A 72,089-nucleotide genomic window follows, 5' to 3' on the forward strand; every position below is an offset into this window, starting at 1 on the left:
AAATGAAATCTCCAACATCATTCAATAGGAATAATAAGAATAATAAATCATCATCATCATCGTACATGTCCAATTCTTGGATTCCTGCCCAGTGATGCAGGAGTTATATGCCCCATGGCAGCTAGCACTTCCCAAATGACGCTACGGGAAATAAGTTTCTGGTGTCAAGCTGCAGGTGGCCTGGCTCACAGGAGGACTGACTTCCTCCCTTCCCCATAGAGATCTGTAATTACAAAGTCTTAATGAGCAATTGGACTTTGCTGTCACACCCTTTTCAGTGGCTTATTTAGGTGAACAGCCAACTTGACAAGAGTTACCTTCTGCATTCAGCTGGCTGGAGACTTGCTGGATGTTTCCAGTCTAAATTAAATTGTCTCCAAAGACTACGTCATGACTTTGTTTTGAGGCTGGAGGGCAGGGAGATAATGAAATCCAGATTTCACCTGCAACCTTCAGAGAAAGAAACAATGATTTCATAAATACTTGGTCCCAGAATGGGGCCATCAACGCACAGAGGTCCTTCTGGAAGCACAATGAGATTTTCTGCATTTAATATGTTCACCACCACATTTCACTGGGGGAGGCTGAGTTTCACTTCATGATGGTGATTTTTTTTCCCTTTGTACCTTGCCAAGTGATTTCTGTTTGTTCATCACCCTCCACTCGTGCTTTGCCAACGAGGGAGGATGTTCATGACTGTGTGTCATTTCTGTTCCCATTCTGAGACCAGGGACTTGACTCAATGCTTTGCGTGCCTTCCGTTGATGCTGCTTAAAACCAACTCCAGTATCTTACATTGCCAAAATGCACCTGCCAGAAAGGTTGCAGAAACCTGTCCAGATATATGTGCCATGTTTTTGGCTCACTCTCCCCATCTTTTACTGCCATATGTTTGTTAGCTGCAGAGCTGGGAAAGAGAAGCATCTGAGCACTGCTTTAGCAACAGAGTTTTTTTCCCAGGGCTCCAAGACTAGACTCAGTCAGTGGCTAGGAAACCAACCATTAGGAGTTCCCTACCTTAAAAATAGGTCCTTTGGTTTGCTTTTAAACGTCTGAAACCCTAGAAAAAAAAGGTTTCCTAAATGAGGAGGCTGGTCTATACTTTACCTTCTGCAAAGTGCTCCTTTCCTGTACGTGGTAGTCCCTGCACTGCAGCTGCAGGGATGGAAACTTATGAATGCTCCTAGCCATGCCCATGCAAAATCAACCTTTCTAATGCAAGCTGGAGCTGGAGGTTGGTTGAGCCAAAACAGCTGATCTTCCACCAAGGCAGGCAGGACCATGACACACGCTGCTGGTGCCCAGCTCCCTTCTGCTGATTCACGATGTTCAGCCACTAAGCAGAGAGATTTACCGAGCTGCTCTGTCTCCCTTTCCTACTGTAGAGAAAAGGATGCTTTCGCAGCAGCCTTCCACTTCTCTGTTTGCTGGCCAATCTAGCCAGGGAGCACTTCTTTCAGCCATAATGTTTTTGCAGCACGGGAGGGCCACAGGAACTGCATGGCAGCCTAGCCATGCAAATGGCATGAAGCTGGGTTTGTGTTAGCTAGTGAGAGGTCTTCTTGATGCTGGACATGCTCCATTTCTGACTGAGCAACTCATCCTGGCTCCCAGCAGTGATCTGCCAGGTCTGCCTCTTCCCAGCACTCATGGCTGGCTACCATCATGATGGGAAAATGCCCTCCAGTCCCATTTCACTCAGTTGCACCTTGTTTGCTCTAGTCACGGGCCCTTCTCTTCCTCTTCCAAGGGAGCAACTGAGCTGTACTCTTCCAAAAACACAAAGCAGCTACACAGCTGAAACCTCCCGGGGGGTGTCAGTTCCCTGCTTGCTTGGAGAAGGGCTCTGCTCCTGTCTGCAGTGGGCTGTTGCTTGCTTTGCCTTCCCACGACCCTTGGTCCCAGCTCTTTGTTTTGAGGTTGACCAGATGGAAATCAGTCATTAATTGTGGTATCTTCTGCTGAAGATGGAGTTACATGAATCCAGGAACAGGATACTGCCTTGCACCAAGCAGGGAATTTGAAGTGAGAGGAAGGGAGCGCACATGTTAACTACAGAGCTGATTTATCTCAAGTCCTTTCTGCACTACATGAACTCCTTTCTGCTTTCCAGAGGTTGTTCTCACCCTTGGACTGATGAGGTTGGAAGTCCAAGCCAGAGGGTGGAGATCATACTGAAGTCACTTATATACTTCTTCCATCTGGTTTTACGCTTCTGCTGTGTGTGCTCCATCCTTCTTAAGGTCCTCACCTTGGTGATATCTCACCCCACAGAGACAAGTTTGGAGGCATTTCACAAAGGGATATGTAAGAGTGCACCCCATCCAGTGTTTTAATAGTCCAATCCGGGGTAGAGCGAGTGTTTGGCAGCACTAGGGCATCAGGGAAGGAAAGCTGAGAAGGAACGCGCCACATGCCTATTTGTTAACAGCAGTGCTGGCTTACTTCTTTGCTTTCCTGACCTAGTTACTCCATCCTGCTCTGCATCATCCTACAAAAATATTTTGGAAGAGGCCTCATGTTGAACTGCCAAGTAAAGACCTGGCTCAGAGCATCGCCTTAGAGACTGCTAAGTGGGCAGAAGCAGGAGCAGGGCAGCACGTGCAGGAGTGAAAGGAAGGAGCAGGGAGCTTTACAGAGCAGAGAGGGAAGGCAAAAATCCTGTAATCTTGCATGCTTCCATGGACAGCATATGAAGGTGGTATTTAGATTAGATACAAGGAAGAAATTCTTCAATATAAGAGTGGTGAGGCACCAGAACAGGTTGCCCAGAGAAGCTGTGGATGCCCCATCCCTGGAAATGTTCAAGGCCAGGTTGGATGGGGCTCTGAGCAACCTGGTCTAGTGGAAGGTGTCCCTGCCCATGGCAGGGGTGTTGGAACTAGATGATCTTTAACGCCCTTTCCAACCCAACCCATTCTGTGATTCTGCGATACATGCAAACATGAGAAGTGGCACTGGTGTGTGATTTGGGCAAAGGGGCACTGCCATTAACCCACCATGCAGGACCAGGTGTCACTGCAAGGCAACAGGACGTGCAGCCACACTGATGTGAGAAAAGATTTGGTTTAAATAACCTATTATTTCCCTTTCCTTTTTCAAGACTTCTTTATATATACATGTAAAATCATCTTTCAGATCTGTTTTAGAGCACAGAGCCCTAAAAGTTCAGCCAATGCAACTGGGGTGTAGCCACAGAGAGGGAAAGGCTGGGCAGTGATGGCAGGGTGGCGAAGGCAAATGTCAAACCATTTCCATCCCAACATGACTGCAACTGTGGTTCCCCATAGCAGACATGGGAGGAAAAAAAGTGTGGTTCAACTCAAGCTTTTAAAAACAATTCTCCCACAATCAAAATATGCAAAAAACCAAAAAGGCATCCCATTGTGGGTTGAACCAAACCTGGAATAAACCCTTTGTCTCCTCGTTTCAGCTTTTTCTAAAAATAAAGGCTAACGGAGGTCAATTTTGAACCACCACTTCAAACCTCCAAAAAGGAAGTATTTTGTGCTGAAATTGGCAATCAAGAGCCATTTGACATCGTCCAAAAAAATCCAAAACTCTTTGTTATGTGCTTTTAACCAAAATGTTTTGCTAAGTCCAGCCAGAATGAACAACCACTTCTGGTCAGCCTGAATAGATTTTTTTTTTTCCCAGGGAGATGAAATATTCTATCAAATGTATGCATTTATTTATTATGCATTTTGGCTGTAAATACAAATGCTACTTTATGCCCACAAAATGCACAAGCTATCATTTAAAAAAATGTTTATATTAACACTGGAAGTTGGGCGTACTGCCTAGCAGAGAAAATAATGTCAATTACCCACACAAATAGCTTTCCAAATCTCTCAGTGCCTGCTTTCTGCATGAGCAGTTAGATTCATAGAAATTAGAGATGGGAAAAGATCTTATTAGCGTATCTCGTCTACCTCACTGTTAGCAAAGTTTTGTCCCCCACTGTGTGTTTTCTAGTTAGGTTTGCCCAGCATAGATTTAAAATGGTGGGGGTCTCTAGGGTAGCCTGGCTTTTTTCATATATATATCTTCATTAGCAAGCAGCAATATTGAAATTCTGCTGCAGAAAACAGCAGCTTGGAGTCTGGTGTCTGTATAAAAGACTCTCACCTGTAGTCAACATGCAAGAACTGAGAGTAAGCACTCCCCTGGGCTCAGCTTTGCAGAGATAATGGGCCCTGGAGATGATGTTTCCGTCAACCCCTGATGGCCTGGCACCACTGTGATGGACAGGGATGGAAGCTTGGTTAGACAGGGTTGCTCCTCTTCCTCCAGCCTTTACTCCCTTTGCACTGCTCCGGTACTGACAGAACGCTGTCCCGGTGGGAGCCTGCAGAACAGTTTCCATCCGTGGGTTCTCTGACCATGCCCAGATGCTCTCTTGCAGCCCAGCTGGTTTTGTAGGTATATTGGTGCTGTCTGTGAGATGCTGCTTCAGCGCGGGCTGGACTCTGTGACCAGAGTTCCCCAGCTGAGCTGCTTCCAAAGTGCATTGGCCTCCATGGGCACCAAATCCAGACAAAAGAAAGCAAAAGTGTCCAGAACAGAGCACCCTACCTCCACCAGTGCACAGGCAATCTTCAAGATGAAAGCTACATGCAGTTTCTTGGGCCCCCCAGGGAACATCCAAGATCTCCACCAGCCATAGCTCCCAGAGCTCCTCTGCACTGAAAGACACTTGTTAACACGGGCCAGAACAGCTCAAGGACACTGCAAAGCTCTGGGAAGTCCTATCTCAATCTCTTGGGCTACTTGTGTAGTTGCTCAGCAAAAAGGAGGCAACGCATCTCGCTTCTCCCCCTCCCATGGCAACCTTCAGCTTCTCCATGGGTTATTTTCTGGTGTAACTCCCTTGCTGACACTCAGCCTAGAGCAGGGGAGCTTTATACCTCTGGAAGTATGGTCACTGCTGAGACTGCACTTCCAGGAAGGTCCCAAATCTGGGACATGGCTGCAGCAGTGCTGATGGCTGTTCAGCACTGCGTGGGGCACTAACTCTGCACATCCAGATGGACACAGCCCACTGCCTCTAGCAGCCCTGTTCCTTTTCCACCATGGAGTAGCCCTGCCACCCTTGCAAGCAAGATGCTGCAGGTTGCAACGCCCAAGAGGAAAAAAAAAACACAAGATGACAGTGCGGTTACCAGTCCTGGACCTTCTTGCCCAAGCTCAGCTCAATGGGTGCCAAGTGGAGAAGAGGGAAAATGTGCTAAAGCTTTGTTTACCTGCCAGCTGTCTCCAGGACCTCAGCAATCAGTTTTTGAATTTGATAGCAACTGCATGCCTGTGGCTCACATCCAGCCAAAAAAACTTTGAGAGTGAAACCCTGTCATATTCTTTTTAAAGGTCACCATAAGTGAACTGGGCTCCTTCTATCAACTTATCAGTTCTTTACTGAAACCAGCTTAAAGAGAAACTTCTCATGGTGAATTATAGTTTAACAGCATGTTATTCTGTGATAAGCACAATCCATGGGGCCCGAGACACTCTCTGCTCCGGGAATCCCTGATAACACCACGCCTCTTTGGTGAGGCATGAAGTTATCTGCCACCATCATAATGCACCTTCTCCTCCATCTAGTAGACACTGGTCACATAAGCAACTGCTGGGCCAAATAAGATTTCCTGGGTACAATTTGTACTTTTGGCCAAAAAAATAGTTATTTCATTGCTGCTTTTGGGTAGAGGTATCTGTGAATTCTTCAAAGCTTATCTTGTTATCTCAGTCCTGATGATGCTCTCTGATTTGTCTGTGTGTACCCCACTCCATGTCCTCCAAGTTCAGCATCAACACATGTCATGTATGGATCGTCTCTGCTGTCCCACAGACCAGGTGTGGGTCAGTTCAGCTGTTAACAGCAGTAAAACCCAGGCAGAAGGAAATTTTCCTGGAAGTTTTTCTTCCAAACTCCTGTTTTCAGTGGCTGCAGACATTGCCAAACTGGAACAGTTCAACCTGAAATTTTTGGCATAGTGGGTATCCAGCCCAGGCTGTGTGGTCTTGGAAAGCTGTAACCGATACATGGAAGATAACTCTGATTAGAGAACATTCGAGTTGTTAAAAATAAAATTATAACAACAGTGATCCTTCCCATGTGGTGTAGGTAGGGATTCCCAGCGTGTTTTTTCTGGGAAGCAGGAAAATGGGTTGCACCAGTACCAAGGGTGAAAATGCCTTGAAAACATGTAGACTGTGCTTTGCTGCTGGCTCCCGGTGCGGTGGAAACAGTTGAAGGGACAGAGCCAGATCTGCTGCTCAGAAAGTGAACTATCCCTCACCTTTCCCTCCCAGTCCTGTCCCCAGGACTTCTCAGTGCCAGCCAGAAGTGACAGAAGAGATTTCCAAGCCACAGAAAATCCCCAAAAGCACATTGCTAATGTAAGCAAGATGGTGACTTGCACCCAACTCGGAACAGAGCGCTGACCCATCGCTCCCTGAGGGGAGAACAGCCTTCTCTGCCTCTCTCTGCTGCTAAATCTGGGTCCCCACCAGCAGCACCCTCCATGGGAGGGCGGAGGTTGGTAAAACTGCTTCTGATATCATTTGTGCTAGATGGACCACATGTACCTGATGGTTGGGAGGGTGATGGGATGATGTCCCCTTTTCCTGGAAATGCACACAACCATGCCTGCACCCCATGGTTCAGGCAACCAGTTATATCCTCTTCCCAGACATCAGGATTTTCACACAAGAGGGGTTTTGTGTCTTCAGGTGTATAAAGGCATCCTGAAGCCCCTATCCATACCAGGAGCTGTTTCATCCTAGAGACTTAAGAACTGACCAACTGTCTCCAGCTCAGTTTCAGGACTGCTGCAAGCTGGGTTGGGTGTCAGTCTGAGACCCTTCAATTACAAGGTTTGTACAGCTGAAAAACATACCTGGTCATACAGAGATGACTTCTGCTCCATGTCAAACCTCAGAAGCAGGGTACCAGAGCAGTGGCATGCCTGATGGGCAGTAAGCACGATCTTTTGCCAGTCCAGCAAGCCTGAACCCAACCTCCACAAGAAAGGGACAACAACATATTTTCAGGGAGGCAATAGTTTGTCAGGTTCCTCACAACTTCAACTGAACCTTGCTGTTTCCCCTGTCTTTTGCAAATGCGTGTCCAAAAGGTATTCTCAGATCTCACACAATCAGCGTCAGTTTGGACTAACGCTGATAGTCCTCAGAATATCACTCCAGATTTGAATTTAGTGCAAGCAAGCCTTGCATGTCCTGCCTCCTCATCTTGGATTGAGCTATCTGGGAGTGCAGGAAACCCACCCTGGCAGCGGTGCTCCTTTCAGCCTCTGTGAAACCATCTCACCAACACTCATTAGATTACAAGCTGTCTATGCAAAGACTCTTACACAATATCACTGGCTAATTCTCCGTTAAAGAGATGTAGATTTCCATCGTTAGTGTAAGTGTAGAGCAGCAGTACTGGTCCAGTCACTCCAGATTTTTGTGGATGCAGCAGGGGCAGACTTTATCCCTTCTGGGGGTTGGAAGGTCCATCTGTCTTGGCTGGACTTCACCTGATCTACACTCTAGTCCATAACAAGCACAGGCTATCAGCTATCATTTGGCTTCTTCCATGTCACACATCTCATTACCCTTCACACTTCTACAGACTGCTGCTCGTGGTCCTACATTACCCAGCCATGCACAATGTTGCACCAGAAGTTTATAACCGACCTTCACCACAGGGAACGTTACAGCTCCTGTCAAATGAGTCATCTGTTCTTAAAGCTTTTGTTTCCAAAATATGGTGTGAGAGTGATTGACAAGGAACTGGAGTCCTTCCCTGGCCCCTTCACATTGTTGCAGTGTGCTTCATCTCCTGCTGTCAGGGAGCATCTCTGGGGCCAAAGGACTATTCATTCTCTAGGAACATTTGTTTTTTAACCTTGGTGTAGACACAGAGCCATCGGTTTTTACTTGCTCCATCAGAAGGAGGGTGTTGGATCACCAGGGAGCAGAACCTGTGTAGGTCTGACAATTGTGATTTAAAAAAAAAAAAAACAAAAAACATACAAAACAAAAATGGCTCAGTTCCCTAAAAACTTGCTGTCCTGCCTGGATCCTAGGTCCCTGTAGCACCACCGCTTCCCACTCAGCAAGGACAACATGTGTCCCTACCTCCACATCACAGGCTTGGCTTAACCATGATCCAGTTCTTCTCAGAAGAATCAAAAGCCTGAACAGCTCCTGTACTTCAGATACAGAAACAAACACAGCAAATCTAAATCTAGGACCTATTCCAAGCTCCTTTTGTCCCTTTTCTGCCGAGAAACCTTGGAGAAATCAGTCCTTTCTTCTTCTCCCTTCAGCACCTACTCTGACATAGACAAATGTTGGTTGAAGTTTCAGGGCTCTTCTGTAGGTACACAGTGAGTCCCAAGCCCCTCAGAAATGTTGATGAACATTAGAATAGAATAGAATAGAATAGAATAGAATAGAATAGAATAGAATAGAATAGAATAGAATAGAATAGAATAGAATAGAATAGAATAGAATAGAATAGAATAGAATAGAATAGAATAGAATAGAATAGAATAGAATAGAATTTTTCCTCACTGGGAAAAATTTCTTTCTTATACCAGTCGAAATCTGCCCTCCTTTAGTCTAAATCCGTTACCCCTTGTCCTATCACTACAGGCCCTGCTAAAAAGTCTGACCCCATCTCTCTCCTCAGCCCCTCTCAGCCCTGGCAGCTGCAGGAAGGTCTCCCCGGAGCCTTCTCTGCTCCAGGCTGAGCCCCCCCAGCTCTCCCAGCCTGTCTTCCCAGCAGAGCTGTTCCAGCCCTCAGAGCGTTGCTGGGGCCTCCTCTGGCCCCGCTCCAGCAGGTCCATGTCTCTCCTGTGCCGAGGGCTCCAGAGCTGGATGCAGCACTGCAGGGGGGTCTCCCCAGAGCGGGGCAGAGGGGCAGAACCCCCTCCCTCGCCCCACTGGCCACGCGGCTTTGGGGGCAGCCTGGGACACGGTTGGCTTCTGGGCTGCAAGCGCATATTGCTGGCTCATGTCCAGCTTTTCACCCACCAGTCCCCCCAAGTCCTTCTCCATGGGGCTGCTCTCCATCCCTTCATGCCCAGCCTGTGCTGATACCTGGGCTTGCCTCGACCCAGGTTCAGGACCCTGAACTTGGCCTTGTTGAACCTCATGAGGTTCACATGGGCCTGTTCCTCCAGCTTGTCCAGGTCCCTCTGGATGGCATCCTGTCCCTCAGGCATGTCAACCGCACCCCTCAGCTTGGTGTCATCTGCAAACTTGCTGAGGGTGCACTCGATCCCACTGTCTATGTCATTGATGAAGATATTAAAGAGTGCTGGTCCCAGTACGGACCCCTGAGGGACACCACTCGTCACAGATCTCTGTCTGGACTTTGAGCCATTGACCACTACCCTCTGGATGTGACCACTCAACATTTGCTTATCCACCGAACAGTCCACCCATCAAATCCATATGTCTCCAATTTAGAGAGAAGGATGTTGTGGGGGACTGTGTCAAAGGCCTTACAGAACTCCAGATAGACATCGGTAGCTCTTCCCTTGTCCACCGATGTGATCAGAATGACTCTGAGGAATGAATCATATAGCAATTCAGAGATTTACTCAGTGATGGGGCAGATACTGCAACCAGCTGCCCTTAGCTCAAAACTGGCATCTCCTCTACAAGATCATTTTTGTCCTCCTGAATGTCCCTAAATACCCCATGTCACTTTGACACCTTGGCAAGGCTGGAGAAGCAAACATGTACCTTCCCACATCCTGATCATCTTTCCCTAACATCTCGCTTATTTAACATTGTTTATATTCCTCTCCAATTAATTCCTATCCCTCACTTGGTTTCACCTTTTAATTCTCTTCTTCATTTGTAATAACTTATAGTCTTACTATAGCAACAGTAATTGATCAAGGAACTCAGGGATAGGAGCATTTTTTTGAATAATTCATTTTATCGCCGCTCTTCATTTCCTATTCTCTTGCTGTACTGCATCTCTGATGCAACCCAGGAGTGGATTTTCTCATTTCCAGTCCCCTGCTTTCAGCCAAGTTTCATAAGTCTGAGAAGGAAAATTAAAATCCTAATAATAATAACAACAACAGTGGATAAAGATGAAACTGTAGCAGCCTGAAGGCACATAAGTGGTCATTAATGCTAGCTAGCACTGAGAGCTGATGTCGTGCCATGGACTGCTCCAGAGGTTCATAAACACAAACATGCTCCATTGGACTCTGGAAGAGTATTTATTAAAGCCTCCAGATTTTAGGCACCTGAGCTCTTCTGCATAGTCAAGTCCCCCAAGAACTGATGGGAGAGACTTGGGCCAGTGTCCAAGCATGTACACTGACACTGACAGTCTCTGTTCCAAGACATGGAAACCAGGGGCTTCCCTGGTCCATGGGCTTGCCATTGGGCTTTGCACAGTAGAGGGGGACTGGTGGCCCCCATCCACCCAGTCCTTCTCCAATGCGTCATCTTTCTTCAAAACATCTTCTAAAAGTCTCCATTGACCTACAAATCAGGAGACAATCCTCCAACATGGAAATATTTGCTATCAACCAACAAATGAAGTGAGACCAGGAGGCTTCTTGCAGCTGACCACAATGCAGAATCAACCTGTCCACAGCTCCTTCCAGATGCAGTGCCTTCAAGCACCTTTCTGCAGCTGCGTCTGAACATTGTTGGACATCCTTTTCCCCACTTCTTCCTGCAAAAGCTTCTAACAGAGTTAATACCTGAGTGGAAAAGAGCCTGGAAACATTTCTGAGAATATCACAGGTACCTCTGGTTTTTATGGCTTCTATTATTATGCCCATTATTCTGCTCAAATGTGGTTATTGGCTCATTAGTATTTAAATCAGCTGATAATACGTGGAGAGATATTCCTTCTGACACAGGCTTTACAGCTGGTCTCTGTAGTGTGGAGGTTATAATGGTGCCGGTTGATGCCATTTATGTCAAACAAGCTTTGATTTTTAGCCTGCAGTAGTGATAGAGCAGGGCCATGCAATTTGGTAAGATTAGCATTTTGCCATCCACAAAGGGAGGATTACGGAGCTTATTGTGGACTGCGAAAATGGGTTGTGAGGGAGCAACACGCAGTGGTTTGCTTTCTTTATGGACAATATAGCCCCGTGGCAGTGTCGAGGGAGGAGCAGAGGGGATGTGTTTTAAGCAGCTTTGATTGCCACTGCCACTGTGTAGGCTGGATAATGAGCCAAATCTCACAACTCACATAAAAAAGGGAGGGAGGGAGAGGCAGGATGAGGAGAGGAGAGCTGAAAGTGTGGAGATGGGGTTGTTTAGCAAGGGAAGGATGAGAGCTGGGACAGACAGAGAAGGTGGTTGTCTTCTCTCTCCCCACACATACGTACCCTCTATTTAGACACTTGCTTTGGCCCTTTGCAAGGAGAGAAGAAAATAGCAGAATTACAGACTCCCGTTGTCCTTGGAAATCTTGCTTGTGATTTTGCCACCTTTTGTGTGGACTTGGGAACATTCAGACCTTTGCTTTGGAAATAAAAAATGTGCCTAGTTTTCTCTATCTGCCAGGTAGTTACAGCCCTGGGTGGCTTCTTATTTAAGCGATGAATGCACACACGTATATATGAGGTACATAAATGTACAGATTAGGTGTCAGGCTCTGCACAAGTCTGTCAGATACATGGTTTAGTGTGAGGATCCTTCTGGGGATGATGGGGACTGTAGACTTCTTCTGGGGGACTTCTCTTGTGGAGCGCCACAACCCCAAATCCCGTATTCGTGGTGCACTAAAGGGGTTCAGTATTGCTCCCTATCTATCCTTCCACAAGCAAAGAACTTGGGAGTTTACCTGTTATCCAGGTGGACATTTGACCCAGGAGCCCCAAATATCCTGAGACTGGATGACACAAAAATGCTGGAAGTCAGGCCAGAACTGAAGATCCCCGTGGATCTTCCATGGGGGGAAGGAGGAAGACGTCAAAGAGCACAAGCTCTCCTGTGCCCTCTGACATGCAGGGTTGTTCCCACATATCAGGACAGCCACTGGAACTAATTGGACTGGGGAGTCCTTGGGTTAGGAATCAAGAATTGTCTTCAGCAGCATTGGTGTCCCTCATGAAGGTCAGTCAAGTGATGAACCACTTGTGCACAGGATCTCAGGCACATTCCTTTTAATTTTTCCATTGCAAGTGGGAGATCAGCAGTGAACGATGGTGCTAAACAGAGCCCTAATTTCACCTGGCTGCTACCCAAAATTTCTAGCCTGCATTTCCTCTCCTGCACTAGGGAGGAGCGTCTCTTCCTACACCATGCTCAGGGCTGGGGGTGAAAACACAACACCACCCCGGGTTTGGAGGAAGGTTTCCTCTCTCTAGAGAGTCATTTGCTGCAGGGTGTATATTCGTGGAGATGCTTTTGCACACAGTGTGCAGGCAAACACCCCTGGAAGGGGCCAGGATCCCACTTGTTGCAGCTGTTGAATTACCCTCTCCAGCTAGGAATCTACCTCGTTATTTGTGTCACATCCCAGCCATTAGCTGTAAGCACTTTAACAGGCTCCCTAAAAGGAGCGCACACGTTCTCAGATTCCTCCTCTTTCCCAGCTGGGGAAAAGGGGGGGGGTGTGTGTAGAGTTAATAGAGAAAACTGTATTTTCTCCAGTGGTACGGCTCCATGAAGGAAAAAAGAAAACCAGAAACAACAAAAAATTAGCAAAAAAATAGAAAAAAAAAAATCCAACCTCAAACCCTCTGTGTAATTCTTCAAAACATTCTTCATTGTTTACTTGGGCAGCTCTCACTGTGGTAACACAACTTCATTTCATCTATCCCAGGACAGTGAAGAGCAGCAGTCTGAATGAGCTATCTCCTCCCAAAAAAAACACCACTAATAAAATTAGTATTAAGGAAAGAGGACTGTTTTGTTGCTGCCATCAGAGCCTGGGGGCATTGTGCTTTTCCAGGCCTTGACAGCAGAGAGCTGTGCTGCTGTGGTCACAGAGCCACTCACAAGTCTTCATTGTATTCTTGCAGGGAAAGCAGTTGTCACAACTAATTACAACCATGGTGGAGGAGGTGGTCTCCAGCTGTTGAAAACACTGCTGGAAAGATCTTCCACACTGGGAAGGATGATCAGGTGTCTGGGCGTCTGCCTAAGGATTCAGGAGGTGGATGTTCATGTCCCAGCCACCCTAGAGCTTTCTTGGGCAACCTTGGCCAAGCAAGGTGCAGACTGCAAATGGTGCTGAGCAATGCAATTCCTCTTGACAATCCAGTCTGTGGTCCCTCAGCATTTCACTTACCTGTTTGTGAAATGGAAAGGGTGGTCCTCTGGTCTCCCAGGGCAGGAGATTTCCCATTTTCTGCCAAGAAAATATCCCACCCATCCTCTCTGACAGTTCGGTGGTCTTGCCCCATGGGACATAAAGGTCAGCGAGGACCACGGTGGGAAAAGCAAGACCAAAGGGATGATCCATTTCTTCTCTTGCACCTGAAGCCTGCCCAAAGCAGGGGTGGCACAGGGAGGAGATGTGTTCGAGGGAAACATGCGCAGACTCTTCCAAGCACCCTCCCTGCTTTGAACAGAGGAACGAATGCATCCCAGCCCCGGAGCAGCAGAAGGACGATACCAACCTCGCACATTCAGCAGCTGTTTTTCCTGAGGCTAGAAGACAGCTATCAGTCAAAATTAACACTGCATGAAAGCCTGCGGTAAGGGTTTTTCACTGCCGAACAATAACAGCGTAGCAAAGGAGAAAACTTAGTTGGAAAGAAGATCCTTATGTAGGGGATGAGGGAAAAGGGGTGTTTTCACCTCTCTTCTTAGTCAGGATTTGGAAACATCTGCATTTAAACCCCTGATCTGCCACAGGTTTACTCTATTGGCATGGACCAGAGTCTTGCAGATAGATTGAGGTCTTGTAGCTTCTGTTCCAGAGCATGAGACTCATACTCTATGCCAAGGAATGTGGAGTATTTGTCAATCCATGTCACAGAGATAGTTGGGAGCAGGTCTTGCAGAGAGGTCTTCTGAGCGTGGATGCGCCCATGCCACTTCCCTCCTGCTTCCTGGCTCCAGGTTGAAATAACAGTCAGGCACCTCATTCCAGTTCAGATGTAGTTTGTCCTGCAAGGAGGCCCTGCATCCTGAGGTGGGGCCACCATATACGCATTGCTCCTTACTTACCCGATCAGGCAACCAGCATGAGCACACAGGACTTTTTGGTCCAGCAGGCTTTGCACCTCTTGCTCCTCCTTGGGACGAGCACGTCTCAAAGCCCTCCCTTACTGACCTCCCCTGTGGGCAGCCACCACATGCCAACATGAGGTTGGGGTCAAGATGCTCCACCAGGCAAGGGGATGAAGGAAAACTCTTTTTCCTTCATGAGGGAGTTGCACCTCAGTCGCGATTTATGGTCCTGCATTATAGTTAAAAATCAAAAAAAAAAAAAAAAGGACAGTGTGTTTCCACCAAAAAATAGAGCCTATTCTCCTTTTCCACAGTGGGTCTGGTGTCGTACCCTCAATTTTGGGGCATTGCAAGGGTCGTATCATGCAGGGTCTGGCTGACTCTGGATCCACCAAGAGTGGCCCTAGAGAAATAAAACGGGGGTCTCACAGGGTGACCGATGTGAGAAAAGTTGTCTGACTTCACTGCAGTTCCCTGCAAAGAGAGGTCCCTCACCTTCTCACCATCACCACATTAATGCTGTGATGAGCGTACATCGTCCTCAAGGCGCCATGAAACCTGTGTGAACCCAAGCAGAAGCTGCAGGGCCATTCTCATGGGAGCCGTGCTCTTTTGCTATGACAGGGAGGGGACAGAGACATCTCTGCTGGATAGAAAATGAGAGTAAGAGAGTTTCTCTGTGTTCTGTTCTTCAGACTAATGCATGAGTCTGAATCTCCTCTTTTTTTCCTTTTTAATCTGGTGATTCTTTATCTCTTTTGAACTCAGCAGAACATGCTCCCCTCTTCACTTTGCTGCAGGATCTCAGCCAAACATTTCAAAGCTCTTTCCTCTCTCTGGACAGAGCCTTATCTCTTATCAAACAATATTGATAATCTAAGTTTCTCCCCACAAAAAAAGAGGAATATGCTCCCTGGTGCTCATGTGTACGGCGCGAAAGCGTTCCCTGCAGAGAAGAGTTTGCAAATGAAAAATGACAAGCACTTCCCACGATGGCATTGCTTCCCTAATCGCCTTTGGCAGTGCGGGCACAGCCCCCCCTTCTGCTTCCTACTTATTCTACTAGGAAGAATATGAGCCCACAGTCTTCCCATTTCTAAGGCTGAAGGAGGCCAGCAGTATTTTGGGGTCTGAGGCGGAGTTTTGTGGATGCCAGCTTTTCCCCAGGAAAACCCAAGCCCGGTGATGCTCATCTTGTCTCCTGCACAGCAAGGGGAACTCCTCCCATCTGGAAAGGTGGTCACTGTTGGGTGATGTCCTCCATCATCCCCACTCCTCCCACCTTATCCCACAGGGCTCTCTAGTCACACCATGTCGTGCATGGTGTGAAAGGCATGTATCGAATATGATAACAGGGATTTGGATGAGCAAAACCAATGGTTTGAAGGTGTTTTCACATCTCACCATGAGACTGGACGTGCTTCCATCACCAGGTAGCAGAGAACTTCCTTCTTCCATGGATGGAGGCAGTTCTGAACACACGAAGGGTTGAGGCCACAGCCACAGACTGTAGAGCATCACCCTAAAGAGTCCCATAGGTGAATCACTCTCACTGCTGAGTGAAACATCACTGCATCAGTCAAAATGCAGGAAAAAAAAAAATGCCCAAAGCAAATCAGCAATCAGCTTTCAGGCTGGAAACCTATGCATTTTCATAAGAAAGGCTTCTGCTCCTCCTAATTCCTCATGATTCTATTTGCAGCCTTTTCTATGCTGTGGGAATTAGGCTGTTCCATTTTAATTGGGAGAATTACAGCAATAACTTGTTTAAATGCATTTTGGGCTCACCCAGAATAGAACCCAAAGAATAGAACAAAATTAAAAATGCAGCATTACCCCTGCTCCTCCCTTGAAATCAGAGAAAAAATCATTTCCAGACGCACAGTGATAGGATATTATTTTTTTCCTGTCTCGAAGAAAAGGTTTCAGTTTGTTGCTCCCCCACCTCATTTTACTTGTAATCACTGCATTTTGCTAAATTTTGAAATGGGGCAGCACTGGAAAATGAAAAATCAAAATATTCCGTGTGACAAAATTATTAAAATTGAACTGCTGTGACTGTTCTACAGCAGAATAATTTTAAAAAGCAACCCCCCCAAAAAAAAATCCTGTAAGTGGCTTTCAACCAAATGACTGGAAAATTAGTTCACTGAGAGTTTCACTCAAGCCAAATCTGCATTTTCCAGCATAATAAACTATTTGACCAAACATCATTTGATGTGCTAGAGTGGCCTCTCTGCTACATATCAATACGAAGGCTTTAAGAGAGAGCATGCCCAGCTGGATGCATTGTTAATGGGTCAATTTGCTGCTCATTTTCCATTATCATATGGTATGGGAGACAAGCTCCTCCATGTTAACTGGGAACCCTGCGGAGACAATGGGTTTCAATGGGTTTTATTCCCCCCACCATCCCTGAACCTGCCTTTGCCTCCCGTTGCTCCAGGAAATCTTTCTGAGCCCACATTGCTTGCACTTATGTTCTCACAGGAGTGTGTGGTAGAGAGGGTTGGTGCATCAGGTCTGAAGGTCTGCAGCCTCACTTACTTAACCTTGCAACCAGCCCCATCCCCAACCAAGCATGCTGCAACGCCCAAGACATTCCATGCGATTGACTCCTTCCTGCAAGGAGAGGGTGAAACACCTGTGGCCACAGAGATTTTGCCCCCAAAAGGGCCAGAGAGCACACCGAAGGCTTTATGGACCTGAGGACGGGAGATGAGACATGGCCCAGAGGGAGGGACGGTGGGGCAGAGCTGCAGAGCGGGGTAGGACCCTTTCCTCTGAGGAGGCATGAGCAGCTCTGACCTCTGACCTCCAGCCTCCCCCCAGCACGGGCAGGATGGATGAGATGCAGCAAACGAGCTCATTTGCCAGCGAGCAGGAGCCTTTGATTGCCCACATTTCTACAGAGGATAAAGTGGATAAAGTAATGGGTATTTACTCTTCTCTGCCTGTGTACACAACAGAATTGTGTTTCTCTTAATGGGAACTCTATTCTAATTGCAGTAATTACCAAAGTGAGACTTTAAGATCAACACCATCTTTCTGTTACCTCTGTGTGCGATGCGCTGCATTTCTGGTCTTCTCTTTTAAATATCCCCCTCCTTTGACGTGATCTGAGACACAGTCTGGATAACCCTCCTAAAATGTTTTTTTGCCGTCCCCTCTGAAGTGTCTCCAGAGCCAGACATGTTCACAGCTCTGCAGGATCCAAAAGATCCTGGTGACGTTTCATTAATGGAGCTCGTCTACCCGCGGATCCAATTTTGTCTGCTCATCAATGCAGTCGGCACGTCGTGTGAACAGCATATGCCACAGCAGATGGCACGGACTCAATTCCAGCGAGCAGCTCTGGAGTGAAATCACTCATCTGCTCTCCCCTTCTTTGGATAGACCAGGGGCATTGCTGGGAGAGGGGTTTGACCTGAAAGGGGAGGAGGAGCAGTGATGGAAAATTAGCTGAACTCTGTGACAGTATCTCCGTCGCCTGGACCCTGGGAAGGTCCCACCGCGGAGCAGCCCCTGACTTTGTTCTGTGGCAGGTCACCAGCTTCTGCACCACTCCCAGCAGCCAGCAGCAATGCCTTTTCTCCTGCTCACCCTACAGAGGAGGACCTCGAGGGCTCACATAGGAGGTGGGGAGGTATTTAAAATCCAGCACTGGACACAAGTTGTTGTGGACATCTCAAGGCACTTCTGTATTGCACCTTGTAACTTACTGTGCTGCCTGCCTTACTTGCTAGTCTCTGCTCCTGTTTGCCTAAGCCGTGTTGTTTGGATGCTCCTTGGTGCTTGGGTAGTGCTTTCTCCTTACTCTGCCTATGTTGCCTTTCCTGCAGAATTAAAGACTCCTGCCTGAGAGTGGACATTTCAAGTGACATCCCAGTTTCTCTCCCTCTTCTGCTTACTGACTGGGTACCTGTAGGATAGCTTGGGCTTAGTGTTGCTCCACACTAGAGCTTTAAATGCAAGCACAGTTCTGTCCAGAGCCCCAACAGCAGTCATGTGTCCTTGACCATCTGGCTTTTTGGTCAGTAGGAAGGAAGTTCGGGAAAAGGACTTTGGAAACAAACTAATCAGTAAAATGGACTGGGCCATTGAATTCTGTAAGTGTCCTCCTTGGGTGACTGTGTATATCTTGGTCCAACCACCTCCTACGATCCAAAGTCATTGTCTGAATACAAATGGCGTCTGGCATATGTAATAGGTACATAACACCTCTTTGGTGTAGCCATTGATGACCCACCTGTGAGCACCTCAGAGCTTCCTCAGCCTTCATTTTTAGCAGTGCTTTGCATCCAGTGCTGAAGAGTTAAGCTGGTTTGGACTGCATACCTACATACCATCCGCCATACTGTGCTTTCTGCTTTCCCAAGTGGATGGTCTCCATTTGGAACGTAGTTTCCCAAGCAGAGTTTTCCCATGAACTTTCTCCAATCATCCATTGATTAAAGAGCTTGATTACAGCTCCTACCCAGCCCTCCAAGGGTTTTTGGCACTAGAGTCTATGTGTGCTCCATGTGCCACATGAAGCACAAACTCATCCCTGCATCTTCATTTCCACCATGGCTGGTGTGTCTTCATGTCACTTGGTAGTAGGAGAGATTAGTTCAATTCCTGAAAGCATTATAGCTGCAATAGCATGGCATTTGGATCTACCTCATCCTGCATATTAGCTGGGTCAATTAATTTGGGAGCGTTTCTGTGCTCCTGATTTGAATCTCTGTCCCAGCGACATCCATCCCTCTGCACTCTGCAAAGAGCAAAGGCAAGCCTGGTTTTGCATGAGGTTTTCCTCTAATTCTACTTGGCCCTTCTTCCCTTACATACTGCAGGAGATTGCACCACCTCTTACACTCCCAGTTGGTACCTCCACATGTCAGCTGAGAGAGGGGTAAGGGTCTTGCTCCTAGAGCAAAGCCTACAGCAAAGCATAACATAGCCCTTGAGTGAGGTCTGTGGCTAAACTTTTCTCTGCTTCCTGGGGTTTGTAGATCAGATCATTAACATTCTTTACCATCCTGGTCAAAGATTTGGATGGTGATCAGACAATAGTTCAAAGCATTCAATTTACAATGCAATTACATTTTAATAAATTGTGACCCCTGAGGCAGGACCTGCCACCTGCCAGCCGAGATCCAGCAGCTGACCGAATCTCAGCCACGGATGGATGTGCTGCAGCTGAGTAGGTGGCAGTGCAGTAAAATATAATCTGTGGTAGTTGTCCGGCCAGACCCTTGCTGTCTGACCTTGGCAAGCAGTGGGAACCAGATGCCTCAATTTCCCTTTTGGTATAATAGATGTCTTATTTCTGGCCTCATGAAGATGCTGCAGAGCCTTGGAAGGGCCTTTGGCTCCCCTCCCACCAGCCTGGCAGGGAAGTAAGACTCTTTGGGGGAAAAGTGAGCAAAAGTAAAATGTTATGTACCCTTGTCTCCCCCCCACGTTGAGCTGGGCTGAGAGCAGCTCCAAAAGAGCTTCAGCCAGCTCTGACTGGAACTGAAAGACCGCCACTGGCTACAACCATTAAAAAAAAAATCATCCATAATTCCTGATGACAAATTCCAGAGAGGGTCAAATTCCTTTATGAGGATGAGACGAGAGGTTTTATGATCACACTGCCTTATTATACCCAGCTCCCTGTAGTGTCATACGCATCCTAAGAACCAATTTACTATGTATCTCCCTCTCTCTCCAGCAACATTAGGAACAAAACAACTTCTAAATATCCTTCCACAGCCATAGTTGTTTTTTCAGTAAACATTTGCTTAGTGGCATTCAGGGACCCAATCCTTGCAGAAGGGCCAAAGCATCCAAGCAACGCTGAGGAGATAAGTGGGTTTTTATGGTCCTTTCCTGGGAATAAAGGCTGAATGGCTTGTTTTCTTTGTGACAGAAAAGGGTACAAAGTCTCCTGAGCATGCTGGCTACAGCAAGGATTACATGAGGCTTTTGCTTTACTTTTCTCAGGTGACTTCCATCAGGAGAAATGAAGAGTCTCTGGCTTAAAGGGAGAGAGCAAATGGCTCCTAAAAAGAAATGATCACCTGGAAAGAACAATTCCATGCCTTTTTCCCAGAATATGATTTTTTTTTTTTTTATTTTGGAGGTGGTTTTTTTCTTAAACATGCATGGTACATTATCTTCCTTGAGACAGAGGAGCTAATGTCACCTGGAAGAATAACAGTGGGACTTGATCTAGGCACTGTACTTGGTCAAACACTGGAACGGGCTTCCTAAGGGAGGTGGTTGATGCCCCAAGCCTGTCAGTGTTTAAGAGGCATTTGGGCAATGTCCTTAATAATACGTTTTAACTTCTGGTCAGCCCTGAAATGGTCAGGAAGTTGGACTAGATGATCGTTGTAGGTCCCTTCCAACAGAAAATATTCCATTCCTGTCTAGCCTAGTCTAATCTAGTCTACTCTATTCTATTCTACTTTTGGTCTCCCTGCAGTTGGAGGACGTTGGGCTGCAATGACAGTGGCAGCCTCTGCACTCATTGTTAGATGCTTCGATGTCTTTACAGGTGGCAGGAGCACCCAGACATTCCCATGATAGCTGGACCCATGTTAAGCTCTGCACACAGGTAACAACCCCACTGAGGGCATGGCTAACCAGCATGAATACAGCGTCCTGCAAACGAGGGTGCACTGCCTTGTTACAGAGCTCAGGACTCTACTCCACATCTCCACGTTGGTGCTTTCCAAGGAAGCTGAGGGCTGCAAACTAGTGGGAAGTCTGTCCCTGAAAGTCCCAATAGCTTGTGCTTAGGGGAGAGCTTTAAGAAGAGAGTGGAATGATACCTTTTTGCTTTAAAACTTTCCATTTAGGGACTTTCTGCCCAGATTATATTCACTGTGTTGCTTTCCATTGCTCTTGTGCATTATTCTTCCCTGGATGTCTTCAGCCCATAGGAAGCAGCAGTGCTGAGCTGTTTAGACACTGGAAATTGCTACGTCAGAACATCTTTGATGTAATCCCTGACTATGGATGTGTAGAGGATTTTTACAATGGGCTCCAGGGAACTAAGTGGTGGAAGGTAACAAGGACGTTTTTCCTTTCCAGGCTCTTAAGGAGAGGGTAGGTGACCTGGAGTCAAACACAACTGTCCCAAAGCACTTCAATGCAGAAAATTCAGTTTATCTGTGAGCAAGCCACAGAGTCAATGCTGAGAAACGATGGGAGCACCAGCAAAAGCAAATGCCATGCAGAAGAGCACTGGAGTACCTTTCATCCCAGTGACCTTTATTTCCATCATGCAGACCCATATTTGGAGCTTGCCAGCCAATTTTCCTTGAAAAGGGGACAAACAATGAATGGGGAAAGAGGATTCTTCCTGGGATCTCCTTTTCCAGGAAGAAGCTTCAAGCAGTAAATTCTGAGCTCTTAAAACATCCTGGCAGGATACATTTCACTTGCCTTTTGTATTCCCTCCCTTTGGTTTTATTTATTTGTGTTATCTCCCGTTTTCCTTTCTTGTAGCACTCTCAGTCTCCTCTTTCTTCCTTTTCTCCCTTCTTTTCTAATTCATGTTTTCAAAGACATCCTTGGCAGAGAGGAGGGGAAGAGGCGAGACAACCCCGTGGAAACTTCCCTCTTCTTTATTTTCAAGATTGTTCAGAAAAGAAGCAGGGGTAGGGAGAGAGAAAAAACACACGGTGTTAAAAACCCTGGAAATATGCTTCTGCTGCTTTCCTGAATGTCAGGGGAGTGTTATCTGGCCTTGCACAAGGAAGGAGAAACTTGCGCCTTGTGAAGTGTAATAAGGAACACAGAGCCTAATGGAAAAATCATTTGCTTGTGGCATTTAATTAAATATGTAAATTTATGAATGGCCCTGAAATCACCAAATGAAAAGGCAGAGCTGTCGTGAATTTTGATTTGATTTCCTCCACGGGCTTTCCCTCCATCCTCCCCCACTCCCTTTCCCTTTAATCAAAAAGGCGGCATGAGGGGACGGCTGAGCTGCTGCCAAGCCTGTCCTCAGGGTTTCCCCAGGAGTGACGAACACACAAGGTGTTTGTATTCCCCGCACAGCAGCCGCTGGTCCGAGGAGGTGGCAGATGGGTACATGTTTTTTTGCTGCAGGGGATCCAGTGCACAGAGCACGGAGACACAAGTGGTTCTCATCACCTGGTCCTGGAGCTTGGTGGGGTGACACCACATCCCTGGACATCTGATACAGCAACTGGTCCCTTAAAATTTCAGTGTCCACAGTCCTGCCCATCCACAAACTCACTCTGCATCTGGAGGACTGGCATTGCCTTGTGCCCTCGGCTACTCGTTGCAGACAGCACAGTCACATCACCTCTTACCTGATGCACAACCAGCACAGCTGTGGAGATGAAAACCCTCCAGTGAGGGGGCTTCAGTCCCTTGCTGTGCTCTTAAATCTACCTTGAGCTTGCATCCTGGTTCCATGCTTTACATCATTTAGTGCTACCACAGTATCAGGACTTGTGATGAACCCACAGCTTCAACCTTTTCCCACAGACTCAAGAGATTTGGGACGTTGGGACTTGTTGACAGCATGCATTGACAGCATGCATTTCTCTAGGAGCCCATGCTTGATCAGCATGAATCACTGGCCACCCTCCAAAAAGCCACCATCCATCTTTAGAGCTGGGATGCCCAGGGAGGTGACTTTGCCAGACCTAGTCTACTAAGTTGGCCCTTTTGACACGCAGGTGACCAGACAGAACCTGGAGCTGCCTCCACCTTCCCATGTCCAACTCAGCTTTTGGGTCTCATATATAGGTTATAGGGTTTAGGGTGAACAGCTCCTGCTGATGCTTTTACCCTTGTGCAGTCCCAGTTGTTTTGGTGCATCAAAGACTCTTTCTCAGAGCAAACTTCATGACAACTCATGTTTATCTCTGACCTGTTATGTGCCAAACAGCTGCCATGGGTGTTCAGGTGACAGAGCAGAATTGCTTTTCCTCAGATCACCGTAGTCATCATCCTGTTTTGCATGGTACATCCAGGCAGGGGTGCAGAACTGAATGGGCTTTTGTAGGAAACACCAGCCAAGATGGGAGAGGGCAGAGAGCAGTAGGGAAGGCTAGAGGTATTACGGGGACAGCAGAGCCCCATCGCAGCCAAAAGTGTGTATTGAGCTCCAGAGGAAAGAATAGCATAGAAAAGGAAAAAACAGGATAGGAGAAGGTGGTGTTTGTGGTGAAAATGCTGATGTTAGTATGAGCCAGCAGTAAGGTTGAAGCTACGTCCATGATGACATGGCCATGGCTTTCTCCATCACACCAAACGTTGCAGATGGCACAGAGGTCTGACAGTTCCTGTGACTCTTTTCCTGAATGCCAGATCTTAGCTGGAGTGGCAGATGTGCCTGTCAAGTGACCTTATTTCCCCAAATACTCCGAAGCCACCTGTGTCACCACAGCAGTGCCACCTCTGCCTGTGGATTGTGAGCCAGTATCGAGAAAAATCATGAGGTTAGAGTAAGTTTATTTTAAAAGACCCCAGTGTTTCATTAAAATATGTTGCCTTTTCACCACGTGGCTGCAGGACACCTCATTAACATTTCCACCATCTCTAGGCTTTCCCCTCTCATGTGGCAATGAAAAACCCACATCAGGGGACCACTTCACAGGGGCCACCCCAGCTTTCCAGGGAGCAGAATTGAGCCCCTTGTCTACATGTTTTGGAAGAGTTGGACATCTTTTCCTGCCTTCCCAGGCTGCTTTAGATCTGTGGTGAACAGGTCTTAAGGTGCAAATCCATCTCGATTTGGCACCGACAGCTGAGACAATACACAAGCACAAGCCCCGGAGTAAATGAAGCGCCTCACTTTCCACTCTACAGCTCCTTGCAGAAGATGCTGCAAGTGGATTGCTGACTCCCCAGGTACACCACCGATTATCCATTCGGTTTATTTATACGTCTGTCTGAAGCGGGGAGAAGAAATCTGTTGTGTGTCATGCAGGGACACATTTATCCTGCTGAGATGCTGCACTGATACACTTGGAAAACAGCAAGCGGTGAAGGGGTGTCCTTTTTTTCAGCCCACTCCTATCACTGGTTCTCTGAAGAGACTAGGGGCAGCTCCAGCTGTGTAAATGAAATTCAAGAGACTTAATAACTTTTTAATGCATGCTCTTAGCATTGAGGGTTGGTTTTTTTCCCGCTTCTTGCTCTCCCTTTGATAGTTATAAATGGAGGGGATGTCATTTGCTTGTACAGCTGCAAGGCCAGGTCTTTGGAGAAGGTAGGGAGGATGAGGGAGATTATTTTATCAGGAACTTGAAAGAAGGCATAAAACAGTAATATGCAGGTGTGCCAATTTCCCAGAGAGCTCTCATCAGCTAATAATCTAAACTGTCAGCCTGTCTCAGCAGTCATAAAAGTCTTCGTGGCTCCTGGGATGAAACTGCACTGCCCGTTATCCCAGCCCCAACACTGATTGGAGAATCTTGAGAAGGGCCACAAAAATGCTCAGAGGGATGGAACACCTCTCCTGTGAGGACAGGGGGAGAGAGTTGGAGTTGTTCAGCCTGGAGAAGACAAGGCTCCAGGGAGACTTTACTGCAGCCTTCCAGGATTTAAAGTGGGCTTAGAAGAAAGACGGGGACAGACTTTTTAGCAGGGCCTGTTGCGACAGGACAAGGGGTAATGGTTTGAAGCTAAAACAAGGCAGATTTAGACTAGATCTAAGGAAGAAATTTTTGACAATGAGGGTGGTGAAACACTGGCAAAGGTTGCCCAGAGAGGTGGTAGATGCCCCATCGCTGGAAACATTCAAACATTCATTCATTTGCTGGATGGTGCCATCAGGGGAAAGCAAAACCGCTCACATCCCATGAACTCAGTGCAGAAGTGCTTTGAAAGTGCAAACAGTCAGGATAGACTGCCAGGAAGGGCCTTGCTTTGACTTTGCAGCCAGATCTCTAAGTGCAGCCCAGGTGTTGTCTCACAACATTCCTGTATGTTACTAGTTTGCTGCTGTTGCATTGCTCTTCTCACACTCGGGAGCCGCTGCACCAAATGCATGGGTCTGACCCCAGAGCAATTCTGTGGGGTGTGTTGAAGCTAAGGAAATGCTCAGAACTTGACTAAAGCAACATATGAACATGTAGGGCCTCTTCATCTCTCTGTTTGGAGCAGTGTCTCCCATCAGGCTGGTGAGGGGTCTGGAGCACAAGTCTGATGAGGAAGCTCGGGGTGTTCAGTCTGGAGAAGAGGAGGCTGAGGGGGGACCTTATCACTCTTAACTACCTGAAAGGGGGTTGTGGTAAGGTGGGAGTTGGTCTCTTCTCCCAAGTAACTAGCGATAGAACGAGAGGAAAGGGCCTCTAGTTGCACCAGGGGAGGTTTACATTGGATATTAGGAAAAATTTCTTCACCAAGAGAGTGGTCAAGCATTGGAACAGGCTGCCCAGGGAGGTGGTGGAGTCGCCATCACTGGAAGTGTTCAAAAAACTTGTGGACATGGCACTTCAGGACGTGGTTTAGTGGGCTTGGTGGTGTTGGGTTGATTGTTGGACTTGATGATCCTAGAGGTCTTTTCTAATCTTAATGATTCTGTGATTCTGAGTACGTTACAAGCAGGGGCTCTTCCAGGATCCACCCCAGCCTGTAAAACCCAGACTGGAGGAAATCGGGGAGAACACGTTAATAAGCTGAGTGACTCCAGGCTTATCCCCAGGGTCAGACTCAGACCTAAGCCGAAATAATCACTGTCTCCCTGTTACTCTAGGCTTGGTGCTGGACAAATGGCTCCATGCAGCTTACGGTTCAGGTTGCCAGCTTAGCAGCAATGACCTGTCTGCCTGCCAGGTGCCTTGGTGACCTACATTGCTTCTGCACCAGATGCTGCCCATTTAAAGCCTGCCTTACCTGTTCTTATCTTCCATTCACAGAAAGCCCCTTTTCCTTCTGCTTTCCTTCAGCTATTCTTTCAGCTGCTCTCAGAGGTGTGGAGCATGGGAAACAAGCACAGCTTAAGTAGTTTCGGTCCATGACCCTGGGAGATGTTGGAAATGGCAATGCATGGAGCAGAACAGGAGCTGACAGCCCCAGCAGAGACTGTTACTTTGGTATCTACAGCAGAGATCCTAAAGCCAGGAATGGTGGGAGAAGGAAGAGGTGGGCAGGCAGTGATGAAGGGCAGGGTCTGGGAGGCACCAAGACACCTCAAGGAGGTGGCACAGAGGGTATTTAGGGAAATGGCCACTGGCACTGCTGGTCACAGCTGCAGAGGTGCACAGAGGGTGCGGGCTGAGGAGGAAGATGGGTGGTGGGACTGAAGAAACCACTGGTACAGTGTGATCCTCCTCTCAAAACCTCCTCTGCCAGGCCTTTAAACCAGCTCCCTTCAGCCTTTGGAAAGACTTTATGTGAAAACAACTAAGCTGTGCCAAATTTTTCCCTCTTTCTGCTTTCTTCCAATGCCATCAGGGCTGGCTCGGAGCTCCAGACTCTTCCCAAAAGGAGATAAGTGTGATGCTGCATGCTGAGCTGTTGAAAACTAGTCCTTTCTTCCTCCTGCACTGGCTTTCTCCTAGATAAGCTAAGCTAAGTTGAATGGCTACTAAATGTTATAGATGCTTCCCTAAGAGTTTTGGGAAACTAAGCCCCACCCGTCCTCTGGCAATCAGGGCAATGAATGTTAAAAAGCTGAACAGTTCTGTAATTGCTGAGGTTGTTTACTGCCACACTCTGCTTCTAAACCAGCTTCTGAAACTAAGCAGCTCTGCAGATTTGCAAGATGGTCTCATAATTTTGGAACCCCAGATAAAAAAAAAAAAAAAACTTTTTTAATATTTCTCTCTCCAAAAAAAGCTTTCACTGCTTCCAGCAAAGAGAAGGTGGCAGAGAATTTCTAATCCTGAAGCTGTCAGCTCATTTGTTTCTGTGGCAGCTGTAGCAAGCCAAAGTGACGAGGATCTGGAAATCGGTGTATTTGAAAGCTGTGCCTGAGCCAGCAGTTTTTATCTGGCTAATAATATTTATAATTTGTTGACTTTTATTAGAAGGAGGGGGAAAAAAAATCAGAAGGTTCAAAACCTTCCCTGGAGATTTTAAATCTGTCATGTACCAGGCAAACTTCCACCGTGCTTTTTTTTTCTCCATGGCCAGCATCACAAATTTTGCTGTGTCTTTCTTGAGTGCAGTTGTCCAGTGAAATCAGTGTTTGTCTTTCACGAGGGCACACAGGCACTGGCTTGCTTTTGAGATGACTGTTGTTATTTTCATTGATGCTCAGACAGAACCATGTTGAATGGTTGTTTGGAAAGGAGGAACCAACCTTCTGTCATTCGTTAGAGCTAGAAGTGTTCATCAGATCTGGTGTTCCCCCACTTCAGTCATGGACCTGGACATCTGGTGAGTGGGGCAGCACAGACCCAGTGGCTGGGAAGACCAAGGCTGTATCTTGGTGCAACCTTTGAAGGGGATGGACAGTGGACAGCAGTCTTGAGACCCTCTCAAGGGTCCAAATCCTCTCATTTGGACCTCATTCTTCCATCCGTGAAATGGAGATGAACTCATAGCATGCTGGGAGAGCCTGAGCTTTAGTCCTTCTTCCTGCACCTCCCCGTAAAACCTGCCCACGTCAGCGAGCTTGCCTTTTCCTTTGACTGGTGATGCCTGGATTCCCAGAACAGGGGAGGTCACCAAAGGCCTGGAGGTCTCAGGGAACATGACGCCCAGACCACATCCAGTAACTCCCAGAGCCTGAGGCATATCCTGCTCGAGGTCAGACTGGTGGCTGGCTCTCTCGGCAGGACATTCGGCAGCTTGGGGGATTAGTCAGCAAGACTCAAAGGACAGATAGATCAGGGACAGACTGCCATAGCTGACTGGTAGCAGCTCCATGTCCTGGTAGCTCAAGACCCTAGAGATCAGCAAGCCAAAACCCAACTTACCCTCTGACTGCACAAAAAAAAAAAAATATTTGGTCTTTCAGAGTAACTCAAGTTTCTAGGACAACTCAGTGGAACAAGCTTTTTCTCTTTTTTTGTTAAGTTTGCTCCTTGTAGTTTTCCTGCAGAAGTGTGGAAGCTTGCAAGGGACCTCCAGCCCAGAGAGGAGAGGAGCTGGTGGGTGAGACTGGCAGGGTTCACCCTTCAAACTCCTCGCAGGAAGAAGTTTTCAACAACCTGTGCTTGGCAGGCCAGGTCAGTTCAAAGCCCACAGCATCCACTCTGCGCCAAGCATGATCAGCTGCAGGAGTCCCTGGCCACCGTCCCCGGAATTGCAGCATATTGTCACACAGGGGAACGGGGCCAGCGCTGCCCGAGGTGGGTCAGGGAGGAACGGGAATCAGAGGGAGCCATGCCGGTGGGGAGCCTGGCAGGCACAAAAGCCTCCCTTTGAAGAGTATATTTAGGACTTCAAGGATAGCCAGTGTGCTGGTTTCCTTAGCAACAAAGCATCCTTTGCCCCCAAAGCGGACAAAGCCGAGGACTCACCCCACATGCCTTCCTGCATGCTGCATACAAGGTGGAAAGGTGACCTTGTCTGTGCCTGACTTGTGACAGCCACGGGTGTGCCTTCTCTCCCCAGACTCCACACTGGAAATGATACTGAAAAAACAGAATGGCCAGAGTGAGGTACTGGGGAAGGCTAAAAATTTTCTTGAGCCAAACCATTGGAGAGGGATGTGGAGAGCCCACATCTAAAGCAAGAGGATCTTCACTCCATATTCCAGTTGGTGAACATCAGCTTTGCAATTCTCTTCCTCCCTTCCACTTCCCAGGTGGGTGGCTCCACTCAGGAGACACAGCGTGGTACAAAGCTCACCTCTAGCCTACCTCAGGTCTGCTGCAGGCAGGGAGATCACTGGCTTGCTGGGCCACTGGACAGGCTTTACCTAGCCAAGCCCAAAATCTCAAGAGCTGACCTGGCCTTAGCTGGCAACCAACAGGCTCAGAGCACAGTGGTTGACTCTTTGCAGCAGCCTGGACACCTTTTTGTCTGAGATTTGGGGGCTGCTAATTTGCTCTCTCCCAAAGACATGATTCTTCTTTGGAGGGAGATGAAAAGGGTTGAGAGACAAAGGGTTTTCTTCCCAGAAATTAAATCGAGATGACAGTTGTAGAATGCAGCCTGACCCAGATGATGAAGCAAAAAGCTTTGCTCCCTATCGAGGCTGGCCTGAAACCCAGACCTATGTTTGTCCATCACAGGCAGACAGATGCTGTCAGACTGCATGAGATGCTGCCAGGGTGGCCAGACCACTAAGAACAGAGTGAAGGAGACAGCTTCTCTGCTGATCCCTGTCACTGCAGAGTCTCGGGTCTTTGGCTGGTCATCAATACCTCTCCTATCTACAAGTCTCTCAGACTGAGGGATCCCATGGCTGGTACCTCCTGCTGACCAGGATATATACCCTCAGAGGAAAATCAGTCATCAAAAAGGGGCATGCTGCCACCATGTAGATCCAGACATCACTGCTGTCCACAAGGATCACGTTCACTACGAATCCAAAAGCATCTCCCTCCTGAGACAGAGGACAAATCTCCTGGTAGATGCAAAACCAACTAAAGGAGACAACTCTTCACTCGGTACCCAGTTGAGCTGCAAAACTCCTTGACACAGGAGGCTGCGGATGCTATTCCAGAGGGGTTCAGAAAGGGGCCAGAAGGAAATGTGTCAAGAGCTATTAAATACCAAAAGGCCATCTCTGCCTCTGGAGGGAAGGTTGAAAGTGGCTACTAAGCATGACAGTCCTGGGTAATGCTTTCATAGCCAGGAGCTGTGGTGTCTCTGAAGATACCCTTTGTCTCATGTAACAACCCTAAAGGTCATTCTCTGCTTGTTTTAATCTTCCTCCTTATTCATCTGTTGGTCAGAGACAGTGCTCTGGCTTAGGCGCACCTTTGATTGACTCTGGAGGGCTATTTCACTTTCTCGGGGCCCGCAAAATCAATGAAGGGGATGAAGGCAGGGGAAGCTCTCAGATGGATCCAGACTGACCACAAAGCTGCCTGGCACACTGGTCACTGTTGCCCGGGAAAGACTGGTTGTGCTCCACCGGGTGGGACCTGCGCTTGCTCTGAGCACTGCCTGCTCTTCTCCAGCCTGGACAAACCAAAGTGGACACTGTGGTGGGAAGAAAAGATCAGCGAAGCCATTCTGTCATCCTGCTTTGCCTGGTTCCCACCCCAGCCTCTGTGAGGAACCTGCAGAGACTCACATGGGCTAATTAAACACCAGTTTATTCTTTACCATCGCTTGTCTCTGTCGATGACGGCAGCAGTCTGTGATGGCACGGACGGGGTCACCCTTAATTAGCCTTGAGGTGACATGATAACCTTGAAGGCCGTGGCAGACATAAGCAGGGCTAATACTCCCTGTCAAACCGGCGGCATTTCAAAGGCTCTCAGCTGTGCTGTGCATGAACCAGGGAAAACAAACCCGCCCACCTGTGCTCCTGCAATGCCTCGGGAGCAAAGAGAGATGAAGGCAAGGAGAGGACCATGAGGCCTGATGCCTGGTTCCCTACAGCCTGTGTACCGGCTTCGCGTGGCAAGGGTTCGGTGTCGGGGGCTTGGGGGGGGCTGCTGTGAGCAGCTGCCAGAAGCTTCCCCTTCACCTACCAGAGCCGGTGCCGGCCGGCGCCAAGATGGACCCGCCGCTGGCCAAGGCCCAGCCTGTCAGCGACAGCGGCAGCGCCTCGGGGGGACGGAGTGAGGAAGGGGAAAACTTCTGTGCGGCTGCAGCCGGAGAGAGGAGTGAGGCTGTGAGAGGAGCAGCCCCGCAGCCCCCGGCCCAGAGCAGGGCGGGCAGGAGGGCTCCGGGCGCCGGGGCAGAGGGTCCCCGGCAGCCCCCGGGGAAGCCCCCGGGGAGGCCGGCTGTGCCCCTGCGGCCATGGAGCTCCACGGGGGAGCAGATCTGCACCCGCACCCGGGGAGGGCCCCACCCCGGAGCAGGGGGATGCCCGAAGGAGGCCGTGACCCCGTGGGCAGCCCGCGCTGGGGCCGGCTCCTGGCAGGGCCTGTGGCCCCGTGGGGAGAGAGAGGAGCCCCGGCTGGAGCAGGTTTGCTGGCAGGACCTGGGACCCCGCGGGGGCCGGGCTGGAGCAGCCTGTTCCTGAAGGACGGCACCCGTGGGGGACCCGGGCTGGAGCAGCCTGTTCCTGAAGGACGGCACCCGTGGGGGGACCCGGGCTGGAGCAGCTCATGCAGAACTGCAGCCCGTGGGAAGGACTCATGCTGGAGAAGTCCATGCAGGACTGTCTCCCATGGGAGGGACCCCAGGCTGGAGCAGGGCAGAGGGTGAGGAGTCCTCCCCCTGAGGAGGAAGGAGCGGCAGAGACAGCGTGTGATGAACTGACCACAACCCCCATTCCCCGTCCCCCTGCGCTGCTTGGGGGGAGGAGGGAGAGAAATGGGGAGTGAAGCTGAGCCCAGGAAGAAGAGAGGGATGGGGGGAAGGTGTTGTAAGATTTGGTTTTATTTCTCATTATCCTACTCTGATTTGATTTGTAAGAAACGAAATTAATTTTCCCCAAGTCAAGTCTGTTTTGCCCATGACGGTAATTGCTGAGTGATCTCTCCCTGCCCTTATCTCCACCCACAAGGTCCTCATTATATTTTCTCTCCCATCCAGCTGAGGAGGGCAGTGATAGAGTGGCTTTGGGGGGCATCCAGCCTCCAGCCACGCTCAACCCACCACAGCAGGGCAAGCTTTGCCTTTGAGCCATCACCATGGACAGATGTGCAAACAGCTGGCACCAGGTTGATGGGGCAGCTGGGGGAAGGGGAGCAAGATGGGACCCCCATCACCCAGCAGCAAATGAAGTCTATTGCTCCAAGGCTTTGCCTCACCACCTCAGAAGCAGCTGTGGGTGGGGGGAGATGGGCGATCACACACGGACACAGGGGGGATAATCGCCAACACTCATTTCCTACGGAAAAAAATCAAGCTGTGAAGTCTCCCTGAGTCAAGCTACTCTGCTTGAGTTCCCACTGGCACAGGAACGCAGCCATGTCCCTACCATGCCCTCAGCATCCCAAAATCCTTCCATTCCCAGCTCAGCCTCTCACTTTGGGGATGGCGACTCAGCCAGGGATGCCTTTGCTTTGTTGCCCCAATGGCCGGTCAAGTGGCTCTTTTGGCCTGAAAGCTTTGTGCAGCAGGAGCTGCCTCTGCGAGGGCTCTTCTTTAACGCTGTTAGAAAGCATCTGTAAATTTTCATGGAGATTAGCAAGCCTTTTTGCAGAGGCCTGGGCAGACCTCTCGCTGTCCAGCTTTATGAGACTGGCCATGGATATTGCAGCCATTTCCAGAGACAGCTGTTGAAACCTGCCTCTGGGCATCCTTCTGCTGCTTCCCTCTGTCCTCACAGCCAAATTGCCTCACTGGTACCTCCTTCTGTTTCTTCCACACTTGCTGGGGACCTGGATCCCAGAACTGAGCTGAGCTCCAGCCTGGGCAGCACCCTCACCTCAAAGCCCAGGGTGGAAAGGGGACTATGTCTGTTGTTTTTTGGCTTCAGAGCACACGCTTCTTTGTTTACTTCCAGCTCCTTCCTCAAGATCCTTGTTTCATATCCACCCACGACTGTCTAGAGCAGGGACATGCAGCACATGAAGGAGGAAGCTCTGCCCTGCACGGTGCAGAGCCAGAGCAGTGTCCCCTTGCTCTAACCCCAAGCTCTTCCCATGAGCTCCAGCAGCTCGGCGGCACTAAGCCACCTTGCTCTAATGTGGGGGCTGACCCCAGAGATCATAACAAGAAATAACAAACCAGAATCCGGATGAGTCACATCTTTATTTGCAAGTCTTATTATATTGGGAGGCCCAGTTTCTATAAACATAGACCTTGGCAAAGCATCTAATGCAAATAGAGCATTTTCCACCTGAGAAGCCTCTGGTGTACAACCATCATGGCTATTTTAGACTTAAAGAGTGCTACCTCCATACACACACACGGAAACACACAGACAGCCCATGCCACCCTCTCCTTTCTCTTACACCCTGCTCAGCTTTTCCCAGGCAGCAATTTTCCCAAGTGCAATGCAAGATGTGCTGGCAACCTGGGCGACATCAGTCCAAGGTGGAAGGGGAGGAGGAGCGAGCACAGGGATGCGATAAAAGGTGGGAGGAAAGCTGAGGTGGGAGATGCATTTCCTTCCCTGCATGGTGCTGTAGACAGGGTCTGGGGCTGGTGCCCAGAGCTGATCCAATCTGGCAGGCTGGGCCAGCTCCTCCTGCCTCTTGTACAAACCCCCAAGAACAAAAGGGAGGGCTCAATCTGTTCTCCGAGGAGGATGTTTTGGCAGCTCCTTGGCCTCAAAACACTAAGGGTCCCTTTCTTCACCCTGGATCTCAGCAAACTCTGACTTTTGGACTGACAGGAGAGGATCATCATTTCTTGTTCAGCCAGCACAGCCTGAAATAGCTTACAATGACTTTGGATCTCCCCAGGCTCCCTTGGGAATAGCAGCAATGCTATCTGCACTGCCATCAGTGTACCTGCCACGCCTGAGACCTAATACCCCGCAAGCAGAGTCCTCCAGAAACCCAGGGAGCAGAGGGGGAGGCAAGGTGTCCTGGTCCATCTGTTGCTTTATTTGGTCACTTTGCCGGAGTCCCCCAAAGGCTGCACTGATATGCACACCAGCCCTCACCCTCCTCATTGTAAAGCTGATGAATGAAGTACCCCAAACGCCATTTTGCACGCTGACCTCAAGGCCCTTAATGAACTGGCAGGTGCCAAATTCTATTCAGCTTTCACATCCCAGTTCCACCCTGTCCCTTGCAGCTATGCTTATACGAGCCGTTTATGGACATTTCTCTGTGGTCATTTACCCAGGGTGAGGCCATGGGAACATCTTCCAGACTGTTCAGCTCCTGGTATGATTTTGGGTTGTACCAGCTAGCACCCTCCCAGCCAATGCCTTGGCATGACTGAAACTGCCAGAGGTATTCCTCCCCATGGAGGAAAAGATTGCAATCTCCTTTCTAAAGTCCTTTGAGATCCCCTGAAGAAGGAATGCCTTATGAGAGCAAGACCTTATTATACTTCTGCTTTTACAGAGGTGCAAAACAGAAATATAGTAATATTAAAGGATTTTTCTGAAGCTGCAAGCTGGATGGTCCTAGGAGAACCAGAAATGAGCCCCAAGCACATGAATTACAGCCCAAATAGTAACTAGTCCTGGTCAGTTGGTGCTTTCACTGCTTAAAGTATGCTGTACCCTAGAGAGTCAGACCAGCAGTTCATCTAGCTCAGTGTATTGCCTCCCACGGCACCAATAACAGACACAGTTTAAGAAGATGATGTGAACTAGGATCCTTTTTGTCAGTTCTTTTCCCACACTCCTCCAGCATCCCCATTTGTTCTACTGGAGATGTTAAGGGGACATCCCTGCCCCACTTACCTCTCTGTTTATGGAGATCTAATCCCTGGTGGGTTTGGATGTGCCATATTCCTGACTACCCAGGAAGGAAGCTGGGACATAAGCTGGGGTTGCAGTGCCAGCTCTACCCACCATTATAAATAAAGCCAGCAGTGCTCCAGGCACTCTGCTCTTTCCACAGCCCATGAGGAAAAGCCCAGAGGCAGTTTTCCCTACACAAGCACCTGCAGACTCCTGCTAGCCAGAATCCAACATTTCAACACAGTATCTTCCACCTAAATCAGTGGGGTGTTTTTTTTTCCTTTTGTGTGCAGCCTTGCACCCCAACTAGAAGAAAATTCTGTTTATTTAAGACATACTACTTTCCATTTCAAATCACAGTCCTTATAAATCCCTTGGGAGGAGGGGGATAAGTGAGACACAGGGAAGAGGGAATCACTGCAACTTACTGGTCTCTAATTTGGCCTCCTCTAATAACCCCAAAAGTGAGAGGGGAGGGGAATGCGATGCTACCCCTCTGTATGCTCTGCTGCCACTCCAAAGCATTTCCACTGCTTCCTCATCACCGCTAATGACAGGTCAGCGATGGCTGTGATTGACAGGTGTCACTATCTCTATTCTCACTCCCAAAGCACCAGGACAAATACTATCTGTCTGTCTTGCAGCTTTACACATGTTACCCTTTCTCCTGGAGCCGTTGAGAAGCCTGGTCCATCTCAGTCACCATAGGCTGTAAGATGGGGCACTGTGCAGCCCTGTCGTTAAGGGGGTTAAATGTCTCTATTCACAAAGCCCTTCTTGCAAACAAACTTACTGATGCTGGGATTAACATAACGAAGCCAAGGGACTGAGACAGTTAAGCGAGGGGCAGTGTGCCAGGGGTTAATCCATCTGGGGCTCTGCCTACTAAAGATACAGCCCCAATATTTGACACCTTCCAGACGTGCCTGGTGGGTGGGGAAAGGCAGTGGCACCCCATCCCATGGGGCTGAACTGAAGCCTGGGAGCCAGCCCTTGCAGCTCCTTGTCTCCCAGCACACCACTGTTCTTCATCTCCTGTGTGTCTAAGCACCTCCTGCTACCATCAGGATGAGTGGGTGGTTTCTGACGGAAAACAAGTATGTGAGATGCTTTCACATGCTTGACTTGCAGGTGTGAGCCCCTTGGCCCTGCAGAGCCACAAACATGGACTCCTTACTTGGTTTTGATCCCTATGGGTGGGATATGGGTGATCCAGTCTGTCCCTAGTAGAGGACTAAGGTCCTATTCCTATTGACAAAGACAAGGAGGTGTCACATCTAGGCTCTACACCGCTTTCAGTCCAGTTCTTCTGCTGGGTAAGACCCAGCAGCATTTAGCAGTGACAGACGTTGGCATGAGGTTGATGTGTGCCCAAGAAGGGCAGGGATGAGACCTGCTGCATTCCCCAGGAGCGGCACCAGCCAGCCCCTTCTCCTGCAGGATCATCGCATCTCTTCCAGCTCCAGGGCAATCACTTCCCTGCAAATATCTGCACAGTCACTGCAAGCCTATCTCCAGCCAGAAACTAAAGAGAGCTGGTGATCCCCATGGGCACATCCCACCCTCTGATAAAATGTTTGGCTTCACATCAGGCATCTCTCCCAGCCGTCTCCAAGATGCTCGCCTCTCCCAGCTGGCTCTCCGGAGGGGTGTAGCTCTTCTGTTTTTCAGCTTCTGTGACCAAAGTCCTTTTTCCAGCAAAACAAATGCACAATGGGTCTCAGTATGCACTTCCCGAAAACAAACAGCATGTGTGACTAGCCAGCCTTGAGCCTGAGCTGTGGCTTTTCTGCAAAAGGAGCGCTGGGGCATTTCGATATGCCCCATCAACTCCAAATGCTATAAAAGCAGCAGGAGATGGTGGAAAGCAGCTCACATTTCAACAAACCCACAGACTTCCATCTTCCCCATGGTCCTATTATCATTATTATTGCTATTATTGCAAATAAAACAGCAAAACCCCACTCCAAGTCTTACAGGGGGGGAGCAGCAATTTCTTGCAGAGGCGGTAGGAAGCTGGGGAGGTCATGTAGGAACCGCTGTATGTAATAAGAGCCATGATCCTCCTGGGCTGTCATCCAGCTCTGAGAACATCTAGTTGGATGAGGTTTAGAGAGTGGAAGAAGGCTTTTCTCCCTTCACGGGCAGTTTTCAGCCAGAACAGCCCTGGGAGAAAATCCTTCTGGAAACCCACCTCCTTCCCAACTCTCTTGTCTTTACCTCCCAGCGAAAGGCAACTCTGTGGTGGAGGTGGAAATAGGTCCAAGATGTTGCACTGCCAAGTGTCTACCTCAGCCATGGAGCTTCCGGAAAGAGATTGCCCCGATGGGCTGTGTTTGATGGGTGCAGTCACCCACAGAGCAGCAATGGGGTCTGCTCTCAGAAGGGAAGGTCGGTTCACAAAGCTACCGACCTGAGGCAAAGCAATTGAGGAATTCAAGTGTTTAAGAGATTTTCAGCAAAGGTTTTCACTTCGATTGACCTTTAAAAGGCCAATTCTCTTGCTTTTGTAGTTAAAGCTGATCAGTGGGGGACATTGTTAGCACTTATTTACTTTTTTTTTTTTACTCCATGGTTTTCCAAAATGACAGTTAACTCTCTAATCCCAGCCTCACCTAAACCATCTGAAAAAAACAGGTTAGTGACTCAGGAACGACTTACTTTTTTTATGTGTGTGCTCTTTGTCTGGCTTGCCTCCATCCCCTTTGCCCTGCAGAGCCACAAACACAGACTACTCATCCAGTGTCCCCTTTTCACCAGCAGACCATGCACCAGGCTCATGTCCAGCACCTGCTGGATCCTAGACCACCACCCCTGAAGCACAGGCACTCCATGATTCCCTCTCCTCCTTGCCAGCCTCCAAAATCACTATCTTGCCAGACCATTTCAATACAGTGCCAGGACCTGTGTCCTGGTGATGGTGGCACTGCTCCTCAGAGGAATGGATTTTAGGGCAGGAGCAACTGATGCCCCTGGATCGAGCATTTAAACATGATAGGCCAGTATATGGGACCCAGAGACTTCACTACTTTCTGTGCCAGAGCTTCCCCAAATGAACTTTCTGGTTGCTCCCAACATTTAAGTATGGTGGTAGCATTGTCTAATGTGTTTTGAGATGCAGAAGGAAGAACCACATCTTCATCCTCTGTTCTTTGTGCTCTGGTAAGCACCTGTTGGCCTTCAACTTCACTTCCACATCCCTCACCTCCCCTGCCTCTTGCCATATCCTGGTAGCATGAACCATCTCTTGGCTGATGGAGGTATCTCAGCAAAATCTTCCTTGTAGCATCACCCAGCATGGCTTTGTAGGGTTCAAAACAAAATTGGTAGCAGGGCTCTGGTCCTTTTATCAAAACTTGCCATTCCCTGTTGAGGACGTTAGCGTTGTAGTTGAGGCCAGCACCACCCTGAGGATGGTGCAAGGCACCTGGCAGCATTGTGGTGTTGACCTGAGCCATGGGAGGTGTCAGCTCACAGTTATTTCAGGGGTGTCCAGGCCGAGTTCCTGCCTCATGGCACACACCCCTTGCCCGGGTCACTGCTGCTTCCAGCCACCTGGAAGCAATTGGTGGCCACAACTTGGGGACTTGTGTCCCTCTGAAAAGGACTGCATTGGTTTGGTGACAGCACCAAGTCCCACACAGTGGGAAAGGATAAGATGTGGTCTCACTGGGGTGAGGGAGTATATACAACAGCAGCAAGATCGAGCCAGACCATGGGCTCACCTGGCCCAGTGGCCAACAGCAGCTGCCAAACAAGAGCATGAAAACGAGCCAGCACATAGTGATAGTTTCCAGATTACTCTTCCTGCTCTTCACATCTCAGGTTTTCCTCGTGATTTTGTAGACCACCCTCCTACTGGTCAGTACTGTCAGTGTGCATTTGTATGTATACGTATACCTAAAAAGGGAAGGAAAGATTCCTTCCTTATAGCCTAAAATGCTCAAAAAATAGCTACTACCACCCTACTGGTTTGTTCGCGTTGTACCTCTGCTAATGAATTAAGACTTTTATAGACTAAAAGGGCAGAAGTATTGCCACCAAGTAAATTACCTTATCTTCCCCAGCTGAGAGGCAGTGTAAAGAGAGCACAGAGAACAGGTGATCTGTGGAAAATCATACAAAAGATATATTGATTTCTTTTTTTTTATTCCACTTCTCTCTTTCCCACCTCCCAGCTGGTGCCAAAGAGGAGATAAGAGCTGCTAGGACTTCTAAGGGGATGAGTCATCTTCTTTCAAGCCCCTGTGACTTGACTTTAAAAAGTCAATGAAAGAAAAGCCTCAGCAAAGTGAAAACTGGAAGAACCATCAACCCAGTACAAATGAGGGATTATCCAAGGAAGGTCTTGTTAATGAGAGCAGGAAGGGGTGGTAAGGAGTTTTATGTGCAGAAGTAGTTTCAAACCTGGCTCTGCCCCAGACTCCTGCTCCAACCTGGGCCAGCCTGGTGAGGCGAGTCGTCCCCTTAACACCCTGTAATCTTGTATTTCTGCAGCATGAAAGGACGGAGCATGAACTAAAGCCTCACACAGCTCAGCCCCTCCTGAGCAGCACATCAGTGTTTTCTGCACTAGCTGCAAATAAAAAATGCACACAGCAGGTTCACAACGGGGAAGCAACCACCCCAGCTCCAGCATCCCCTGCAAAGTGGCAAGAGCCCCATGCGTGGGTGCCACGTGCCCTTGTGGCAGGACTAAAACAGAAGGGAAATGACTGAGCAATTTTTAGGTCATTTCACATAACAAGAGGAGCTTGCAATGATTTCCAAGGACAGGGAGCTTGTGAAAGAGGCCGCCAGCAGAAAGGACACAGAAAGGACTTTTGTTCCCTTTGCCTTCATCCTCCATCGCTTCAAAGCCTCCCAATCATCAGCTCGGTGGCAGGCCTGACTCACAGGAGGCTTCAAGGAGGCATTTTCCCTGTGAGACCTCTCTGAGGGCTCTGGTGACTCATGGGGGCCTTTGGGCTTGGGAAGGGCAAGGGAAGGATGCTGCCTTCAGCCAGCATCAGTCATGCCACCCTGGTCCATGCATTACACGGTGACCTTGGTTGCTGGTCCTTTCTCAGCAGACTCAGGACTCTCGGCTGCTTTGGACCATCCTGTTGCCAATTCTTCACGAGTCTTATCTCATTTCCCCCAACAGCTGCCCAAAGTGAAGTGCTAGATCCTTGCTCAACAGCACCCGACCCTCTGCTGTACCATTGGTGGTTGGGCCATGGCTCCTTGCTGGCTGTCCTCGGCCTTCCCAGACCCAGGGCTCAGCCCTGCAGCCTTCTGGTTTCACAGGGTTCAGCACGTCTTTGCCGCTGGATTTTTGCCTCTGTGTATATGGGTCTGGATGTTGTGATACAGATAGCTCCAGGTATAGGATGATGCGACATTTCCACCCCTTCCCAAGAGCTGTGTGTCACTTGGAGTAATCAAGCTTCCCAGGTGCTCCCCAAGCAAACTTGATGGCTCTGTCTCTCCTTGTGCAGGATGTAGCACCAGGATTTCTCTACCATACACTGTCCAAACCTTGTTGTTGAAACTGAGTCACAGTGGGACTCACACAGCAGGACGGTTATAGGATATCCACTGTAAATTAGGAATCTGTCTCATACACAGACATGCCAACATTTTAGGTTGTGGTTTCAGGGGAGGCTCTAATACATTTGCAAAGCACAGTATGGAGATCCCTGTACAGGTGATAGAAAAGGGTGGACTGGCTCAGGTGGTCTCAGGGGCTGATCTCGTCCCCCAGGTTAGCTATATAAATAAATATATATTTATTAAAAAGTAAATAAATAAAATACACTGAGTCAGAGCCTTAATCACAGATTTCCTAGCAGTGCTCATTATCACAGCATCAGAGTATGTCACAACCCATTAATTAACTAATCTTTGCATCCTTTGAGTACATTATCCCTACTTACAAATGGAGAACTGAGGTTCAAAGAGCTTAAAACTGAAAGTTTCCAGGAATGCTTATTGCTCCGTATCACGCATGATCTGGAAAGCGTGCCAGCGCTGGCAGAGTGCTAAGCATTCCACAACGTAGGCGGTGCCTTCTTCCGCTCCTTGTGGTACCAATTATTATATTTCCCATTTCTCCACTTTCCCATTTTTCTTTCTGACCTCTTTTTCCATCCCCTGCATCCTACAGCCTTATGGCATTTGTGTCCTCTGGGCTTGCGTTGAAACACAGGGCATTGCAGATCCTGGGTGGTCCAGGTCCACCAGTCATCATAGCTGTGACTTGCGACGTGCTCAGCCCTCACTCCTGCTAAAGTGCTTGACTCTCTTCACATTAAGACTTGCCTTAGCCCTGAGTCAGACACCTCCATTGGTCGTTTAAAACCATTGGCATTTAAAACCATTCCCTGATGTGGCAGAGAGAAGGGAAGAGGAGAAGTTTGCAGCCTGCCTCCATGCTCAGTGGTCAGAAGGGTGGATGCATGCCAGCCTGGGGCAGCCCGTGGCCACCCACTCCTTGTGGTGCTGCAGGGGTGGGATGGCATGAGATGGCACTCCGAAATGGCATGAGACAATCACCTCCACCATCTCTGGATCTTCCCACTGTTCCACACAGCTGCTCCTGACTCGTCTCCTCAGCAGTCTGGCCTCTGAAAACCAAAATTTGCCTACTTGCAGACTTCGTGAGAGCTGTTACTATCACAGGAAAAGCAGTCTGAGAGACGGCAATGCCATCTCCCGATAAATGCCAAGAATACAAGAGCGAACTTCTTTATGTCTGCCTGTTTGTATGTACCATTTGCCACACTCACAGGTAAGAGAAGTCCTGCAGAAGAGTAACACCTTTGGCTGTGAAATGAGACCCCCAACTGCTGTCTGCCAGCAGAGCTGCTCCAAGCTGCCCCTGTTTATACTCACAGCAGACCTGAGCATCCCTTCTCCAGGTGATTTTACATCCCATGAAGGTGCTGTTATCCAACAGCAACCATCAGCAATACAACTTCAATTGACTATGAAATGGAGAAATTCCCAAATGGGAGTGCAATCTGTGGAGCACTTTTTGATGGATGTTTAATGTGAATATTGACTATCTAGGCTTTTCTGCCTAATAAGTGGAGTGGATTTATGTGAAGGCTCATTGTTCAGCTTTCAGTGTCATAAGGCAGCTCTGTTTTGATTATGGTGATTTATTCTGCTCTGCTGCACTATCTGTAACAACTTATAACTGATTCAACTCATTATTACCTCCCCTCCAAAAAGAATCCAGCCACATTTGGGACTTCATAGATTTTTCAGAAAAGCATGAAAAAATCCATTGCGATAATTTTCACTGACCGGCTGGTCAGCCTAGCCCATGAGCTTTGTGCACTAATTCTCACCTCAGATCCAATAACTGTGATCAAATGAGAATCCCTGCTTTTGAAACACAGCCTGCCTCAGTACAAATATCACTAGCGAAGGAGAATGCAACACAGCCTTTGTCTGCTGCTCCTATTATCAATTATCCCCGTTATTAAAAAAAAATTGCATCTTTTTCTGGTCTGATTTGTGTAGCCTGAACTTCCAGCCACTGACTTCTGTTACAATTTTGTCTACAGGAACAGAAAGCCTCTATCATCGATTTCTGTTCTCCATGCAGACATTCATGGGCTGGCACAAAGTCACTCCTTAATCCTCTCTTTGTTAAGCTAAACACAGTGAGATCCTGGAGCTTCTCACAATAAGCAAGTTCCCAATCCTTTAAGCATTTTCTTGGCTCTTCTCTGAACCCTCTCCAAGCCACTGTGGATCCCAGTCTGGACAAGTCTTCCTGTAGCTTTTGCACTGCTGCAAAAAGCAGAGGTGATACAGCCTTCTTTTTATCACTAAGGCACTCATTGTTTATGAGGCCAAGGATGGCATAAGCCTATTTAGCCCTGGGCAGAGACCTCCTGTTCAGCTAACTATCTATTGTACCTTTTGGGTCTTTTGCAACTTCTGCTTCTTGGAAAACAGTCTTGCATACTGTAAGTGTGGACAGACCCCAGGAGCTGGAGCTCAGATCCTGCCCAGACCCCTGAGGATCTGGGTGTCAGTTTGTGTTGAGTCCCTCTATAAATGTTGTGTGGGCTATGTCTGCTGAGCCATTTGCTGGCTCTCCAGACCCAGAAGTGTCTCAAGATGTCCTGTGTCCATGTGTAAGTGTCTCTAAACTGGAGTCCCACATTTGGATTCTGCTCCTCCATGAATACTAGACCAGCAGCAAAGACCACAGTCCTGATGGACCACCCGGTGTTGTGCAGACATGCACGCTAGACCAGACGCATCTCATAAAAGTCCTTGCAAAAGTCAAGTGAGAAGTAGCCACCACTTAATTCCCCTTAGCCAGTAAGTTAGACTGGCTGCAAATGAGCCTTCTCCCCATTTCACCCTCGTCCTGCCACCCCAGCCCTGGCACTGCTATAGGCAGTGAGCTAAACCTCTTGCAAAACTGCCCTTCCTTGCCAAGCCTGGATTAACCAGGCTATGAGTGACAGTGCTCCCATTCAGCTGCCACACACCAGATGAGTCCATCTTCTGCAACATTGCCAGAGATCTTTTCTCCTAAGGGTTTGGGTGTTTAAAATCCTTCATACATGTTTGGTATCTTCAATTTTTAAAAGACATCAGGAATGTGGGTCAGAGATTCACCATGGATGTAGAGGAGAGCAGTGGATTTTTCACGCAAGGATATCACTCTTTGTCTGGACTAGCTTAACAAGAATTTTGGACATCAGTCTATGGTTCATAAAATGAGGACTCAAACCCTCTTGAGGGCAGAAAGAGCACTCAGCCTACATTTGTATATCATCACATACAGAGGTGGTTTCCAGTCTGTTATCCTTCTTTCTTTATTTCTCAGTCCAGAATCAATGGCAAGCCAGCAGACATGCCATTACCAGAACCCACACAATTATCACCTTAAGATACTGGTACTTTTCCTTTCTTCTTGCCTTCAAGAAGCTTCAAGACTTAAGAAAAAACAATGCAAAAGTGAGGCCTCACTTGGTCAACTTTTTTGCCACCTGAAAGTTAGGAATATAGTTTAAACTAGTGTAAACTCCCTCTCTAGTCGCTGGAGGGAGATCAGCACCTTCAGGAGAGATGGGTAAGGCTGAGTGAGATCAACTTGGGTCTGGGAAGCATCCTGCCCTGCTCCTTTAAAACTCTTCCCAGGCAAATGTTCCTCATCTGCTGGTGGGCATAGGTGCCTTCACCAGCAGATGAGATCTCTTACTTATTCCACTTCCCAAGCCACCACGTGGACAGGAGCCATTTCCCCATCTGTTGTAGATGAGGTAGTCAGACCCTTGGAAAGCAATTTTCCCAAGGAGAGGTCTTTTCCTCTCCTTCAGTCACTAGACTTGGGAAAGAGTTTCAAAACTTGGCTTTGCCTCAGGCTGCCAATGTGATTTTTTAGCAAGTTAGTTCAGGCCAGAGATTTCAAAGAGCTCAGTTCCTGTTAGAAACCCACCCCAAAAAAAGAGAGCCAGCTTTTTTCCTGACCATGAGGCAACTCTCACTGTGACTTGAAGAGCCAGATCTTCAAAAGGGCTGGTTGAAAACCAACCGTTATTCACCCCAGGGCTTCTCTCTCTCTTCATCCAAAAGGAGAATGCTGCCTCAGATCACCGAGGTGTTTCAAGGCCAGACTTGTTAATATCCATGGGCAGCATTTCAATGGAGGGAGGAAAGGTAGATAAGATATTTGGTTGGACAGAAGGAGTGATTTTCCACTTCTCTGTTTCAGTCCTTGCAGACATGGCAAAAGGATTTTGCCCTGAGCAAGAAATATTCCTCGCAGCATCTTTCCTTTCAAGGTCTGCGGGAGCTTGGCAATACCACGACAAGACCTCTCCTGAGCGCCATCCTAGCATCCAGCTCCTCATGGCTTCCCAGACCAGGCAGAATGTCACAGAATCATTAAGGCTGGAAAAGACCTTCAAGATCATCAAGTCCAATCACCAACCCAGCACCACCAAGCCCACTAAACCATGCCATGAAGTGCCACATTCACACATTTTTTGAACACTTCCAGTGATGGTGACACCACCACCTCCCTGGGCAGCCTGTGCCAATGCTTGACCACTCTCTCAGTAAAGAAATTTTTCCTACTATCCAGTCTAAACCTCCCCTGGTGCAACTTGAGGCGATTTCCTCTCATACTACCTAACCACAACCCCCTTTCAGGCAGCTGTAGAGAGCGATGAGGGCTCCCCTCAGCCTCCTCTTCTCCACAATAAACAGTCCATGCATTTAACAACCCTCAGTGCATCTCTTCTCAAGGAACATCTCCAATTTCCCTTCCCTGCTAACTTTTATCAAGCACCATGCTGACAGTAAAGTGAAGGAGGTCTGCTGCATTAGGACCTGCAATGTGGAGACCTTCTGCTCTTGCTTGTTGTGAGCCTGTCATGGGCTAGCTGACTCCAGAGGATGATAAACCATCCCTTGGCCACCAAGACAGCATCCTGCAGCATGTCAAGGCCATTCCTCTCACTGAACAGGATGGGAAGAGAAAAGGACCTGTCTCAGGAAACGAAAAATTGCCTTGTAATGCTCCAGTTAATCTAGGGGTTGATGGAAGACAATCAAAAATCACTGTGTTTCAAGGATCTGATTATGGATTGTGAATTCACCAGTGAAGAGCTGCTTTAATAAATTCTTAAACAACTGTTGAGAAGAGTATGAAGTTGATCTGTGCTGTGTAAACATGGATTTTATACACAGAGCAAACACAAATACCTGCAGTTCAGGCTGCCTGACACTTTCCACTACAAGAGCTTATTTGCAGTAACTTACAACTTTGCAAAGCTGAAATCAGATAGTCTAAAATTTTCTACGCAGGATGCTTTACCTCAGATTGACCTCATCTACAGAAATTGTTCAGCTATTTCCAAGAATAAGGTTAAGTGAATATCTACTGATTTATCTGTATTCACCAATTTGTGGCAAGGCTTTTGTTCTGGAAATTCTCTCGCCATGGTACTCTGCAATAGGGAGTAAATGGAAAAAGCAATGTGTGATCAGTAGTTGGAGTTTGCATTGTGTGTACAGTGGAGGAGGGGATGCAGATTACACAGCCACCCTTGCAGGCATTTCCCAGATTTCTGCTCTACAACCTTAACACTATTTCAGCTGGTGTTTATGTCAGGTTTTATTTTTGTTGGGAGAGAGGTGGAAGGGGAAAGCAAGGAGTCCTGTGTAACACTTATAAGCCCTCCTGCCGATGCCGGTGTCACGGTCTTCAGGGACTGTTCTACTCCTGACCTCTAAAGGAGTTTACCTTTTCAGATAAAATCCCAGTCCCTTGTTTTGGCAAGTCTAAAATTGCTTGCTGGTGTTCGTTAGCTCCTTCGCAGCGTGCTGGGGGTCAGAAGGTTACCCGGCGCGGGGAGCCAGGTATCGACCACGTGCTGGGCAGCAGCGCAGGATGGGTTTTCGTGGCAAGCTGGGATGTCCATTAGCAAACTGAGCCGAGGAGGATGTGGATGTCCATGCTGGCAGTACTGCTTGTCCCTCTCTGCCCAAAAAGCCTGCCAGCAGCTGGTGCCTGGGAGCCAGTTTTTATCCCGGTGGCCGGCCACCTCCAGTCCTTGTGCCGAACTGCCATCGCGCTGTTTTGATGGTGTTTTGCCTTCCCCGTCTGCCAGGTCCTAAGCACCAGCCTGATTTTGGGTATCCCGTGCTCTCTGCATACACAAGCGTGAATCTGAAAGCCTGCTGTTGGTTTTCTGCTGCTACTCCCTGCTTCTTTACTCATTCTAACTTTCTGCAGCACTTCGCCTTCCAGTTTTGCACATCAGCAGCCGCTGCCCAGTCTGCTAAACAGGGATACGAGTTTTGCCAAGGTCTGCTGAACATTTCTCCTAAGCCCTCAGCATCCTCCTACTCACACCACCAATATTTATGCTGCAAAGTGGAGAGGCAGGCAGGATTTTAATGGAAACATCCTCTAATCCATCTGCATGAGGATTTCCAGCTCTGTATTATTCACCAGCCCAGCTCTCCCTACCAAGGGCAGCCCAACGCTCAGCACCTCCCGCACAGAGGTTGAAAGCCAGAATAACTCTCCCAGATGGCCAAATGCCAAGAAATAGGGCATTTGTAACGGGAACAGAGAGGAAAAACTGCTCCTGTCAGAAACAATCCAGCTGCCCGTCCCATCTTCAGTGTAGCAAGGGCTTCAATGGCAAAACAAAGTAGGGACCCAGCACGAAGTCGCCAGCAATGCCTTGCCACAAGTAATTCTCGGTATTACTCAGCAGTGATAAAGCTCTCCGCAAAGGACAGCAAAAGACAGCCAAGTGCAAGGAGCTGGGGGTTAATCCATGGTGGCTCTGGAGCTAATCGTCCTCCCTGGGGTGGAGGCAGGACAAGGCGTCATACTGCTGCTACCTCAGTGTACGAGGGAATGGAGATGCTGGTGATGCATGAGGTGGATTTTTGTCTGTGGAAGCCTGAAGTCAGGAGAAGATGTTTGGTCCAGAAGGATCCACAGGCTACTCACCCTGTGCCCCTAATGACACAAAATCCCAAATCCCAATCCCTCATGCATTCAGCCTCCCAAGAGGAGTTCATCACACCCTCTCTGTCCTCAGAGGTGCCCAGCAGATCAGCTTGGAGTTGGCACACCTTTGCAATGGGTGAGGGGAGATGGCTCCATGGGTCTGAGCCAGTCATTTATGCAAAAGCATATACCTGCAGCTACTGAAAGAGCCCCATGAGTTTCTGTGGATCAGCCCTACCCTGTGCCCTCTGTGTGAGCACCCAACATCCTCACAAGCTGCTGAAGCAGCCTTAAGAAGGCTGCTGCAGACATCTCAGCATCTGCTATTCCTTCTCCTTGTTTGAGAAAGAAGCTCCCAGAGAGCCACCCAGGTACTAAAACCAGAAAAAGTCAGAGACTTCTTCAGCAAGCAGTGCCCACTTTTGGTTCTCACAGTAACCTGGACTATCTCCACTTTGAATGTCACCAAACTCCAAATTGCTGGAGGCTGGGACAGCCTTTGAGGAAGTACCACTTCACACCAGCCCTGTCCTGCAAGCCTTTTCAGAGCATCAGTCTTAGCCACCCAGTGGGACAGTGGATAGGCGAGATATTTGATGTGATGCAGGACACTTGTTCTCATCAGAGAGGCCAGCACTGAGCTCCTCTTGTGCCAAAAAAGCCCAACCAACCACCTACAGAGGAACCATTGTTACAGGGCAGCTCTACAGGCTTGGACAGATAGCTGAGGATTTTGGATGCTATTCAGAAGAAAGCTTTTTTCCTGGTATCACACATTACAGCTAATTCAGTGGCGCTTTTTCCTATGAAGCACTTACAAAAACAGCAATGACAAAAGGTATCCCAACCCAGCCGTTTCAAAATCCTGCGCTCTCGCTGCTATTGAATGAATGTCTGAAAGGTCTGAATTGTATAAAGTAAAGGGAATATGGAGACCAGATCCTCAGGTGGAGTAAAAGGCCATCCCTCCAAGGGAATCAAATGACTCTTACTGATTTTTAGCCCAACCAAACGCCTTTAAAACTCAGCAGAGAAGATTGCGTTGCTATTGATCAGATACCAGCTATCACCAACACAGGGGGAGATTTGTGCTTCTTGGGATGCAATAGAACAGGATCCCAGACCCTGCTGAGAGAAACAGCAATTTAATAAGTGTTGAAACATGCTGTCCACTGAAAGGAAATGGAATAATCATGCAGACTGTTGAGAAGCAGGACATGATTCCTACGGAGGGGAAGATTCTGTGTAAGAAGAGGATTAGCAGCCAGAGTCCGAATCCCAGTGGCTCAGCTTTGGACCCGTAGCCCCTGTCTTTCACAAATCTCCTTGTAATGGAGAAGGAGTCACTTAAAATAACATTAGGGCAGCAGCATCCACACCAATTTGCCTGATAAAGCCTTTATCCTAATCTTAAGAGGAGCTGACAATTGCTGTCATCATGAGTTAGCAGCTCTGAGCTGCAGTCCACGACCTGCTGAAAGGACTAAGCTGCAGCTCCTAGAGGGTTTTTTTCTGTGTGGAAATATGCACAAAATACAGACTGAGGGCCCAGTTCATCTCTGTTTCTCCAGTGTCTTGCTTTTAGGGAGTCCCTGGAAGCCTGATAGAGGCTGCAGCTGAGACCTCACCAAGCTCACCTCATCCTGGTGCAACTTTCCTGCGCAGGCGGCGGTGAGGTTCCAGGTCTGGTGCAAAGCTTGGTCATGGGGACAAGGCTGTGCAAAGCCAAGAAAACTCTTTGTGAGTCTTCTAGGCCCAGTTTGGCACCAAAATAGCATTCAACAGGGACAGGGAAGGCCTGAGAGAAAGCCAAGCCTATGTGGTAGGATGGTGGATGCAAGTGCATCCATGCGGCCATGGGGACAAAAAGAAAATGCAGGGAAACAGGATGGGTCCTGCTCTGCAAATGAACCTCTCCAGGTATAATGACGCGAAACGCTGAGGTGTCCGTGTTCCCCTATCACCTCTATTTCTGTCTCACAGCTCTGATAACTTCATTTACAACGCACATATCCATTTGTCTCAGCTCCCTTTCTAGGCTGCAATTCCTCTTATTGCAGGTAGACATCTGAAAGTAGGTCGTATTAATCTAAATGTGGACAAATGAATCCTACCCTAAGTGACAACTTCTGTCATGTGCAATTCACCCTTCTCCCCTTTTTGTCTTAAACAGAGTCAGTTTGTGCATCCAGCAGACAGTGCGATTCTGTAGGAATTGTTTAATTTTTTTGGTTTGGTTTTTTTTTTGGCTGTCAGTATAGATGTCATAGACAGGGAGCTGCACCAGAAAGTGTCCTGTCTGATGTCCACAGGCCATAGTAAGTAGACCACAAAAACATCCCACTTCTACAGTATTTTCAGCCGAACTGAAAGCTTGATGACAAACCTGAGAGTGGTTCTCAAAAGACTTAGAGGGCTCTCTAGAAGCTGCACAGTCCATCTCGAGGCCACTGCTCTACACAGTCCTGGCTGTACCTATCTGCTGGCTGACAAGAGATCGGACCTGCCAGCGACTTTGTTGAGAAGACCTAGACCACTTTAGTCTTACTAATTCTGGCCTGGAAGTCCTATAGGAATTTATCAAGCGTCACAACAGGCTTTTTTTTTTTTTTTTCTTTCCCTAAATCCCTGCTGGAGGTGGCGGGAGGGCAGGAATTTGGGAGGTTGTGAGCAGGACCCAGCAAATGGAGAGGACACACACCCTGTCCCACCCCAGCTCTTAGGTTTTTCCCCCGTCCCACTGAAGAGAGGTGCTGATTTCGGAGTCGAAAGCTCCCATGCACCTTTCCCGAGATGACAGGTAACCAGACTGCAAAGCTCCTTTCACACCTCATTGCTTCCTGCCTCTGTGCAGGACTGGCAAAACGCTCAGGCAAGCTGCAGCATTGTTCCCATCACCCTCTTTAAAAGACCTTTTGTGGCAAATATTTACGCTGTCTTTTGTCCTCTGTTGAAAGATTAACGGCTTAATTTTGCAGCTGTCCCACCCTCTGCCTCCCAGCCCTCCTATTTTTCAGGACAAAAAACGACTGATATTTTTTTGCTGTGACATTTCCAGGCATTTTCCTGCCTATGAAAACTGAAAACTGACCAGCACAGATTTAATTGTGTTGGTGGGCAGGTCGTCTATGAAGGCTTAAGCTGTCTTCACACTGTGCTTCAAAAGGCTTTGTGGGGGACACAGTGGGCTTTGCAAAGGGTATTTAAGAGCTTAGTGCTCACTACCCTACTACTGTAGCAAGGGGCAACATCTGGCTTCGCATCATAGCGTGCTCAGAAAACTTTTCTGGGTTCATTTTCTTTTTTCTCTGAACTGCTTGCTGAAATCGTTGATGGTAGATGCTGTGCAGGACACAGGCGTTACCGCTTTTTGGGATTTTATGGCAACTGCTTTCTGCCTCCTCCCTGCACACTGTTTCTGCTGTCATTAAGGTGTTTCTCTAACTGCAGAAATAAGCTATTATCACTTATGTCCTCTTCAAACTGCATAAACGAGATGCGATATTGCTTCAACTCCCTTCTTTCTAAACCGATATATTTTAAGTGAAGCAGAGGTGCACTCAGGTCCTTTTATTTATCTCAATAAAAGATACCCAAGCAGATCATGTGCTGAGAAAGACAGTGCCACCAGTGGTAAAAAAAGCAGAAGGCTGACCCACCCTCCTCTCTCAAATCACTGCCTTTAGGTAGAACTTTCTTTTAGCAAGACCCAGAATTTGTGTTTCTTATCAGCCTGCTCATGTTTAAGGTGCTTGAGATCTCTCTTTTCAGTCTTCCTTCATAATTACAAGAGTTTTTATAAATGAGTTTTAGAGAGGGAAGAAAAAAAATAGCATAAACATGTAAATCCTGGAACTGGGACTTTAAAAGTGCATCAGCTGCTGAAATATTCATGATAAACAGATAAACATAAGGAATTTATGTCCAACACAACTTTTGCATCACCTGTTTTTCTATGGGTGATCTCTATTTCATGACCATGTGCAAATAGGTTTGAAACAGGCCCTTGAATTTGGAAAACCAATTGTTCCAGTTAAAACACACAACTTTAGTACATTGCCCCAGTACCTTCCCCCTTTTCATGTGCCTTATGGCATCCATACCTGCCCTTTGGCTAGTACTTGGCCAAGTGGGACACACACACTCAGCGCTTTCTCCCAAAGGCCCTGTTATACTCATGTATTTGTATTTTTATATAATCTTTAATTATAGTTTTAAATCAAATTAAGAATATTGTTGTGTCCAGATGGCAGGTGGGCTGCTCCTCCCACCTGCCCGGGATGGATGGACATGAGGCTACAGAAAAGCAGAGGGACCCCGGCACTCCCATGGAGATGATGCTCTTTGCAAGACTCCAAGCTCCCTGCCTCTGGGGGCTTCACCATAATCCTCCTGGCAGAAACCAGGGACAGCAGGCGTGCCATGGCAGGGGATTGCAGTTCATAGATCAGATCAGATAAGACACCTGAGCATGTCTCTGTACCTTCTCATCACAGAATCACAGAATCACAGAATCACTAGGTTGGAAAGGACCTTCAAGATCATCAAGTCCAACCATTAATCCAGCGCCACCATGTCCCTTAAACCATGTCCTGAAGCGCCACATCCACACGTTTTTTGAACACTTCCAGAGATGGCGACTCCACCACCTCCCTGGGCAGCCTGTGCCAATGCCTGACCCCCCTCTCAGTGAAGAAATTTTTCCCAATATCCAATCTAAACCTCACCTGGCACAACTTGAGGCCATTTCCTCTCATCCTATCGGTTGTTACTTGGGAGAAGAGACCAACCCCCACCTCACCACAACCCCCTTTCAGGTAGCTGTAGAGAGCGATGAGGGCTCCCCTCAGCCTCCTCTTCTCCACACTGAACAACCTCAGTTCCCTCAGCCGCTCCTCATAAGACTTGTGCTCCAGACCCCTCCCCAGCTCCGTCGCCCTTCTCTGGACACGCTCCAGCACCTCAACGTCCTTCTTGTCGTCAGGGGCCCAACACTGAACACAGGATTCGAGGTGCGGCCTCACCAGTGCCCAGTGCAGGGGCACGATCCCTGCCCTGCTCCTGCTGGCCACACCAGTGCTGATGCAAGCCAGGATGCTGTTGGCCTTCTTGGCCACCTGGACACACTGCTGGCTCATGTTCAGCCGGCTGGCGACCAGCACCCCCAGGTCCCTTTCCGCCCGGCAGCTCTCCAGCCACTCCTCCCCAAGCCTGTAGCGTTGCATGGGGTTGTTGTGGCTGAAGGACCCTGCACTTGGCCTTATTAAACCTCATCCAGTTGAGCTCAGCCCATCGATCCAGCCTGTCCAGATCCCTCTGCAGAGCCCTCCTGCCCTCCAGCAGATCAACACTCCCACCCAACTCGGTGTCGTCTGCAAACTTACTGAGGGATCTCACCCAGATCATCAATAAAGATATTGAACAAGACTGGCCCCAGAACCGAGCCCTGGGGAACACCACTCGTGACCGGCCGCCAGCTGGATTTAACGCCGTTCACCACAACTCTCTGGGCTCAGCCATCCAGCCAGTTCCTCACCCAGCGAAGAGTAAACCCGTCTAAGCCATGAGCCGCCAGTTTCTCCAGGAGATGCTGTGGGAGACGCTGTCAAAGGCTTTACTAAAGTCCAGGTAGACAACATCCACAGCCTTTCCCTCATCCACTAGGCGGGTCACCTGGTCATAGAAGGAGATCACGTTGGTCAAGCAGGACCTACTTTTCATGAACCCATGCTGGCTGGGCCTGATCCCTTGGTTGTCCTGCAGATGCCCTGTGAGCACTCTCAAGACCAACCGCTCCATGATCTTCTCTGGCACAGAGTTCAGGCTGACAGGCCTGTAGTTCCCAGGATCCTCCTTCCGGCCTTTCTTGTAGATGGGTGTCACATTGGCAAGCCTCCAGTCTTCTGGGACCTCCCCTGGTAACCAGGACTGCTGATAAATGATGGAGAGTGGCTTGGCAAGCTCCTCCGCCAGCTCTCTCAGTACTCTCGGGTGGATCCCATCAGGCCCCATAGACTTGTGGGTGTCCAGGTGGCTTAGCATGTCCTTAACTGCTTCCTCTTGGATTATGGGGAGTTTATTGTGCTCTCCATCCCCATCTTCCAGCTCAGGGGGCTGAATACCCTGCGGATACCTGGACTGGCTATTAAAGACTGAGGCAAAGTCTCAGGCACATCTCCACCCTGACACACGCACACGTACTGCTGTGCAGCAGGGCTAGGTGCTAGGCACTGCAGATTGCTTATCGAAGGCGTTTGCCAACCTTTGGAGGGCAAGAGAGAACAAACCGAGGCAAACAAAGCTGCGCACGTTCACGGCATGACATGTCAAACACTTTACAGGGGGCTGGCAGAGCTCGCAGCCAGGCCGACACACAAGAGAGAAAGAAGAGGAGGCAACGGGGGTGGGACTGGAGAGGCAGCCCCACTCATGAGAAATGCTTTGCTCCAGGCTATGCTCTGGTTTGGTAATCGCATGCAAAAGTCTGTACGCCAAAGCAGTCTGCAACCAAATTAAAACCAAGTGATGGAGACACATCTTTTTGGCATCTTTCTGTGTACGTATAGGAAAGGTAGGACAGGGCTGGGGAAGACTTGATTAGTTATTAAAAGCAATGCTACTTATTTACTGTGTTCCTGCAAGATATCAGGTTTTCTATCCCACAGCCCTTTGATGGGCAGGTAGGATGACCTAAAATGAACATGGCACATGTTAAAGGCATTGAAAGCCCTTGACTGACTTCAGCTTGTGCTGAGAGATGGGAATCATTTGCAAGGAAAGTGTAGTGGTCAAGGGATCGGAGTATTCTTGTTGTATCTACCAGTGACCCACAAGGAAACCCCAAGACCTCACCAATGAAGTCTGCGGAAGAAACAAGACCCTGGAAGAATATATTGCTCATACAAAGCAGCATAGATGATACAGTGATTTAACCAGCGATAGGACGAGAGGAAATGGCTTCAAGTTGCACCAGAGGAGGTTTAGACTAGATATTAGGAAACATTTCTTCACGGAGAGAGTGGTCAAGCATTGGAACAGGCTGCCCAGGGAGGTGGTGGAGTCACTGTCACTGGAGGTGTTCAAAAAATCTGTGGACATGGCACTTCAGGACATGGTTTAGAGGGCATGGTGGTATTGGGTTGGTGGCTGGACTTGATGATCTTAAAGGTCTTTTCCAACCTTAATGATTCTGTGATTCTGTTATACAGTGAGAAGGATATAAGCAATCAGTGAGCACGTTAACACCACCCAAAGCATAATCAGTACAGACGCTAATGGTGTGATGATGAAGATGGTGTGGGTTTTGGATGCATAAGCTGGGGATTTTGCAAGGAGAGGTCAAAGTATCACATCCATATGTAGCAGTAGGGCCACTGTGACTAGGACACTGCATCTTGTTCTGGTATTTAAATTGAAAGCAAGAGCAGAGACAGAAGAATGATTGGAAAGTTAACCAGAGAGGACCTGTGAGTTCAAGTTGTTTTGTTATGAAAGACGAAGGCCAAGGGGTGGCTGGAGCACAGTCTGCAAGACCCCTCATTAAGTGCAGAAATCTGGCATCACTTGTCAGTCTGTCAGACAAAGAGAAAACAAGAACCTGAGGCTAGATGTTAAAGCAGGAGAAAATCAAACAAGGGTTTATATCCGGTTGCTCTTTTACTAGAAAGGGTAAATAAAAGTGAAACAACTTCTCAATGGCTGTGCTGGATTGTCCATTGCTGGAAAAGATTTTAAAAACAGTCCTATGTGGGTTTTGTTCTTTACCCAAAACCTACTATCATCTCATTAAATAGGAGGTGGACAATGTCTTTCTGACCTAACAAAACTCCAAGGTCTGCATGTGAGCTGCAGGGCAGTTTCCACATCCACTGAAAAACCCAGGGAGGGAGGGAGCTGTAGAAGTACCTTCTAGGCAAGAAGTTGCAACAGATCCCTGGGGTCCCTCCTTTTCTTTTCCCGCATGGAGATGTACTAAGCACACCCCTCTGTTCCTGGGCTGCTGGTTAGCTGCACACATGTTCATCCTTTCTCCCTTCTGGGGAAGAGCTTGTAACTCTTCCCTGGTCCCCATGGGGCACTGGCAAATCCAGTAGCGATCAGTGCCACCTTGGACATCCAGAGAGAAAGTAAGTAGGTCTTCTTGCCTTGCAGTCCCTATGAGGATCATCAGGTGGTGGAACGACTGTCCTTTCAGGGCCTTTCCAGAATGCCCTTGTGCTTTCCTGAGGATGGGGGAGTCCACCAACACCATCTCCTCTCTCTGACAGCAAGGGAGACAACCGAGGAGACTTCACAGGGCTCAGCAAAGGGAAGCCCGTGTCTGCCGGGAGCAAATGCCAAAGAATAACCCAGTTGCAGCCCTGTGCTGTCAGGTTCTTTCCCACAAACGAGCATGTCCTCCTGTGTCTATGATTAGATATGACAGTAGCAATAGTGATGAAAAGGTAGTTAAAATAAGAGAGAAAGAAAATACAGCAGCCCCTAAAATCAATGAGCCATTAAATAGGTGATGATCATTTTCAGAGAAGTTTCAAGTACTTAATTAGAACAAACTGGGGGAAAAAAAGGTAAAAATAAAACACCTGTCTGGCTTCTAGATCAGCCCCCATTGCTCCCCACCACTGGTGACAAAAATAGCATTTTTCTCTCCAAGAGGGTGGGGATAAAAAGGATGAGCCCAAAAGGAATGAACAGATCCAATTCTGGGTCCTCCTATCAGTTTCCCTCTGCAGTAAACATGGTGAGGAAAAGACCCTGGAGAGGGTTTCCAGCAAATGATGATGTGAATTGCTTGGGTCAGGACTAAGTCGGTGAGACCAGGACTGGTCTTTGCTCTCTGCAAGGTCACGGGATAACACCACTGCAGGGGACTGGCCCTGTTCTTCTTCACATAATTGATCCACTGAAGCATTAAAGCCTTTTTGCCATCCTTCTCCCAGCTGTGCTGCCTTTTTCATCTGCCCCAGCCTATCCAGAATGGTACCCTGCCTATGAGATGGGCAAAGGACGATGTCTGGCTTTTCGTATTGCTCCTTGGCCCAAGTTCAATTCCACTCCAAGTACTCTAGCAAAACCATGCCTTCCATTTCCTTGGGCTCGTGATAGGGTCCTGTCTGGTCCCATCCCACCCGTGGTGGACCAATGCGCACTTTGTCTTAAACATTTCTTGGTGATATCACCCGGCTAGACAGGTTTCAGTGCACAAAGGCGAGATTCAGGGAGTTGTGACTCAGCTTCGTCTCACCTTGACAGATCTATGCAGAGATGACTTGGGGGAAGCTGCAGCCTGGGGTTGCCTGAACACTGCATCATGATAAGAACCGAAACCTAAATGGAGCCTTGAATACGGCACTCAATGAGGGCACCGGACAACCAATGACCCCCCCAAGCATGCCAGACACAACACGGTGGGTGGTTGCGTGGGGACTAAGGACATGCCTTTTCCTGGGCAACTGGAGTGAAAAAGGCGGGACTGAAAAGTATAAAAGGCAGTTGCTCACAGTGGCTGTGGGGACCCCCACCACCGAGGAACAAGAATCAAGAGGACCAATGGGACGCTGCTGGATCCACAGGTGCTGATATCTTCTTTGTTTGTCTCTGTCTCTCTCCTCATCTCTTTGTCAAATTGTGAAAGACGTTGCACAGGACTTGTTGGTCTAGTTGGATTGTTTAGTTAGAGTAGTTGCCATTGAGTTATTCCATGGAACCTCATGCCTTGCATTTTTGTGCTATTAAATTGTTAAATTGGTTGGCTGGTGTTGTTTCACCATAATTCAGTCCAGGGGGATCACGAACCTGGTTGTTGGTCCCAAGGGGAGAGAGGTCATCCTAAACAGCTCCTTTCGGGCCGCAACACCACCCTATGAGGATATTCCCTTCTTGCTGGTGAAGACCAGCACTACCAGAAAAAAGGTGCTGACACAATTTCTAAAGTAATTATGAACTGGGGGCCTCCAGTAAACCACCTGCAGTAGATAGAGGAACTGGTTGCACTTGGTAGAGTTCCCATCCAGAATGTTTTTCACTGAGCTGATCTAAGAAGTAGGCCAGGACTTGCCTAAGGACAGATAACAGAGGTGCCAGTCACTCTATTGCCCAACTCTGGAGTCTAGAGGGCCAGCCTACATCTGATCCATGTGTAGACTGTTAAGGTTAGGCAAGACAAACTGAACCCCAAGGCCTGGAAATGGTTTTTACACCATCCCACAGATGGTGTGAGCCACTGCTCAACCCATAGCCTGTCCCCAGTTACACATGCAAGAAGGGCTGGTTGTCCTCAAAGCGGCCATCACTGATTTGGACATGGTCATGATGAATTTTGGCAGCACTGTGATCAGTCATGTCCTGCCATGACCCCGGGAGCAAACTCAAGCAGACCGGTGCTCCTCCAATCCTGCTTTGTTTAGGCCAATAAAAAGCAAAATTCAGGTGCCCATTTTTGGAATGCCATCCCCAGCCCCCACCAGATCACAGTGGTCTGCCTTCTCATTAACAGTTTGGACACCTCCAGAGAGCTTTTTAAATGCAATTTATTTTCCCTTCAGATGAACACAGGTCTGAATATCGGAACAAGAGGAGGAAGTTGGGAGGGAGCAAGGGGTGTATTCTGCAAGTAAATCCCCATTGACTGTGGTTGTTACGTTGAGTTGGGTTGCATCTGTCACATCTGATTAGATTGTATTGTCCTTTTTTATCTCCCTGATCTAAGCTATGATTCTTCCATTTTTATGTGACATTTCCTTGGCAATATAACTGCTTGGATTATATATTCAGAATGTTTCCCAAACCGTAAAACATCCAGATTGCAAAAGGTATTTATTTGCACAGTTATGTTTTTCTTTGGTTTATTTGGGTTTTTTTAATGTTGCGCTTTTTTTTTTCCCCCCTGATGTTTCTTGTAAAGAGGATCCATGAAGCTTTCGGCATTAAAAAGTATCAATGGGTTACATTTAGAGAAAGGATATCTGTATCGTACTGGGCAAGGATGGGACTTTGCAGTTTCAAGAACAACATCTCTCTTCTCTCAGGGCAGAGTAAATCCATGAAGCCGTTTAGGTCAACAAAGGTTTAGAGGAGGCAAGAATCTCACCCCAAATGATCGTATCTACACTTCACTTTGCTGGGAAGCCCCTTCGCTGTATCGCTACTTGTACAAACCGTGACTGCTGATCTCTCCCTCCAGCACAGAGCACCCATCACTACTTACATGTTAAGATGAATGGTTGTAATGGGATCTTAAAACCACCCCGGCCTGCGAGAATGAGCTGCCCCAGAGGGCTACAAGATTGTACCTGTTATCAAAGGGGATTCCACACATTTCTTCTTTCCTGACGCCACTGTCTCATCCCCTCCTTCCACTTCCTCAGAATGGGAGTCAGCTCTGAAAGGACTCAACTATACTCAGCTCTGACCATTCGCAGCCACCCCGGCCCCAAGGAGCCCACAGGCAAGGGTGTCCCAGCCTTGCACGGCCCTTGCAATTCCTGCAGTCCAGTCCTGACTGCTGGATTGCCAGAACATTTCATACTTTTAGAAGTTAACTTTTACACTGACATTTCCCATCAGCACATGCATCACATTCTCCTGCTCTCTAGGTGGTCTCTAGAGATCACATCTCTCCACCCCTTTCACTGTTAGCCATCTCCAAAGTTCCTTGCATGTCAGGGGCAATTAAAAGCAAATAATAACAACACAGATACTGACAAGTAAAGGTTGTGGGCCAGCTCCTCAACTCTGTCAATAGATGTTACTCTTGGAGCATGGATAGAATTACACTTATTATACCAGCTGAGACTTTCAACATATTTTTTTTCTTCTGAGATACTCCTCATCTATACCTTTTATTTAATCAGATGGTCTCTTCCAAGCTCCTCTCTTCTTGCACACATTTTGTAACCTCCGACATCCTACCCCTCAAGCCCAGTGCTGCACCACTTGGTTAACTGACCAGCACAGCTGGGATATGATGACTGAATCACTGTGGAAGGTGATTGGGAAGAGCCTTTTAGTCCCATTAAAGGGCTCAGCTGAAGCAAACCTGGCCCACAAGATCCCTGAGGAGGACTGATGCTGGGGCTCCATAACCACGCAAAGCAGATGCTGAGCAGGGGAAATCCACCAGGTGATGGCTGTTTTGATGACAGCCACACTTCATCCTGGTGGGCCATGATACACCAACACAAAGGTTGGTGGTCAAGGAAGGTTGTTGTCAGGAGAATGATGGACCTGAGTGGTCCCCACACCGCCCTGCTCTCTCACACCTGCAGACCCCAGGGCCAAACACTGCCCTGAGCAAAACATCTGACACATCCTTCCATCGACCTGACTTCATCTCACAAAACCTGGTCACATCTTTGTGCCAACATAATCTTTCCTCATTTTCATCCATTATCAGCAGGGGCTGAAAGAGACCTATTAAAAAGCAACTTTGTGCAAGTGTGTGTGTGCTCAGAAGATAAATATAGTCACTGGGACTGATTGACTAATAAACTGCTTTCTGCTGATTATTCCTATGGAGGCGAAACCATGCTGATGAATTAGCAATGGATTATTAAAGTAGTCCTGTGTCCTGTCTGCAGGGCTAATTTTCCTGCTGAGGTAACATGCATTTACCAAGCCAAATATTCAACTGTCTTATCTTTGTCTCTTTGTTTGCAAGAAAATAATTCAAAGCTTCCTCACCCAACTGTGGTCATGGATAGGGGAATGATTGAAAGGTTGAGCTGGTTTGACAGACTGGGAAAAGAGGTTGTGTAAAGAATTGCATCTCAGCTCAAACACAAGACACCTATTAAATAAATGAACAACAAAGATAGACAAACCGGCTCCCACAAAGATCAAGTGCCATCTTTGGCTCTTCTGTTCGCCAAGGAGACCTTGCACGTGTAGGTCAGAGATGTCACCTGGGAATTTGATACACTGGCAAGGAAGCCACCAGAAGGGTGGTTAACTCAGGTGCCAAGGCTGTTGGGAGCCCCATAACACAGCTAAAGGAACCAAGAGCAAGACTAATATGTAGGTGAGCCTTTGGGACCAAAGCAAATCACATTTTCTTCTGAGCCACGTCTGTCTCTGAGCTCACCATACCAGAACTGTTTAATGGATGTTGTGGGTGAGTTACTGAAATGATATTTTACAGAGGAGTTTTTTGTCCACTCAACAAATTCTCTGCCTTTGTAAGGTCCTAAACCAATGCTGAAGCCATTCAGTGTCTTTTGTTGTCTTTCCAAAGCATGTTGAAAGCTTTTCAGGCTGTACGCCTCTGCCTGGTTTCAGCCAGGATAGAACTGGATTTCTTCACAGAAGCTAGTGTGAGACTGAGTTTTGGATTTGGGATGAGGAACTGTTGATAATGTGCTGGTGTTTTGGGTTGTTGCTGAGCAGTCAAGGACAGTCCAGCTTCTTGTGCTGGCCTGCCAGCGAGCAGGCTGAGGATGCACGGGGAGCTGGGAGGTGACACAGCCAGGACAGCTGACCCAGACTGGCCAAAGAGATATTCCCTACCATATGACGTCATGCCCAGTACATAAACTGGAGCTGGCCGGGGGGCAGAAATCGCTGCTCGGGGACAGGCTGTCGATCACGGGGTGGTGAGCAATCGCTGTATTGGGCATCACTTGTTCTTGTACATTCCTTTGTTGGTATTATCACTGTTGTTCCCTTCTTTCTTTCTGTCCTATTAAACCGTGTTTATCTCAACCCACGAGGTTTTTCCTAATTCTCTCCCCCGTCCCACTGTGGAAGGGGGAGTGAGCGAGCAGCTGTGTGGTGCTTAGTTGCCGGCTGGGGCTAAACCACGACACTCTCTCAATCTCAACTCTGTCATTGGTGTTGCAATGCTCGAATGGGTTGTGCCATGTGTGACTACCTGGACCTGCCCTCAACCAAGCAGTTACATGGGATGGTGATGGGGCCAGACTCAACGGCTCAAATCACCTATGGCCCAGCATGTGTCTAAGCACCAAATTCTCACTTGGCATTTTCCCCCAGCACAACCTGTCAGCTCTGAAGTTAGAGAAGGCTCCCCAAAGCAGGAGGACAAATGGGAAGACAAATGATAAAGTAGATGATGTGGAGAATAGCCGTATAATCCCATTTTGGATCTACCTGGGCTGGCTGTGTGGAAGGACCAGGGATCCAGGATGCCCCAAGCACTGAGCCAGGTGTTGCACGCTCCCCTTGCTAGCCCATGAACATGACAGTATTTGCATTTAGATGGGACCAGTCATGAACTCAAATGGCCTCTTGTCACCACACAGCTGCTGCACACAGCTGCTTCGTGATGCAAAAAGGTCCCTTATGGTTGTTACACATCGGAGCCCTGCAGTCCTTCGTGTCTTCCGCCATTCATCTGAATAAAAGCACTGGGTGGAAATGCCAGAGAGCAGGGAGATTTCTCTGCAGAGTCACAGAATCACAGAATCACAGAATCACTAGGTTGGAAAGGACCTTTAAGATCATCAGGTCCAACCATTAATCCAGCACCACCATGTCCCCTAAACCATGTCCTGAAGCGCCACATCCACACGTTTTTTGAACACTTCCAGAGATGGCGACTCCACCACCTCCCTGGGCAGCCTGTTCCAATGCCTGACCACCCTCTCAGTGAAGAAAATTTTCCTAATATCCAATCTAAACCGCCCCTGCCGCAACTTGAGGCCATTTCCTCTTGTCCTATCACTAGTTACTTGGGAGAAGAGACCAACACCCTCGTCGCCACAACCCCCTTTCAGGTAGTTGTAGAGAGCGATAACGTCTCCTCTCAGCCTCCTCTTCTCCAGACTAAACAACCCCAGTTCCCTCAGCCGCTCCTCATAAGACTTGTGCTCCAGACCACTCACCAGCTCCGTTGCCCTTCTCTGGACACGCTCCAGCACCTCAACGTCCTTCTTGTAGTGAGGGGCCCAAAACTGAACACAGGATTCAAGGTGCGGCCTCACCAGTGCCGAGTACAGGGGCACAATCACTTCCCTACTCCTGCTGGCCACACTATTCCTGATACAGGCCAGGACGCTGTTGGCCTTCTTGGCCACCTGGGCACACTGCTGGCTCATATTCAGCCGGCTGTCAACCAGCACCCCCAGGTCCCTTTCCGCCGGGCAGCTCTCCAGCCACTCCTCCCCAAGCCTGTAGCGTTGCGTGGGGTTGTTGTGGCCAAAGTGCAGGACCCTGCACTTGGCCTTATTAAACCTCATACAGTTGGCCTCTGCCCATCGATCCAGCCTGTCCAGATCCCTCTGCAGAGCCCTCCTGCCCTCCAGCAGATCAACACTCCCACTCAGCTTGGTGTCATCTGCAAACTTACTGAGGGAGCACTCAATTCCCTCATCCAGATCATCAATAAAGATATTGAATAAGACCGGCCCCAGAACCGAGCCCTGGGGAACACCACTCGTGACCGGCCGCCAGCCGGATTTAACGCCGTTCACCACAACTCTCTGGGCTCGGCCATCCAGCCAGTTCCTCACCCAGCGAAGAGTAAACCCGTCTAAGCCACGAGCCGCCAGTTTCTCCAGGAGAATGCCGTGGGAGACGCTGTCAAAGGCTTTACTAAAGTCCAGGTAGACAACGTCCACAGCCTTTCCCTCATCCACTAGGCGGGTCACCTGGTCATAGAAGGAGATCACGTTGGTCAAGCAGGACCTGCCTTTCATGAACCCATGCTGGCTGGGCCTGATCCTTTGGTTGTCCTGCAGATGCCCTGTGAGCACTCTCAAGACCAACCGCTCCATGATCTTCCCCGGTACAGAGGTCAGGCTGACAGGCCTGTAGTTCCCAGGATCCTCCTTCCGGCCTTTCTTGTAGACGGGCGTCACATTGGCAAGCCTCCAGTCTTCTGGGACTTTCCCTGTTAACCAGGACTGCTGATAAACGATGGAGAGTGGCTTGGCAAGCTCCTCCGCCAGCTCTCTCAGTACTCTCGGGTGGATCTCATCAGGCCCCATAGACTTGTGGGTGTCCAGGTGGCTTAGCATGTCCTTGACTGCTTCCTCTTGGATTATGAGGAGTACATTGTGCTCTCCATCCCCGTCTTCCAGCTCAGGGGGCTGAGTACCCTGTGGATACCTGGAGTGGCTATTAAAGACTGAGACAAAGAAGGCATTAAGTACCTCAGCCTTGTCCTCATCCTTGGAGACAATGTTCCCCGCCATATCCAGTAAGAGATGGAGATTCTCCTTGCCTCTCTTTTTGTTGTTAATATATTTGTAAAAACATTTTTTATTATCCTTTACGATTGTAGCCAGACTGAGCTCTAGCTGGGCTTTTGCCTTTCTAATTTTGTCCCTGCTTGACCTAACGAGATCTTTGTACTCTTCGTGAGTTGCCTGGCCCTTCTTCCAGAGGTGATAAACTCTCCTCTTTTCCCTGAGTCCCAGCAAAATCTCCCTGTTCAGCCAGGCCGGTCGCCTTCCCCGCCAGCTCTTCTTACGGCACATGGGGACCGCCTGCTCCTGCGCCTTTAAGATTTCCTTCTTGAAGACTGTCCAGCCTTCCTGGACCCCTTTGTCCTTCAGGACTGTTTCCCAAGGGACTCTCTCAACCAGTGACCTGAACAGGCCAAAGTCTGCCCTCCGCAAGTCCATGATAGCAGTTTTGCTGACCCCTCTCCTTACTTCACTCACAACTGAGAATTCTATCATGTCGTGGTCGCTAAGCCCAAGACGGCCTCCGACCACCACATCTCTCACCAGTCCTTCTCTGTTTGTAAACAGCAGGTCCAGCAAGGCACCTCCCCTGGTGGGCTCACTCACCAGCTGCATCAGGAAGTTATCCTCCACATCCGTCTCTGGTCCCAGCACCACCGACCTGCTAACACACCACACTGCATTGGAGAGGGAAACTGCACGCAGATTCAGACACGTATACATAAGCATTTCTGTGGGATTTGGGTGTTTGATTCAGTTGCCTAAACATGACATATGACATGAAAGATGCTGTAGGTTATCCATAGGGTCACCATGCTACAAAGGTGCAAGTGTCCCATGATCTGCAAGCCCTGTGCAGATACCTCAGACACCCCTGGACATCTCAAATGCCACTAGACAGCTGTCTTTAAAAAATCGAGTCAAGCCCCTAATAAATACACACTTGAGCTTGGAGAGCAATTCAGCTGAACCTGGGTCTGCTCCAGAGGGAGCAGAACTGTTCTCCAGACTCCTTGGACTATACCTAGTACTTACCTCAAATTACAACATGGAGTCCCATGCCTTGCTCCTGGGAGACGCCGTCAAGTACAGAGCTAAAGCCAGGGTGTGAACTGGAGATGAAGCACAGAACTGATGTCTCTAACCATGACATCGCTCCCTTGATGTCACCAGCTGTGATTTCACATTTACCCGCTGCAATGTCCTGAGTTTTACAATGAGCTCCGTCACTCAACAGGACTGCAGGATTATTGCCCCCACTAAAAAAAAAAAAAAAACAAACCACTAATTCACTGCAACTGAAGTGTTTTGCTGAAACACAGTGGTTTGGGAGAGTTCAGTGACTCATGGGCACGTCGGAGCTCACACTGCCCACTCTTGGAGCTGGGGGTGGCATAAAAGCTAAGCATTTAACACAGTTCTTACTAGGGCCCATGAACCCTGTGATTCCCCAGTGGCTGTAAAACAAATCCTTCACCTTGTGAATTCAGGAGAAACTGTAAGGAGGTGGGCTAGACTCAGCAGAACCAATATTCAAGATACCTGAACTTCGGATGCTGAAAATCAGGGGTAGTTACAAAACTGCAATAAAGGTCTCATCTGAATGTTGAGATTTTTACATACACAAGTTCAGCCAAAATCCTTCCAAATCTGGGTGCTTTCCTTCCTGGAAACTGAGACATTTGTAATGGAAGATTTCCCCTCTCTAGGAAGTGCCCCCCTGCCCCTCGCAGATGCACTGTCTATTTGTTTACCAACCTTATTTTAGAACTAATATTAACCAGTATTGCTCTCTTGGCAGGGATGTTTTTTCCCCCTCAATGGTGAAATTGCATGTGAATTCTGAATTTTCCAGTTAATTGAGCAAGCTAAGCACTGGCAATGCAACAGGCTCCTGTAAGGTACGTATGCTTTATTCTGCTTTTCCTTGAGGGGTCTGTATTAGAATAGTCATAAGGAAAAGAAAAGATGAGAAAAATAAGGAAGACACTTGCTGTAATGTGCAGGGTCATTTCTTGGAGGTCTCTGAAATCCTTTCCAGCTTATTTTTCTCTGCTTCTTGGGGGTTATCTCAGGATATCTGAGATACCTGGGTTATCTCCCCCAGAAGCAGTGATGCCCCTATGAGTGATAGGTCTGAGGGAAAAAGGGCTCAAACAGAGCTAGGAGGAGCAGAAGGGATTAGAAATGGGTCCCTTGTTCAGTGACAAACACCAGAAAACAGCCATTTTGGGGTGGAAAATTCAGCCTTTCCAAAGAATCTGGGAGCCCTGGGTCAGGTTTAGGAGTTAGAGTGCAACGCTGGCAGCTTGGGTTGTAGGACGGGTGTATGGCAAGCTCAGGACTCAGACCTGAAATGGGGTAACCCAGAAAACCCCTCTCCAGCATCATCAGCCTCTTTGGCCACCCTACCACGGAGCCAACCCCACCCCAGGGAGCCCTTCAGTGCTGCTGGCTGGGGGTTTCCCAGCGGGGAAGGACAGTCCATCAGCTCTGCAATACAAAACCCATCAGCTCCAAGGCAAAGTGGAATTGAGAGCCAGGTCCATCGCTGGTGTAAAGCATCATGGTTCCACCAACACCCATCAGTAGAAAGCCGGTGGGACAATGCCAATTTACAGGCAGCGGGGAGCTGGCCCTGTTATCCACACATGCATTAAATCTCCATTTGGGCCATAAGATTTTACTTAACGTATGATCCTCATTGACACAGTTTGTTTTATATGAAAAAGGATTCGCATTAGAAGCGTTGGCAAGAGCAGCAGACGTGTGTAAACAGCACGCTCAGCGGTGGGTCTGCCCCCCGTGCTGGAGGGGACAAGAGTGGTTAAGCCCCTGGGCTGAATATGGCTCTATATTTTGCAGACAGGGCTTGCTTTCTCCTCCAGGTTTCGGGACTGAGTTGCCAGTCAAGACATCAGTCAGGTGCGATTTCCACTGTGGGTGTTAGTGCAGTAAATTCCTTCCCTTTTCACAAAAAAAAGAAGTATTATTCGCCCTCCCGTTTGAACAGGGGCTGTGCAGGAGCTCTCCTTCCCGCGGCGAAAGCCGGGGGTGGAAAGCCCACAAGCTCCACCTTCACGCGTTCGGGATGTCCTTACAACAGAGAGGGACTGATTTCCAGCACTCTATTTTTAACTTCAATTTTAAGGCTGAAAGAGGAGTTCTTACTTAAATGCTCCACTTAGGTTTCCCAAGGCATTTCTTTCTGTCCTTGTGGCCAGCAGAAACTAAGATTTTAGCCATTTCCAGGTCCCCCCAGCTCCTTTCCTGCCTCACACCGGAGATTTGCGAAACAACTCTATTTTACCCCTTCCCCATCTTCCCTCTCAACCAGCTCTCCCACTGTCTTTTCTTTCACCGCCTCTAGCTCAGATATCCCCTACAGTATTTTTTTTCCTCTTCCCTTGCAAGGGTTAAGAATAAATCACCTCCAAGTAGCCCAGCCACTTACTCCCAGAAGCCCGTTCAAGTGGGACCTGCTGCCAATGCCGGAACATATTTGTATCCCACTGTTCCCAGCCATGTGGCAGGTGATTCTTAGTCACAACGAATTTGCTTTGCTCCTGCAGGACTGTCATCTAGTGTTTACTCCGGGACCGCAGGAAAAATCGCTGGTCTGAGGCAGGGCTTGAACACGAGAACTACTCATTTACCATCTTGCATAGGGTGCCATAATTTTATTAAAACACAGACAAGCCTGGCACCTTGGTGACAGAATATAATTTCACTAACCAAATGCCTCAACACCAAAAATTACGCTAAATTGCATTATTTTAAAGGAGCAGATGGGAATGATAAACATTTACCCAGGGAAATGCTTAGATTGCCACAGCCCATTACTGCCACGGCACGGCAGGGTACCCAATGGTCTCCATGAGCAAGTGCAGAGCAGAAGCCACAGGTCCATCCCTGGGTGGTCATGTTCCTTCTCAGGCAATGGCTTTGCTCCTCCCCAAACACTGGAGGTGCTGGGGGAGAAGAACAGGTTTATGGTGAGGCTGTGAAGATAAGAAGATAAAGGGCTAAAGCATGACCTGTGGGGTACCTCTCCCCCCCTGCCACATCCACACTGGTCCTGCAGCAGAAAGTGTCAGGGATGCTAGCTTGGCCGTCTTCAGAAACCTCCCACTTGCCATTGACTGAACCTTTCACAAGCGAATCCTCCCTGGGCAGTTTCAGTAGGGGACTACAGCAGCAGGACCCGACCCACACAGTGCTTGCAGCTTTTCTTGAGGCTGGGGTGACAGCACAGACCCCAGGAATGAGCATTAATGCCTTTCCAAGTGGCATATGCTGTCGGTGGCCAAGCAAGCCAGGAGACATGCCTGTGTCCTTGTCCCAGATGTCAATAGCAGGTCCTCACTCTGGACCTTATTTTCCCCATCTCCAAATAGCAGGATCAAGACATGGATTTGGAAGCTGTATGGGGCAAGCAAACTTTTGCCTACAGAAGAATTGGGTATTGTGGTTCTTAGATTGGCAGGTGAGAAATCAGGATTCTTAACTTCTCTGCCCTATCATCTGTGACTGATTAAATAAGTCTGGAGGAGAAATCTGACTTCCTAAGAACGGTAGTGATGCCTACTGCATCTAGATGGAAGGGAGATATCTCCTGGAGGCTGGATGCGTATTTAGGATTTTCAGCTCAGAACAGCTGGTTGCTTCCGTTAAACTATAGCATTGACTTGTATTGACAGCCATCAGAGTTGCCCTTCCCTGGCTTAAAGCCCATCAACACAGGTTGAGTTGTACTACCCTTGAAAATGAAAAATTGTCACAGGGAGAAGGCGTTAGATTGGCATCTGGAGATGCCAGTCTTGGGTTAGCCACGTTTTTGTAGCATGACCACAAGTCCTGGCCCCCATCTCATGTCATGAACATGTCACAGCAAAAGCTATGCACCCAGAAAGCAAATCAAGCTTTGTGCATAGGATGTTTAATCTCACATTTTGGCCCCCAGCTGGTCAGCAAACCAACCAGAACTCCACATTTGTGAAGGAGCAACTCACTGCTTCATCCCTCACATCCTTGGATTCTCATGGGTGGAGGGAGGGAAGATGTAGGTCCATCCAGGTTGGCTATCTGCTAATGTCAGGGCTGTACACCATAGCTCCTGTTTCCTGATGTGTTTCTGGAGAGCATGCAGCTCCCCTTGTGATGACAGATTTGGGGACACGTCCATGGAAGAAAACTCCATCAGGTAAACATCAAGGCCACATTTTGTCTCAGAAAGGTCCTGAGCTGCAGCCTGCTGGTGACTGGAGACTTGCTGGAGCCTTTTGGGGAAAGCATCACTCTGTGCTTGCGCTGTTCTTCCTTTACCTTCAACATCTGCTACCAACCACCCTCAGAGGCAGGATATATGCTGTCCTGATGCGGACAGCCTTCTCTTGTGCTGAACATGCCAAGGTGCAAAGAAAGGAGGACTGGTTTGCCCCAAGTTGAGGAACATGAAATATTTGCCTCCAGCCAGCAGCAAAGCCAGCACTGATTAAAGTCCAAGCTTCCTCAAAGCCTCTTTTCTCCCACAAAGAAAAGCATGCTGTTGTGCAAAGATCTTTATTTATTTAGATCTTTATTTATTTAGACTTTAGACTAGATATTAGGAAAAATTTCTCTACTGAGAGAGTGGTCAAGCATTGGCACAGGCTGCCCAGGGAGGTGGTAGAGTCACTTCACAGTGACACCAGTCACATCACTGGAGGTGTTCAAAAAATCTGTGGCCATGGCACTTCAGGACATGGTTTAGTGGGCATGGTGGTGTTGGGTTGATGGTTGGACTTGATGATCTTAAAGGTCTTTTCCAATCGTAATGATTCTGTGATTCTGTGATCTCACCAGGTGTTGTCTTGCTGCTGCTGGACCAAAAATACGTCCAAGTGCTGGATGGGGGCAATCAAAGCAGCCCCCAGCCCCCCAGTGCATTGCAAACCTGCAGCTGCCAGCACTGCACAGACACTTCAGTGGGGCTAGACAGGGATGGGTGGAAGGGCTGTTGTTCCTGTGGAGTGAAGCGCATCTTGCCCACATTGCTCAAGCCGGCAGTAGCAGAGAGGCAATGTCCCTGGGGAAGGAGACGGGGGAAGGCAAGGAGGAAAGTGTGAGAAATCTCCGTCGCCCAGCAGCACGCTCTGTCAAGAAAACACACAGCCCCAGGAGATGGAGAAGGATTTGCAGGTCCCAGCAGAGCCACAGCCGAGGGAAGGCAACTAGGTGAGGAGGTGGAAGTCCTCTGCCCAGAGCTCTCTGCCACCACTGGCAGGCCTGCAGGTTCTTTTCTAGAGGCAGAGCTGAGGTCACTGGGTCCATACCCAGCACAGCTGCCCAAGCAAGATCTGACCCAATCCATAGCTTAGTTTGAGCACTGATGAGCTTTAATAACCTGAGAAAGCTGTTGTACTTACCAAATCTTCATTTCTGCCTCAGAGATTTCTTGCAATTTGCTTCAGCGATGGGCAGAGTGACATCCATGCTGCCCACATTAACCTATGTCTTCTCCCGGAAAGCAAGCTTGCCACAACTCAGATCTTTCTCATGGCACTTTTCTGAATGCTTTCCAAATGGCCAATGTGTTTTTTGAATCAAGGACTCCGTATTCAACCAGTCGTGTCAACAGTTTTGGAGAAGGATAGCACATTCAACCTTCTGGATACTCACTTGTTACATGTCAAAGGTCCCTCAGAACTTGCTGGCCCCATCCCTGCTCTGAAACACCATCAGCTATAAGTCTCTGTAAAAATAAAACAACCGAGAAAACCCAGGGCAATTTCTAGGAATGCAAACCCAAGTCCAAATTGGAGTAGACTGGACAATTTCTGCACACTCTGGAAGCAGAAATGCAAGGAGTGTTTAACAGTTGGGAAGAAAGCAATCCAGAGGACAACAACAACAACAAAAAAAGAGAAGTAGACGTGAAAAAAAAAAACCTTGATGTGCTGGAAACAGCAGTGGTTTAGCTGGAAAGAGACCCCCAAGAGAGCAAACAGAAGATGTTGGGGGGGAGGAGAGGGGAGGAAGCAGCATCAGAGAAAAAACATAGAAAAGAGACTGAGCTGGGGAAAGAGTGAGAGCCACAAAACAAGCAGAGAGAACACAAAGCAATCATTAATTAGAGGAGGAAAAAGAAATAATGTGCAACAAATTGCAGAGAGCATTGGCAATTAGCGGCAAGGAATCCATTCCCTTCTGCACACAATAGACGCCAGATAAGAACATCCATTTCAGGATGTTTTGCTCAAGTATTGCTGGAGGGCAAATAACCATACCAGTGCGGGCGTTTGTGCTGGCACCGCCTGTGCAAAGGGAGGAAAGATTTGTCATGAGAGGGAACAGCTGGCTTGGGGGGGATGACACACGAAGGGATTGGAAAAGTGTGGTTGGCAAAGGATTTAAGAAAAACATTCCCGTTAGTAACACTGAGAAAGCTGAAGTGTGTATTTAAGAGCCAGCAACATCAGGCACCTGCTTCCTCTATGGGGACCACACCTGGAGCTGATGCTTGGTGTCCCTAAACCTGTCTTGACATCTACAGCAGTGACCTTCATTGCCTTGAACAATTTGGGGTGATGCAGAGTTAGCCACCCATATTCCCTGTGGACTCAGATGACTCCTTAAATAACTTTAGTGCGTGCTTTGTGCTGGAAAGCTCTACAGGGATAGAAGGAACCAGTTCTCCACCCTGAGGACTCTTGAGCCAATCCAGGATACTTTTCATAGACACAGAGGTCTGTCCAGGTCTGTGACTTAGCATGAGCAAACTACCACCGCTCCCCAGTGGCTGAAACCAACACATCCTAAATCAACATGTGCAAGATCAGTTAGCGCTGCGTGGTAGCTCTTTAAAGCACAATAGCTCAATTGTTTTTGAGAGTGTTGCAAGGGCTTGCTTCTCTCCAAGTTTTCTGGAATATTCCCAGCTCCGTTAGTCATCGTGGCCTGCAATGAAAGGTGGAGACGACGGAGAGGGTGTTTCTTCCCTTCCTACCTAGCAAAGGGATTGGCAAGTTACAGCTCAGGATCTGAGTGTGGATGGTCAAGTACAGCTCAACCTCCACTCACTGCAGGTGGGATTTAATTCACTGATCTCAATGCCCACATTTAGATGTTTCCTTGTAGGTATCCAAAGGTCTGAGGACCCACTGCAGACTTTGGAGACCCAGACAACATGGTCAAGGGATCCTGGAGAGCCATTCTGTTGATCAGAGAGGTCTAATTTTGGGGAGTTGAGTGGTTCTGTGATTTCCAGTGGTTAAATAGGAGCTGAAATGCTTGTTGCACAGTTGGGCACCTACCTAGGGCACCTGGAGGTATTACCCTAGGGTATTCAATGGCAGTAGAAATGTTTAGGCAACTGAACCAAGCTTTAAGGGAGCTCACTCCCCACCCAAGACAAGCAGTGCCATTGGAAATGGTGCTGGGTGTCCTATCTGACCTCCTGCATCTCCTGTCACCCCTTGTCCCACATCATATCTGCCACCCTTGAGCAGATGCCTTGGAAATCTTAGAGAGTCTGAACGGTGGGAAGCTCCCACATCTTGGAATATGGGGATGACAAGGATGGGGTGGTAGGAGGCATGGAGGAGGAAGAGGAGATACAATAAAACAGGCAGGGTTGGCAGTACACAGGTTGCATCTGAGGACAATGAAGAAAGCATCAGGCATTAATGACTGAAGAGGTGTTGTGAGGCTCAGGGGGTGACAGGGATGTAAGGGATGGGGGAGAGCGTAGACAGGTCCCAGATCCCTGAAGAGTTTGGTAACCCTGGAGCCAGTAGGAAAGGTCAAACCCTTTCTGTGCGCCTCCCAGAGCTGCCGTCCTCTCTGAGATGGACATCAGTCTCAAGTGAAATAAATAATCCACCTCTCTCGTTTTTCAGTTCACGCCTCTCAGTTGTGTTCAGCGAGTTAAAGCACCACTGAAAGCCAT

This window comes from Phaethon aethereus (assembly GCF_964289735.1).
Source record: "Phaethon aethereus genome assembly, chromosome: 4".
NCBI lineage: Eukaryota > Metazoa > Chordata > Aves > Phaethontiformes > Phaethontidae > Phaethon > Phaethon aethereus.